Source organism: Macaca nemestrina, chromosome 18 (assembly GCF_043159975.1).
Source record: "Macaca nemestrina isolate mMacNem1 chromosome 18, mMacNem.hap1, whole genome shotgun sequence".
In the NCBI taxonomy this organism is placed as follows: domain Eukaryota; kingdom Metazoa; phylum Chordata; class Mammalia; order Primates; family Cercopithecidae; genus Macaca; species Macaca nemestrina.
This window is the reverse complement of record NC_092142.1, coordinates 68,528,099-68,600,187: the sequence shown is the minus strand read 5'-3', so window position 1 is coordinate 68,600,187 and position 72,089 is coordinate 68,528,099. Positions and strand designations below refer to the sequence as shown.

General features: G+C 41.9%; 1 protein-coding gene across 1 annotated transcript; it reads right to left on the bottom strand.

The window, feature by feature from the left end:
* Nucleotides 1–13,334: 13,334 nt before the first annotated feature.
* Nucleotides 13,335–53,491, bottom strand: LOC105491352 (cytochrome b5 type B). The gene is made up of 5 exons (XM_011757689.3): nucleotides 53,233–53,491; nucleotides 29,830–29,958; nucleotides 28,964–28,993; nucleotides 18,361–18,389; nucleotides 13,335–14,718 (listed from the first exon to the last, which is right to left on the bottom strand). Exons 1-5 carry the CDS (start codon nucleotides 53,404–53,406, stop codon nucleotides 14,628–14,630), a joined length of 453 nt encoding a protein of 150 aa, XP_011755991.1. The 5' UTR covers nucleotides 53,407–53,491; the 3' UTR covers nucleotides 13,335–14,627.
* Nucleotides 53,492–72,089: the final 18,598 nt, after the last annotated feature.

Sequence of the window (72,089 nt, the reverse complement as noted above, 5' to 3'; positions counted from 1 at the left end):
AAAGTCATGTAATTAAATGGAAAGTGTCTGCTTTTCTTTATAAACATGCTTTACATTACTAAATGGTAACAAGAGTTATAAACAGGGGAGGTATGTGGCTAAACATACTGTTGGAGATTCAGGGTTAGAGGGAAGAAAGTAACTCTTTGATGAAAGAATAAATTGACCGTGGCAAAATAAACACAGCAGCTCTTGCTCTTGCTCCTCTGAACGTCAACGATCCTTCCTGTCTCAATTGCCTCTTTGGGTACTGAGTTATAAACATATGTTTTTTAAATTATTGGGATAGTGTCTGTTACCAGTTATGTTAAGCATGGGACATCATGTTTCAGTCCAATTTAGGACAAGTCTCCCCTCTTTGCAAATCACATGATGACATGCAGTGCACACGGGGCATGTCCCCTAAATGCTGCAAGGTGTGCAAGTCAAAGACTCCAGGTCCCTTCAGTCACCTCAATAATATTCAATAGCCATTCAGTTGCCCTAGATGTTTGAATATCCTTTCACATTAAAAGCCCAATTTTTCAATTAAAAATTGCCACCATTAAAAGCATGGTTGTGGCCAGGCACGGTGGCTCACATCTATAATCCCAGCACGTTGGGAGGCTGACACAGGTGGATTAGCTGAGGCCAGGAGTTCAAGACCAGTCTGGCCAACATGGCCAAACCCCATCTCTACTAAAAATACAAAAATTAGCTGGGCGTAGTGGCGTGCACCTGTAGTCCCAGCTACACGGGAGGTTGAGATGGGAGAATCGCTTGAACCTGGGAGGCAGAGGTTGCAGTGAGCCGAGATTATACCATCGCACTCCAGCCTGGGCAACAAGAGCAAAACTTTATCTCAAAAAAAGAAAAAGAAAAAAAGTCACGGTGGCTTATGCTTATAATCTCAGCATTTTTTGGAGGCCAAGGCAGGATTGTTTGAGCCCAGAAATTCGAGACCATTCTAGGCAACATAGCAAGACACTGTCTGTACAAAAAAAATTTGTTTTAATTAGCAGCTGTGATCGTGCACATCAGTAGTCCCAGCTACTCAGGAGACTGAGCCAGGAGGAGTGCTTGAGCCCCAGAGTCTGCAGCTGAAGTTAGCTATGAATGCGCCACTGTACTCTAGCTTGGGTGAGAGTGAGATCCTATCTCTTAATAAATTAAAATTAAAATATAAAAGTGCCTCTTTTTCTAAAGAATATTACAAATATGAATCATATATGTGGATACATGTATTAATATTTATATTCTCAAGGTGGCTGAGAATGTAACACACTTCCATCTCTTTTTTTTTTTTTTTTTTTTTTTTTTTGAGACAAAGTCTTACTCTGTCTCCCAGGCTGGAGTGCAGTAGTACGTTCTTGGCTCACAACAACCTCTGCCTCCTAGGTTCAAGCAATTCTCCTGCCTCAGTCTCCCGAGTAGCTGGGATTACAGGCGTCCACCACCACACCTGGCTAATTTTTATATTTTTAGTAGAGACAGGGTTTCACAACGTTGGCCAGGTTGGTCTTGAACTTCTGACCTCAGGTGATCCATCTGCCTCGGCTCCCAAAGTGCTGGGATTACAGGCCTGAGCCACCATGCCTGGCCAAGAGGTCTTTAAATAATCATTCGCAGAGGATGAATACACAAAGTGATATTCTTAGTACCAGCAAGAAAGGATGAATACCAGGGCAATTCCAATTCAAGAGTAAAAAAGTTCAGCATATCCTTCAGAAAAATATTGACCACAAAACTAACATTCCTGAGGAAGGTTTTTTTTTTTTAATGTTTCTAAGATTTTAATTGCACTATATTTATAAGACATTGTATCAGTGCAAATATTATAAACATTATAGCTAATAGGCACAGTTCTGAGAAGTTACATCAATGATACTTGATCTTGACGGGCCTAACCCTACCCAAGTTTTAGAATATGTATTCCTTTTTACAAAGTAAAAATACAATATTGCACAATCATCAAATATTTTGGTTGTTTTTATGATATCCAACAGCCTTTCAGTATTCCTGGGATGTTTAAATTTTCATTTTTTTTTTTTTTTTTTTTTTTTGAGACGGAGTCTCGCTCTGTCACCCAGGCTGGAGTGCGGTGGCCGGATCTCAGCTCACTGCAAGCTCCGCCTCCCGGGTTCACGCCATTCTCCTGCCTCAGCCTCCCGAGTAGCTGGGACTACAGGCGCCCGCCACCTCGCCCGGCTAGTTTTTTGTATTTTTTAGTAGAGACGGGGTTTCACCGTGTTAGCCAGGATGGTCTCGATTTCCTGACCTCGTGATCCGCCCGTCTCGGCCTCCCAAAGTGCTGGGATTACAGGCGTGAGCCACCGCGCCCGGCCTTTCATTCTTGTTAGAATTCCAAATCCTTTTCAAGAATAACATAGGAGTCATATACATTTTGCTGTTCTTTCTTAGGTCAACCAGAAATGTGTCTTTTATTTGTAACTCAATACTACTTCGCTTTGCTTTTCAGTGTAGGTTAGGCCTTCTTGAAAGAAGTTGAGTATTTCATGATGTCAAGATCCAGTGTGGCCAAGGATCCTCCAATGAGGGCCTTCAATGTCACAAAGAAGCCTCTGTTAATTTGTTCTATGAAGGTCAGATGAAGGTTGTAGAGATTTTAAGAGGAATGCTCTTTTCTACCATGCCAGCAGAGTGCACATTTTTCACTTCTGTTTTGCTAAAACTACCCCCACGCAAGCAATCCAATGGATTCTGAGCATCTTCTACGTGTAGGGTGTTGCACTGTGATATGGTTTGGCTCTGTGTCCCCACCCAAATCCCATCTTGAATTGTATTCCCATAATTCCCACGTGTTGAGGGAGGAACACAGTGGGAGATAACCGAATCATGGGGGCGGTTCCCTCCATACTGTTCTCGTGGTATTGAATAAGTTTCAAGACATCTGATGGTTTTATCAGGGTTTTTGCTTTTGTGTCTTTCTCATTCTCTCTTTGCCTGCTGCCATCCATGTAAGACGGGACTTGCTCTTCCTTGCCTTTGCCATGATTGTGAGGCTTCCCCAGCCACGTGGAACTATAAGTCCAATTAAACTTCTTTCTTTTGTAAATTGCCCAGTCTCAGGTATGTCTTTATCAGCAATGTGAAAACAGATTAATACACACTGGTATAGTGAAGGAACACAGAGTAAGAATACTGCCCAATCTCTGCCCGCAAGGAGACTCCGATCTATCTGGGAAGACTAACACAAAAACTATTCAGATGCCAAAAAATGACATGGCACAAGTGTGACAGGGACTCCGGGATGGAGAATTCAGTTGGAGTGAATGAGAGTGATTTGAGGTTTCATGGAGAAACTGCGACTTAGGCTGGTCTTTGAAGCTTGGATATGACTTAGCTAGGCCGACATGGTAAATATGCTGTCTACAGCCACTCTCTTCATGCCAATGTGGTTCCACTTCCTACTGAGCTCAGACCCAACACAGTACTCTAGGCAACCCAAGCCCATCCACTGGAGCCAGACTCATGACAAAATTCATTTGCCAACAGAAATGGGTGGGAGCAGATATTGGATATTGGCTCATGGAAAACAACACTCAAAAGTACAAGGGGTAGGAAAGAACAAGGTGGGAGCAGAAGACAGTGGATGCAGCCAGCTGAAAGTAGGTTCTCTACGTAATAAAAGCTGATAGGTAGTATTGGGTCAATTCATAGAAGCTATTGAAAAACAGGTAGTTCTCAAACAATGTTTAATAAATAGCTTGGAGGCCAGGCACATTGGCTCATGCCTGTAATCCCAGCACTTTGGGAGGCCAAGGCGGGTGGATCACCTGAGGTCAGGAGTTCGAGACCAGCCTGGCCAACATGGTGAAACCCTGTCTCCACTAAAAATACAAAAAACTAGCCAGGTGTGGTGGCACGTGCCTGTGGTCCCAGCTACTTGGGAGGCTGAGGCAGACGTTGCTTGCGGTGAGCCGAGATTGTGCCACTGCACTCCAGCCTGGGCAACAGAGCAAGACTACGTCTCAAAAAAAAATTTAAAAAGAGTGAGAATTCGTAACTCTTATGAGCAAATGATTTCTTAAGTAAATAGACTGGATTCATTTGAAAAGAATTATGTGACCAAAATGATTTCTACTTTCCAGGTACACGAGCATTGGATCTGACATGCAAAGTATCCAATTCCACAGTGAAACAGGCATTCTTAGATCTTGCTGGTGGGATGGTAAATTGTGCCACTCTTAGAAAGTAGTTAGAAAGTGATCCACAGACTTAACAATATACATATCTTTAGACTGAATAACCTCAGAGCAATAAATTGATCCAAAAAAAAAAAAAAAAAAAAAAAAGCCAAGAAAAGGCTTTCAGACAAGGATTTCTTTACAATGCTGCTTATAATTTCTAGAAGTCTTATTCTCTGAATGTTCTTTTCTTTTTCTTTTTTTTTTTGAGACGGAATCTTGCTGTCACACTACACTTTGTTGGAGTGCAGTGGCACGATCTCGGCTCACTGCAACCTCTGCCTCCTGGATTCAAGTGATTCTCCTGCCTCAGCCTCTCGAGTAGCTGGGATTAAAAACAGCTGCCACCACGCCTGGCTAATTTTTGTATTTTTAGTAGAGATGGGGTTTCACCATGTTTGCCAGGCTGGTCTCAAACTCCTGACCTCAAGTGATCCGCTTGCCTCAGCCTCCCAAAGTGCTGGGATTACAGGCATGAACCAGCTGAATGTTCCTTTTCTAAAATAGCATCCTATTGTATTCATGGAGACAATGTCATCTCTCATCTTTTTGATGTTATCAGTTTGTTGTTCTGTTTCCCCCTTTAGTTTTCTTCTGCATTGTTTTCTTTCTTTCTATTTTTTTTTTCTTTTTCCTATTTTGTTTTGGTCTCTATCTTTCATGGGAAGGCTTTCCAAAAATAGTCGATGGCCTTTGGCTATCCACGTTTAAGCAAGTTACTAAACACCTTTTGGGGCCAGGCGCGGTGGCTCACACCTGTAATCCCAACACTTTGGGAGGAAAGGTGAGCGGATCACGTCAAGAGATTGAGACCAGCCCGGTCAACATGGTGCAAGCCTGTCTCTACTAAAAATACAAAAATTATACGGGTGTGATGGCACATGCCTGTAATCTCAGCTACTTGGAAGGCTGAGGCAGGAGAATCACTTGAAACTGGGAGGCAGAGGTTGCAGTAAGCCGAGATCGCACCACTGCACTCCAGCCTGGGCAACAGAGCAAGACTCCATCTCAAAAAAAAAAAAAAAAAAAAAAAAAAGCTACATATCAATCCACTATAAAATTCTGTGAAACCTGAGCATGGCGTGGTGTGGTGGTATGTGCCTGTAGTCCCAACTACTCAGGAGACTGAGGAGGGAGGATCACTTCGAGGCCAGAAGTTTGAGGCTGCAGTGTGCAGTGATTGATTGTACCTGTGAAGAGTCACTGCACTCTTGCCTGGGCAACCTAGTGAGATGCTGTCTCTAAAAATAAATATGTAAATAAAAAGAAATAAAACAATCTGTGAAACCAATCTCCTATCCAGAAAGATTCTAAATAATGTATGCAGACACTCTGCTCTCAGGGAGATGGAGCATAACTCCCCACTCCTTAGGTGTGGGCTGTGCAGCGACTTCCTGCCACAGTGTGGAACAATATGGAAAGTCCCTCCTGAAGAGTGACTAGAGGGTAGAGAAACCTGATAAACAGTCCCGCAGCCGGGTGATCAAGGTCAACATCAACCATCACAGATCATGTTGACAGTGTGTCCTCTGGAGATGATATAATGAAAATGGCAATTTATCCCTGTGGTCCTCCTCTCCCCATTTCATAACCTCTGTCTAATCATGAGGAAAACATCTGACAAATTTTAACAGAGGGCATCCTACAATGTACCTGACCAGTACTCCTTAAAACTGTCAAGGTCAGCCGGGCACGGTGGCTCACGCCTGTAATCCCAGCACTTTGGGAGGCCAAGGCGGGTGGATCACAAGGTCAGGAGTTCAAGACCAGCCTGGCCAGCATGGTAAAACTCTGTCTCTACTAAAAATACAAAAAATCAGCCGGGTGTGGTGGCAGGCGCATGTATTCCTAGCTACTCGGGAGGCTGAGGCAGAATTGCTTGAACCCAGAGGGGGAGGTTGCAGTGTGCCAAGATTGAGCTGAGACTCCATCTCAAAAAAAGAAAAAAGACATCAGGCAAAAACTAAGGAACTAGCATAAGAACTTCAATAATAACGTACCAATATTGGTTCATTAATTGCAACAACTGTTGCATATAAACATGTGATGTTAATAATAGGGGAAACTGGTTATGGGAACTCTACTTTTTTTTTTTTTTGAGACGGAGTCCCACTGTCGCCTAGGCTGGAGTGCAGTGGCACCATCTCAGCTCACTGCAACCTCCACCTCCCAGATTCAAGCAATTCTCTTGCCTCAGCCTCCCGAGTAGCTGGGATTACAGATGCGTGCCACAACACCCGGCTAATTTTTTTGTGTATTTTTAGTAGAGATGGGGTTTTCCCATGTTGGCCAGGCGGGTCTCAAAACTCCTGACCTCAGGTGATGCGCCTGCCTTGGCCTCCCAAAGTGCTGGGATTACAGGCATGAGCCACCGCGCCTGGACTATACTACCTTCATTACAGCATGGCTATAGTTGTAGCCATGCAGGCACAGCACGGTAAGCCATACTGAATCCACTTTGCCCTCCCTATGGCCCAGCCCAATGCAGGGCACCCTGAGAAATGCAGAAGTGCCTTCCTTCAGAGGGCGTTTAGTTAATTAATGAAGACATTTAAATATACACAAAGTATGCAATTATAGCATCTCCCTTGGGAAACTGCTTTCCCTATGATCCCCTTCCCATTCAAGGCTGGGGGATGGGTTTCCATTCCCTTGATGGGACCAAAAGCAGACACTCATATTACCCAGTCAACCACATTTTCACTTCTAATTATTAATTTCCTTTAGAAGTTTGGACAGGAAACTAAAGTAACCACTTTGGTTCCTATGGGTTTCTGGTTCCTGTTCCTAGATCCTCAGGAGGGCCAGCTGATTTCTACCCTTGTGTTCCATCAGATACTCATTTGTTACTGATTCACAGCAAGTCATTTCTCTGTTACCTATGTGAGCTTAAGTGGGTTTCTGTATCTTACTCTATGACAATAATAATCTGTAGGTGTTTTAAAGTGAAGAATGTTTCTTCTTTCCAGAGATACTGAGACTTGGCATGGAATAAAAAATGAGTTTCTGGGCACAGTAGCTCACACCTGTTATCCCAGCGCTTTGGGAGGCCAAGGCCAGCTTAGGCAACACAGCAAGACTCTGTCTCTAAAACAAATTTAAATTAGCTGGCCACAGTGGCAGGCACTTGCAGTCCCAGCAACTCGGGAGACTGAGGTAAGAGGATTGCTTGACCCTGGGAGGTGGAGGCTACAGTGAGCCATGATGATACTCCAGTACTCCAGCCTGGGTGACATTGTGAGACCCTTATCTCAAAAAATTAACAACCAAAAAAGTGACTTTCTGTCTTATGGGAACTTAGGTATACTTGGAAAGGAAGAACTTTTTTTTTTCCCTGAGATGGAGTTTCACTCTTGTGCCCCAGGTTGGAGTGCAGTGGCACGATCTCAGTTCACTGCAACCCCCATCTCCCAGGTTCAAGAGAGTCTCCTGCCTCAGCCTCCCGAGTAGCTGGGATTACAGGCATGCACTACCACGTCCAGATAACTTTTGTATTTTTAATAGAAACAGGGTTTCACCATGTTGGCCAGGCTGGTCTCAAAACTCCTGACCTCAAGTGATCCACCCGCCTCGGCCTCCCAAAGTGCTGGGATTACAGGCGTGAGCCACCGCATCCGGCCAGAAAGGAAGAACTCTTACAAGGACATTACCCAGGCAAGTGTTTTACGGTCAGATAAGTTGCAGAGACCATAGTTGTCAAGATATGTGGGTTTCAGAAGCCCAATTTTAAGTAACTGAAAAGGCAAATTTGATTCACACGAAAGGCCCAGAGCTAGAATGTAGCTTTAAACAAAGGTGAATAGAGATGTTCAAACAGAACTGCATTCTTTCTGGATGGTCCAGTTTATAAACAAATTATTTCTTCCCATTGTTTTTAGGACAGAGCGTCAAGTACATTTTTGTACCACAACACAAAAATGAAGATGTAGCCAGTGCAGTGGCGCATGCCTGTAGCCCCAGCTACTGGGGAGGCTGAGGTGGGAGGATGGCTTGAGCCCAGGAGTTCTAGTCCAGACTGAGCAACATAACAAGACCCTAGCTCCAAAACAAAAGAAAAAGAAAAGAGGAGCATAGCTGAGGTGTTGTCCTTTATAAAATAAAACACGAGGCAAAGCAAGAGGGCAAGATGAGGTAGGATGAGAGGTAGGAAAAAAAAAGTTACATAAGAGAAAAAGGGGGTCAGACTGGGAGTCTCGGAAGCTCATTTTCCTGTGCTGTTCATGACTTAGCCTCTCCTGATTCTATCTCTATTTGTCTCTGATTAGATTTCTTAGGTTATTAAAATCAGAGTGAGTAGGTCTGTCAGAAGATTCTTATTATGAACATCATTGTATTGTCTGGGAAGACAATCCCACCTCAATTTCTGAAAAACAGGGAAGGAAAAAAAAAAAAAAGGAAAATGGGGCCAGGCACAGTGGCTCATGCCTGTAATCCCACACTTTGGGAGGCTGAGGCAGGAGGACTGGCTTGAGGCCATGAGTTTGAGACCAGACTCGGCAACATAGTGAGACTCTACTACTACCAAAAAAAAAAATTTTTTTTTACGTTGCTGGGCATGGTGGCACACACCTGTAGTCCCAGCTAGCTGGGAGGCTGAGACTTGAGCGGAGGAGTTTGAGGCTACAGTGAGCTATGATCATGCCACTGCTCTCCAACCTGGACGACAGAGCAAAACCTTCTTTAAAAAGAAAACCAAAAACTATGTATTTACATACATGGTTCCATGTTAAATTTTATCCAGGATCCTAGACTGATGAAATGCAAGGACTTCTCATATGTGCTGCTTAAGGATTTCATCAGTCGTCCTCAATTCTCAATCCTTTGCCTCTTATGAAAAGTTGTTTTCAGCAACATAGTTCAGATCTAAATTCTCATTAACTGGCTTCAAGAAACTAAGCCATTTGCATGGGATTCAAGGGTCATTTCAAACTAGTCTCTACTGAGGCAGGTTTAAACCCTGGCTCTCAGGCCAGGGGAGGTGGCTCACGCCTGTAATCTCAGCACTTTGGGAGGCCAAGGCGGGTGGATCACTTCAGACCAGGAGTTCAAGACCAGCCTGGCCAGCATGGTGATACCTCGTCTCTACAAAAAAATACAAAAATTAGAAGTGCCAGCTACTTGGGAGGGTGAGTGAGGCGACTGCTTGAGCCCAGGAGGTGGAGGTTGCAGTGAACCCAGATCATACCACCGTGCTCCAGCCTGGGGGATAGAGACTCTGCCTCAAAACAAAACAGAAAAACCCTGGCTCTCCTCTTAGCTCTGTGGTCAAGTCAGGTGGCTCTCTGAGTTGCCATAAAAGTGTCCTTACGGCCGGGCGTGGTGGCTCAAGCCTGTAATCCCAGCACTTTGGGAGGCCGAGGCGGGCGGATCACAAGGTCAGGAGATCGAGACCATCCTGGCTAACACGGTGAAACCCCATCTCTACTAAAAAATACAAAAAACTAGCCGGGCGAGGTGGCGGGCGCCTGTAGTCCCAGCTACTCGGGAGGCTGAGGCAGGAGAATGGCGTGAACCCGGGAGGCGGAGGCTGCAGTGAGCTGAGATCCGGCCACTGCACTCCAGCCTGGGTGACAGAGCAAGACTCCGTCTCAAAAAAAAAAAAAAAAAAAGTGTCCTTACAAGGTAGACAGGGACAGATCAGCAAGGTTTGTAAACCACATTGCATGGCACATAGTAGGTGTCAGAGAAATGACAGCATTACAAGTGCATTCTCATGTTTCACCTGGAAAGCCACTCTAGTCTCTCACTGCTTCATCAAATAATTTTGTTTTTAAAATGCTGGCATATATGTGATTAGGCTGACTGGGCTTTGCACATACATAGCAATCTAGTTCACTAATTAACGTTACATTTATGCTATCAATTACCAGCAGCTTAACAGATTGTGTGGATATTTCTTCCCTTAGATTTACATAATTGGAATCAGTCTTCTACCTCAGGCTTTCATGAATCGACCAGGATTTGTCAAGCACCTACCAACTATTCAGCATCAGCGAGAGTGCTATGATAATAAATTCTTATTAGTATCGAAGATTAAACATTAAATTCAAACTTTGGTAACAAGAATGGGGGCATCCTTTCCTGTTAGTAATCCTCAGTTCCTGTGATAGTGAAATAGCCAAGCCCTAATGAACGATCTCTCAACAGAAATCTGATACGTTAGTAATGGTAGATGGCTATCAGTATGTTTCAAAGGTAATTATAAAAATGGCTTATTTCCCTTGTTTTATTAACACAGTCACTAAACTTCAATCTCAGTGTTTAATTTCCCCCAACAGTTTAGCTATTTCCAAGAAAAACAATCATTTGAAGACTGGCATTGCAGATAACAAAACAGTATTACCTGGTACTGGCTTCTCTTTCAGTAGGTAGTTTCAGTGGAAACAGAACCTCAAACCTGGCTACCCTGTTCCCACTTCACATCCATTAAAACACAGCCTTACTTTTTGCATTTCACGATTATCAAATGAACGATTCACTTCACGAAAAGAACAGTGAGCAAAATCCTGGAGAACCACGGAACTCCCCACCACATTGTGCTAAACACATCGTTAGCACAGACACGGGAGACTGTCATGCTTCTCAAATCCTTCTCTTCCAGAACACCTGAGGATTACAAAACCAACACTTCGACTTAAAAAAAATTTTTTTAATTAAAAAAAAATAAGTGTAGTCAGGGCAAGAAAAGGAAAACAGTGTCTTTATTGCGTGTAATTCTAACAAACATTCACTGTGTGTGCATTCCAGCAGAAAGAGACAAAGATCTTCGTTCAAAATATTCTGAAATAAAATAGGTAAACTAACACCATTAGTGAATATACAAAAGGAATGTTAATGTTACTTGTTCACAGTCAAAGGTGAAGTTAAAAAAAAAGGGAAGTTAAATAACTGAAGTAATGGTTTGCCCAAATAGCAAACGTAGGATACAAGCGTGGGCAAAGAGCAGCTACTGAAGCTCACGAGGAGGATGCTGGATATAGGGTAGGTAACTTGACAAATGCCTCTGCTTCTTTGGAACCTTCTTCCTAGATCACCCCCACAAATTCCAAACCTGGCTCTTTCAGAGCACAACAGCCAAATGTAACTAAACTCCTCATTACTTCTGTGATATTTGGCAACAGAATGAGATAGTTAAAAAAAGAAAAATCAATTTCTTGTTGAGACAAGACATGTCTGAATCCATTTCTCCTGGGGTAGGAGGAGGTAATGAACATCAACGTTCTGCATCTCAATCTCCTAAAATGGAATTTAACCAGATAGATATTGCTTGAGATTTTAAAGCAGGAGATACCATAAGTAATGATACTTAAGGCCTGTAAAGCATTTTTCATTGTCCCACATTGCAGCTAAATGAGTATAAACTCGACAGTGTTCTGATTTCACAACATATGCATTTATGACAACTGCTAAAAGAACTTTACAGGCTCAAAAGACAAGTTCCAAGGGATTTTTGTTTTTGCTTAAGCAGTCTTGAGATCTAAACACAAGATAAACTTTGACCCCACCACTCTGTTATCTTTACAAATGCGGAAGTCATTTGGAAACCAAAACCAATTGCTGAGTAGGGGCTGGGGAATTTTGGTGTCATTTCAAACTAGTCTCTACTGAGGCAGGTTTAAACCCCTGACTCTCAGACCAGGGGCAGTGGTACCAACACCCTCTATTTTGGTGGCATGAAACTTCTCTTACCTCCTCCTTCGTGTCCAGCAGCCATGATGTGTACAGTCCAGTTTGCAGCAGCAGCAGCAGTTAGTCCTCCTCAGGAATAAACAACCAAACACCCCGGAGACCAGCTCCAGGTGGCACTGTCAGCCAATGGGGACTGGCTCCACTTGCTCTCCAGAGGACTTTCACCACCTACCCATGTCAAGACTGTTTCGTGAATTCAAGTCTACTTCCTTAAAAAAAAAGTCCTTTTGGATGGATTTGGCTAGTGTGCTATATTACTTTATTGTTTAGAAAAACCTCCGCAAACTCTCACACAAGATTTACCTTTCACCTGGCTGTTTTTGTAGGCAACAGAATAATAGTAAATGGACGCCCAACTGGTTTTCCTAATACAAAGTGACATCACATCAGCAGTAGCTCAGAAGCAGCCCTGGGTACTGCAGGGATTTCATGGGTGGAAGAGACAAAGTCTAATTATCTTTTCCTCTGGCTCTCAGTAAAAAACAAGTCCAGATGTAAACAGGAAAAGAAAACCAATGTGAAGTAGAAAAACATACCTTTTGCACTGGCATTTACCTTAAAAATAACAAAAACACCAATTTTACTTAAGATGGTAGTTCTCTAACATTGCTTATAAGCCAGATGTTTTTCATTCAATTTTGGACATTGCCAACACACTTTTACAACTGATTCAAGTTATCTTCAGGCTTGGCTTTAGATTGAATGTTCCATTTCAAGCTCCTCAATACTCCACTGTTCTTTACTTTTACCCCAATGTACTCCAATAATCACGTAATTTATTTATTACAGGCAATCATATACCAATCCTTCCTTGCCTTTAAATAGAGAAGCATCAAGTCATACCACTGTTGTTAAATAATAACCAAGGTTTTTATCAATATTGTCTTAAAAGTACCATCTTATAATGCATACGAACATTTTTCTAAAGATAAAAGTTTTACTAAACCCATATCCCTGACATTTTGTAAAACTCAGCCAGAAATCTCCTAAAATTACTCCCAAATATATCCAAGTGTGCAAGTACAAGGTTAATATTATTTTGATGAATTCTGTATTCATTCAACTGCTAAATCACAGGATACAAGACCTGGGTTGAACTTTTTCTTAAATAGTTTGCATGGGCAGTCCCTGGTTTGCTGGGCAGTTTCCTGTCTCATCAAATCCCTGGCAAGCTGGGAGGGAGGGAGGAGATGCTGAGCAGCCTCTATGGTCCTTCTTGAACCAAGCTGCTCCCTGCCGGATATGACAATGGCTCAGAAGCAGACTAGCAATTCTCAAAGGACAGGGAGAAAAATTACCACAGTTGCTGGCAGAAAACAGCCAGTGTACTATTTATTTCCTCAGGTGCTTCTATGGGGAAAAAAATAAAAGTCTAATATGCCAGAGAAATCATCACTGAACCAATAAGACACAGTAACATAATTCTAGTAACCTACTTCTCAATGAACACACATCAGAGAAAAAAACTGCCAGTATTTTATTCTCATGGAAAAACAGAACAAACCCACAAGTTGGAGTCATGGAGGTAAAATACAGAAGAAATGGAAAACGGGCTCTTGTCATGAACTCTCACTTTCAAATACCATTTTCTATGGAAGTTACTTTACTCGGGGCAAACAGAAGGCCATGCTGGAGTCTTCTACTTTTGGAAAATGGAGAATCAAAAATTTGCTAATCAACAAACAAAATAGGAGGGAAAATCCTTGGTAAAGCTCTACAGACATAATTATACATTTATATTTTACCAATAAAAGATAGCTAGGGTAGAAAAAACAGATGGTTAGAAACTGGTGCCAAACCAAAGTGAAAGCTTTGGTGCTTTTTCTAAACTCCTATCCTGAAGTAGTGTTTTTCAATATTTTTCTAAAGAAAGATAACTCTGAATTCACCAGGGTTCTATCACCCCAATTCATCCCTCCCTTTCCAGCCCCAAGACATAAAAGGGCCATGTAGTTTTTTTGTCCAGCACCACTTGGGAAGGGGCTGGGCTCAGGGGGTGGAAAGAGCTACCTGCTGCCCTAGCTTGAAAGGGAGGAGGAGGTGGCCACACCATTCCTTGTAGCTTTATCATGCACATAAAAGGAACAAAACTCATTTGGCAGTTTTAAGTTTAATAGGTGCATACCTTTACTTCAGGAATTAAACCCCTTATGATAAATAACAGAATTAAATCAAATTTTTTTTTTTTTAAAACAGATAAGAGTCTCGCTATGTTGCCCAGGCTGGTCTCAAACTCTTGGCCTCAAACGATCTTCCCACCTTGGCCTCCCAAAGTGCTAGGATTACAGGCCTGAGCCACCGCACCCAGCCCTAAATCAGAAATTTTTTTAAAAATTTACTTAAAAGAAAAATGAAAAAATAAAAGTTTCAACACTAGACTGCCGCCCTGTTAAGAATGTCTAATGTGCAATCAAAGTATTGGAAAGCAGGCATTTTTACGAAAGAGCAATGTCACTATAACTTATGAACAGGAAGTTTTGAAATATAAGGGTACTCATGGAAACCAGTGAAGAGAGGAAACACCGGCAATCATTTGACACAGAACAGTGAGCAGGTACTTTGGGAGTAAGGCTCTGAGAGATGGAGAACACTGGTCCCAGATCTGAGGTGGATGTCTGGCCAATCGTCTTGGCTCCAAGGGGGAAGAATGCAACTGGCAGGATTCAAGGAGAGGGCACTTCTGCAGCCCCCAAGCAAGTCTCTAGTTTTCACCCCAAAATGGATGCACTTTCCAACTTCAGCAAGGCCTCCTCAGGAGGATTTGCTTTCCGATGTGTAGTAGCGGTACAGGAAACCTAAGAGAACAGCGCCTATGATGGGTAAAATCCAGTATGACCAGCAACTAGGAGGAGGGGGAGAAAGCAATAAAACTGTTAATATTTTAAGACAAATGTTCACTATCTTTCAGCTTTCACATGTTTTTATATGGGCGAGGAGTTTTTATTTACTTTGGGAAATTTAACTGCTTTTATCACAAAGTAGTTGGGGAAAAAATATTTGGATTGGAGTGACAAAATTACAAAGTAATTTTTTAAAAGGTTAAAAACAACCAATAGTATGATATCAAATAAGATGCCTTTCCATGCCTTTATATGTGTTTCTACAAAGTCATATAGTGGTTATTTCTGAGTTAGGGATTATGGATACTCTCACATTGTCTTCTCTGTGCTTTTGCTTTTCACGTATTCTGCAATTAACATTTTTAAACAGGAAAAAACACCATTATGTAAGTGACATTTCATATATGTATTAAAAAAATCCATCCCAATATAAATTTGGAAGTAATCATATCTAATATAACTACCAGAAATATCCTATCTACTTCATATGTATTTTAAAGATTTAATCCTTACAACACCCTATGAAATAGGGCTATTATTCTCATCTCATACAAGAGAAACATAAGCTTTGCACCCCAAATCCCAAAGCTAGTAAGGGAGTTGGACAGTGTGATTCCAAACCCCTCTTCTTAATCCCTAGTTAAGTTTGGACACTAATAAGGATACACATACACAAAAAGTATATACAGTTCTAATAGGGTAAAGCAAATGGCAGCTTCAAAAGTACTGCAAGAGCCTTTCCTTAGGAGCTTCACAACAGTCATCATTCTCCTTAACATAATAATTCTTTAATAGAACTTATTAGCACACTAGTTTTAAAGTATAATTCTTCCATGATCCAAATGACCCGGCTGCCCCTCTACTTAAAACATATGAGTCTTGGTATTAAAAGGTTTTGAAGTCAATAAAACGAGCTGAAGTTCATAAGAAAAATGATTCTTTGCCTAAACATGCCTAGCACTCTGTATGCTTACGTATGGCAGAAAGCTACGCTGGACTAGTTTGGAATGTTAGCCAGGCAGCTTTGTTTAAAATACCAAGCAATATGGCATGTATAACAGCAATATGCACTGGGAACTCTGAAGTAATCTCCTGATAAGAGTAATGAATTCAGACTCCTTGAAGAGCAACCACAAAAGCCTAAAGAATCCAAAAGTAGGATCCTTAAGAAAACCCTGAAGAAGAAAATTTGCCTTTTTTTTTTTTTTTTTTTTTTTTTGAGATGGAGTCTCGCTCTATCGCCCAGGCTGGAGTGCAATGGCGCGATCTCGGCTCACTGCAAGCTCCGCCTCCTGGGTTCACGCCATTCTCCTGCCTCAGCCGGTGGATCCGCCCGCCTAGGCCTCCCAAAGTGCTGGGATTACAGGCATGAGCCACCGTGCCTGGCCAGATAATTTCTTTAGTACAAAAGACTGAGAATGGTTGACACCAATACTCACATAATTTTTCCTAATACTTAACTGCGACTGAGGAGAGAACCAGACGAAACACATTTATACTGCATCACAGGAGATTCAGGTTCAACAATAACTTCCCGTCCTAACACAGACTTTTCTTCTTGGAGATTCATCCAGATTACTACATGTTTGTGATTCATTTATTTTTATTGTTTTGTAGTGTTCCATTGTATGGATATACCACAATTTATTAGGGTTGTTTCTGATGTTTGAATATCTCGAATAATGCTGCTGTCAACATTCTTGTACATATTTCTGGGTGTACTTGTGCACACATTTCTATCAAGTATATCATTAGAAATGGAATTGCTGGGTCAAAAGTTAATTCATCCTGTCAAATTTACTAGATAATGCCAACCTGCTTTCCAAACTGATTATACTCATTTACATTACCCTAGGAGTGTTTTTAAGAGTTGGGGGATAAACTTTCCAACCAACTCTTATTTACAAAATTTTTAATTTTTATCAATCTGGTTAGGTATGAAATATACCTATGATTTTAATTCATATATCACTAATGATGAATGAGATTTAACCTCATTTCCATATGTTTACATTTGTGTTTCCTTTTCTGTAAAGTGTTTAAATCTTTTTCTCATATTCTTTTTTTTTTTTTTTTTTGAGATGGAGTCTTGCTCATCGCCCAGGCTGGAGTGCGGTGGCGCGATCTCGGCTCACTGCAAGCTCCGCCTCCTGGGTTCACGCCATTCTCCCGTCTCAGCCTCCCAAGTAGCTGGGACTACAGGCGCCCACCACAACGCCCGGCTAATTTTTTGTATTTTTAGCAGAGACGGGGTTTCACCGTGTTACCAGGATGGTCTCGATCTTCTGACCTCGTGATCCACCCGCCTGGGCCTCCCAAAGTACTGGGATTACAGGCATGAGCCACTGTGCCCAGCCCTTTTTCTCATATTCTACTGAGGTTTCAGAAAACTGATTTGTAGGGATTCTTTATATCTTCTGCCTGATAATTCTTAATCAGTTTTATGTTTAGCATAAGTCTAAGTTTTATAGCATAAGCATAAGGTGTTGTTTTTTGTTTTTTGTTTTTTTTTTTGAGATGGAGTTTCGTTCTTGTTGCCCAGGCTGGAGTGCAATGGCACGATCTTGGCTCACTGCAACCTCCGCCTCCCAGGTTCAAGCAATTCTCCTGCCTTGGCCTCCCAAATAGTTGGGACTATAGGCACGCACCACCATGCCCAGCTAATTTTGTATTTTTAGTAGAGATGGGGTTTCAACATGTTGTCCAGGCTGGTCTCGAACTCCTGACCTCATGATCCACCCGCCTCAGCCTCCCAAAGTGCTGGGATTACAGGCGTGAGCCACTGCACCCCGCCCTGCATAAGCATAAGTTTTATGTTTAAAATCTGCAATTTTGTGGCTTGTATTTTCAAAATTTTATGCAGCATTTTGTTGACCCTAAGCCCTCAATATTAAGGAAACTAAATTTACTAATAGTTTGTACTTTTTTATACTGTGTCCATTACCTCAAATAATAGATCTGATATTTTATGGGAAAAGAAAGACATATTTTCTTTCTCTGAAATACCCTGAGATGTCCAAAAGATAGAATGGCTAGCTCTATATAATCTCCACAAATATATTGTACAGGCCAAGGATTCCACAGTCATTTTAGATAGAGGCACTTAAGGGAAGGCAATTTATAACTTTCAGAGCTAATACTAATGAATTACTAATATTAATGCCAAGGAATATATTGTAAGTAAACCTGAGAAAATCCAAATTCCTAAATATGACTGTAGTGTTTTTTTCTTCTGTAAAATGTAATAATAGCACCTATCTTACAGAATGGTTGTGAGAAGTAAATGAGATTAAGTTTTAAGTAGAATAGTGTAGCTGGTTTGAACTGCAGAGACTGAAGGCTGACCCACTAGTAGCTACCTGTCCATGCATACTGGCCTCTTACTGAGTGTGATTCCAATTTGTGTCACAATAAGATTAAAAAATTACTCAAGGCATGAACCTTTTAGATTATTCAAAACGGCTAAAACTATAAAAGTTAATTTTGCTAATGTCAAGGAACAACTGAATTTGCAGTGATTTGGGCCAAAAAAGAATTAGTTGTCAAGCTGCACTCGTAAGTTATGTTACATACATATACTTACGGAAGAGTCTCTTGCTAGACATTACTTTGAACATAAGGAAATCTGTTAAGGGGATACTAACCTTTTGCATGTATCATGTTTTGAAGGGTCCTGAAAATGACACATATTCAAAAATAACAAACAAAAAGAAACAAGATTAACATAGCACATATACATTTTCTTGAATAGCTACATAAACCCTGTAACTGATACCAGAACTTCACTTTTCATGCATTTTGGTGTTTACAAATATATAAGCAATGGATGGACTGGGAATTTTATTTCTGATAACATACTGGCACTTTGCTAGGTTCCTTCCTACTGAAGAATCACTAATGAAAGCATAGAAATGACCTAAACTTTTTTAGATGTTAAAAAATGTTAATAATACAAACTACATTGAAATGGACTACTTTGTGGTCATGATGATGTGCCTGGTTCAGCTGGGCTTGCCACTGGCAGTAGCTAACATCATACTTTCTAAAAACCTTTTTTAAAGCCCAAAAAGCTCTTCTAACACGTAGATCAACTGTGAAATCCTCTAGATCATATAGATGATTGCTTTGTAGATCACAAAAATATACTGGTTCACTCTTTGAAATCATAATTATGAAGGAAGACCTTAGAATTGATTTCACAATGAAAAGAGAAAAAAACGGAGTCAAAGAAAATGACAAAATAACCTTAAAATATAAATCTTAGCAATAAAAGGTACTGAAGTATTGATATCTGCTACAACCTTCAGAGCATTATACTAAGTGAAAGAAAGCAGACACAAAAGACTACATATTATATAAATCTGCTTTATAAAGTGTTCAGAATAGGACAATCAATAGAGGTAGAAGTAGATCAGTGGTTGCCTCGGGCTGGCATGAGGAGGACGAGTTGTGGGGAAGTGGAAAACGACTGCTAATGAGTATGGGGTTCCTTCTTGGAGTGAGGAAATTGTTCTCAAATAGACTGCACAGCTTTGTAAATACACTAAAAACCATTGACTTGTACAGTTTAAATAGGTGAACTGTATGGTATGTGAATTGTATCACAATAAGGTTGTTATTAAAATTTTTTACTCAATTTAAGTAAGTATCAAATGAGGTACTGATTCCATTAATCAGCTGTATAGTACAAAAGGCCTGCTAACTTACTGCCAGAGGACAATAACACTTTTAGCATAGGTTACTGCTGCCCAAAACACCATCTTTGCAAAATGTAGAAGTACTTCACGGTATGAACACGGAATATTAGCTCTGCTTAACCACCGTTTTCAATAATCTCCAAGAATTTCCAATCACATTGGCCCCGATATACTTTAGAGCAGTCCATGAAATGAGTTTTAATTTCACATATCCAAAACACTGCCATGCAAATGAATACATGCCCCAAACCTGAAAGAAATTAGCCTGTAGACAAGAAAAATGTCAAATGAAAGGTTTTAAAGAAACCATACTAACATACTACTATACTTCTTTAAGATTTTAATGATTATTGTTATCTGGGACATTTCAGCTAGTCTAGTAAGGATCTAATTAATTAAAATGAGTTACAGGTCAGTCTTTGAAAAATACAACAAATGTTACTATCTACTTTACAGATTCAGAAGGTGGGAGTGGTAGCGATGGTAGTGTGTGCATCAAGTTAATTTATAATGTTGCCTTTTAAAATAAATATTCCACCACAGCAGCTGAGAAATAATTGAATTCCATCAAGAAAATGTTCATGGTCTTTTATGCTTTAGCTACATAAATACTAATGATTTATAGACAAAAAATGTAGTTACTATTTTTAAAAGGGATAATTTGAAAGGCTTATATGAGAGCATCACAGCATAATATATGTATTATGATGCTTAATCTATAATTAGAGTAAAAATCATATACTTCATATAAACAGATTCTCTAGATTTCAAAGCTTTTAGCCTCTTTTACGATCAAAAGCCCTGGATGTCTGCTAAGTAAGGTGAGCCTTAGAAAAAGGTAATAAGCAACTGAAGAAAGAGAACAGAGACAGCCAAAACTGTACTATGCTGAAACGTAAAAATTTCTAAACAATAAATAATTTAAAACATATGGTGTTCTTTGAACTAAGTACTGCAAAATGTGCCTGTTTTAAGATCAATCCATCCCTGGGGCCGAAAAAAAAAAAAAGACCAAGTTGTCTAACTCATTAAAGGAAAGAAAAGAGAAAGAGGCATACACTCCCTCTAGGATACTGACAGCCAAGTAGATGCAAACCACAGTGACCCCACTTTTAATCAAATACATAATAATCAAAGAGATGTTGAAGGCACAGCTCTTAGCAGCCAAGACGCTCAGTCAAATTTGGAAATAAGCCAAATCGGTTATTTTTAAACTGAAATGAAAAAAAGTTCTATTAACACATAACCTCCCTTCCCTAGGCACGGCTCCCCCCAATCTTCATTTCCACAGTTAAGCACTGGGCTAAATCTAATGGATGCTTAAGGGAAATTCGTACAGTTTATAGTTGACTTTAATCTATCCCTTCAGGTATTGAGGCATATCTACCCGGTTATGTCCATGCCCAGATTTTAATGCTCTCAACCTTTGGCATGGAAAGTAATAATTGCAATACTATGACTTTAGTTACAAGAGCGAATCAAATCCACAGTTCTTCCAGCATAACCCCTACCAAGCAATTAATATGCATGCTTCTTTTTCTTCAAAAAGCTTAGAATACACTGGCAAACAACAAAATTGCTGTGACTTTTGGTATTATAGGTTCTAAAAAAAAATTGCTGTTAAGTCTACTCTGACTTTAGCTCAAAACTCATGGAAATTAACTATTTAAATAAAACTGGTTCCTCAAGTTCAAGGTTCATTAAGGCTTTTCTTCCCCACTAAAATAAATAAGTAAGGGCTAGGCACTTGGTTCACACCTGTAATCCTAACACTTCGGGAAGGCTGAGGCAGGAGGATCGCCTGAGCCCAGGAGTTCAAGGTTGTAGTGAGCTAGGATTGTGCCACTGTACTCCAGCCTGGGGGACAGAGCAAAATCCTGTCTCAAAAATAAATAAATAAATAAATAAATAAATAAGTATATTTATATACACATAAACACTAAACACAGACTTTTTAGGGAAAAAGGAAATATTTTGTAATACCTTAATAGAATTTTTATAAAGCTGCTCATAACTAAAATTATATCTAATATCTTCAAGCCCAATGTTATAAATCAGTTTCCTAATTTGTAAAATGAAAGGCTCAGATCAAATAAATGTGAATTCTAAAGTCATATTCAATTATCTCAACACAATTTTCTAAGCCAAGGAGATTGTGGCAAAACCTAGAGGAGCAGGCTTCTAAAGGGTAGAGAGAAGAAAACACCATTCTCTCACGTCTAGGAAGACTGAAGAAGCACTACCATAGGTAGATTTTTCTCTCTTCCACCAGCTACATAAAGGAGTGATTTCCCAGATATTCATCTGAGAGTATCGCGTCAGTGCACCATAAGCATTGACCCAATTTGCTAAGATTAAGAGAATGACAAAGAGGCCGGGCGTGGTGGCTCACGCCTGTGATCCCAGCACTTTGGGAGGCCAACGTGGGCGGATCATGAGGTCAGGAGATTGAGATCGTCCTGGCCAACATGGTGAAACCCCGTCTTTACCAAAAATACAAAAATTAGCTGGGTGTGGCAGCGCATGCCTGTAATCCCAGCTACTCAGGAGGCTGAGGCAGGAGAATTGCTTGAACCCAGGAGGCAGAGGTTGCAGCAAGCCGAGATAGGGCCACTGCACTCCAGCCTGGTGACAGAGTGAGATTCCACTCAAAAAAAAAAAAAAAAAGAGAGAGAATGACAAAGAAATGTCACAACTGGCAACTACATGGAAAGGATGTGGGGGTCAATGGGGGTGGATTTCACGATGAACTTTGTTTATGAGAAAACATGACAGAAGAGCACACACTTAAGGAATGGAGTATACTTTGTCATCAGGACAGAAATGTAGGAAAGAATGAACCAGAATCATGATTATGATGCATTAAGACAGACAGGGCAGCCGGGCACAGTGGCTCATGCCTGTAATCCCAGCACTTTGGGAGGTCGAGACAGGCGGATCACGAGGTCAGGAGATCGAGACCATCCTGGCTAACACAGTGAAACCCCATCTCTACTAAAAATACAAAAAAATTAGCTGGGCATGGTGGCAGGGAGGCCGAGGCAGGAGAATAGCTTGAACCCGAGAGGCAGAGGTTGCAGTGAGCCGAGATCACGCCACTGCACTCCAGCCTGGGCAACAGAGCGACACTCCGTCTCAAAAACAAAAAACAAAAAACAAAACAAAACAAAACAAAAAAAAACAGGGCGTTATACCTTCAACCTATACAGCTTACATTTAGGCTTTCAAAAGCTTAAAAGGAAAATATGAGGTATATATATAGACCTTATGTTTTAATTCCCACATTGCTATTCCAAGAGGATTCTAAGTAGTTAAAATTGGAAAAAGCAGATTTTTTTTTTTTTTTTTTTTTTTTTTTTTTGAGACGGAGTCTCGCTCTGTCACCCAGGCTGGAGTGCAGTGGCGCAATCTCGGCTCACTGCAAGCTCCGCCTCCCGGGTTCATGCCATTCTCCGGCCTCAGCCTCCCGAGTAGCTGGGACTACAGGTGCCCGCCACTGCGCCCGGCTAATTTTTTTCTATTTTTAGTAGAGACGGGGTTTCACCATGGTCTCGATCTCCTGACCTTGTGATCCGCCCGCCTCGGCCTTCCAAAGTGCTGGGATTACAGGCGTGAGCCACCGCGCCCGGCCACGGAAAAAGCAGATTTTAAGCCACAGGACACCTTTGGCAAATTTAATGGGTATTTAGGTGGCCTGGTAGAGATTGTGTAGCTTTGAATTTGGAACACTTTGGTATCTCTGTAGCCAGTAACTTATGAAAAACAAGTTGGGAACTTCTGGCTTCAAATTCTAAACTGGAAAGGATTTTCCCCCCATAATACCATGGACCTTACAGTATGAGCTACCACTATATGAATTTTAACATTAGGTTCATTTTACCACCTAAAATGTTTGAGTATTGAAGGTATATGATTTCAGCATTTTATAGTCCCAACTATGACACAGTCATGTGGTATGGATCTTGAGGACAGCCTTCTCATCAAGCTCCAATATACTAAAATATACAAGTCAATAAGAACCATTTCTTTCTGGATATGAATATAATTTAACAATTACTGCCTTGCAAAGCATGTAATCCTAGAGTCGAACGGTTATATTAAAAAAATTCCCTGTAGATATGGCAAAATTCAAAGATAGAAAAACAGCTCCTAAAACAAATTGCTATAAACTCTCTTAAGAACTCATTGTGATAAAATATGTAACACCTCGCTCAAGAAAAAAAAACTAACACATTCACAGGATGATCTCTATTGGGACTCAAGAAGTGAAAAATTTAACATTGGAGGACTGATTTGAAAAGAATGTTTCCTTGCCCTTCTGATCCCTTGTTTTGCAAAACTATACATCATTTCTAAGTAGAGCTTTACCAATAGAAGACATTAGTCCTTGAGAACTCTCAGCAAAGGGTATTTTGTCTTTTAAGAGTAATTTTGTCATCACATTCTACGATTTCTTTCAAAAGATTATGTTACAAAGTGTAAGTGTTATACAAAAACAGGAAATAAGCCAAGCGCAGTAGCTGGTGGCTCACGCCTGTAATCCCAGCACTTTGGGAGGCCAAGGCAGGCGGATCACCTGAGGTCAGGAGTTCGAGACCAGCCTGGCCAACATGGTGAAACCCCGTCTCTACTAAAAATACAAAAATTAGCCAGGCGTGGTGGTAGGCGCCTGTAATCCCAGGTACTCAGAAGGCTGAGGCAGGAGGAGAATCGCTTGAACCCAGGAGGCAGAGGTTGCAGAGCCGAGATCGCGCCACTGCATTTCAACCTGGGTGAGAGAGCAACACTCCGTTTTCCCCACCAAAAACAAAACAAAACAAAACAAAACAACCCAACACAACGCACAGGAAATCAGGAAATAACCAGACAAAATTCTTTGGTAAATAGCAATCACTGCTTGTCTAAAGGACATCAGGATCCCATTCCAAACTTTAATAAATTAGGTAGTAGGTATGGAAGGGATATTAAATAATTCTTAAAAATAAAAATTTTAATTTAATATAATCAACTATATTTCATAATTATAAACAATATATTCTTTTTAGTTTCTCTCCCATAAAAGAGGTAAACTGTATGTTACATAATACATTATATAACAGAAAACTGTATGTATAATAAAATTCAGTAGCATCTGGGAGAAAAAAATATAACTTTAAATGCAATTAATAGACTGCTTCTAACATGTAAAATTTACCAGATTCCAAAAGTTAAGCTTCTTAAGTTAAAAATGAAGTTTAAAAAACACGTTAAGCCTCTATGGAGACAATTTTATTTGTTTTAAAAAACAGATCAAATCCTTTGAAAGCAAATGTCATCACATCAACACTTTCATCTATGGAATACTAAATATCTACTTAAAAAATGAGAAAGATCTTTTTTTTTTTTTTTTTGAGACAGAGTCTCGCTCTCTCGCCAGGCTGGAGTGCAGTGGCGCGATCTCTGCTCACTGCAAGCTCCACCTCCTGGGTTCACGCCATTCTCCTGCCTCAGCCTCCCGAGTAGCTGGGACTACAGGTGATCGCCACCATGCCCAGCTAATTTTTTGTATTCTTGGTAGAGACGGGGTTTCACCATGTTAGCCAGGATGGTCTTGATCTCCTGACCTCGTGATCCGCCCGCCTCAGCCTCCCAAAGTGCTGGGATTGAAGGCGTGAGCCACCGCGCCTGGTCAACATTTTTTATAGTATACTTGCGAACTATTAAAATTTTTTTTTTACCATGTACATTTTAAACTACTCATTCAAAAAAAATGTAATGGGGAACTGGTCAAGTTACTAGACCTATTTGACTACAAGATTTGACTAGTAAAGCAGTTGAACTATTATCTAGATAATATCTATTGAATAAATGAATGAAATGGTGCCCACTTTTTTAGTCAGGTTAGGATTTGTATGCACTTTATCTCTTGAACTGATGGCAGATTAAGTGATAAAACAGCTAACCAAGAAGTAAATACATCATCAAAAGAGAGAATTCACAGACCACGAATATTTATAGGTTACCTGCTAAAGAGCAGGCAAGCAGGCAGGCAAACTGGCACAGAGAGCACCAAGTCTGTTTCTAAGGTGAGTTTCCATAACCAAAAACAGACCAGAAAAATGTTAAGTCAAATATAAGTAGAAGATTGACGGCTCTCAGCATGAGGGCTAATCCAGCAAGGAAGATATTCACAAAGACAAATGGTTTTTAATTCTAGTTAGTTATTTTTGATTGAAGCAGGTAAAACAAAAATCTGTTGATAGATCTTTAAGTTTTTAAGTCTTTAGGTTTTTAGTATAATAATTCTGGGCCTTCAACTCAGGTACTATCCATCTAACAAACAATAAAACAATGGTGACCATTAATTATTTACCTCTGTTATAAAAGTAATATGAAAGGTGTTTTCTAAAAGAATTAGGGAATGGTTACTGACTTATACACTGGAATAGCAACATTTTGAGTGTTTCTTGGGGGGCAGTAGGGAAGGTGTGGTTCAGACAGGAAGTAGATATGGGGTTGTGGAGGTGGGAGAGGAGACAGGTAGAAATAGAGGAAAGGAGAAGAAGGAAAATGGAAATGAAAACTCCCCTCCATAGGCTGAAGATACCTTTAATTCGACTTTTAAAAATCACTTCTTCATAAAAATTCAGAAACCCTGAACCAAGAGAAAGGAAGGTAACCAATGAAATGAACTCCACTTCCATTTCTTAATGATGAATGGTTAAACCAGAGATAAAATATGAAGAAAAGAGACAGCTACATCCTAGACACCAAGTGCCTATTTAAACCTCTGTAAGAAATAAATGTGAGAGATCAAGAATTTATTCCTGGAACTGAAGTCAGGTTGGAATATTCGCTCTATAAAAACCTAAGTAGGTGGTCTTGAAAATGTTCCAAAAGGCCTTTCTTGCCTGATCTGCCTAAAGTAGAGCAGAGTGACTAGAGACACAATAGCCAGACTCTTTACTAGATGAAGACATGGCCCTTGAGTACAGTGACATGAGGAAAACTGGATTGAAAACACTGCCTTTAGTCACTTTTTAACCCAGATAGGGGCTAAACTACATTTGGAGACTTCTAAATTATTACAGAACTCGGTGAGCTTAAATGCTTTTTCTATATTTCTTACAAAAAAATCTAAGGTTCAATAGTTGTTTTGGTTTTTCTGTTTTGTTTTGTTTTGTTTGAGATGGGGTCATGCTGTGTGACCCAGATGGAAGTGCAATGGTGTTACCATGGCATACTGCAGCCTCAAATTCCTGGGCTCAAGCTATCCTCCAGCCTCAGCCTCCCCAGTAGCTGGGACTGTAGACACACATTACCATGCACAGCTAATTTTATGATTTTTTAAAAATAGAGACAGGGTCTCACCATGTTGCCCAGGCTGGTCTCCAACTGCTGGGCTCAAGCGATCCTCCCATCTCAGCCTCCCAAAGTGTAGGGATTACAGGCGTGAGCCACTGCACCTGGATGGCTCAATAGTTTTAATTCAACTGAGAAATTTCTAATTCTTTGGCCTATAGAAGGCAGACAATGCTTATCACTGAAGAGAATTAAATTTTCCTAAGTTTTCAAATGAAAAGATGGGCATATCATTCAGCAAAAAGTTTGGGCTTAGCTACCTACTTATCACCTAGATTACTTAAACTGCAAATTCCTAAACCCCATCTCCAGAGATTCCAAATCAGTAGGAGTGGAAGCCCAAGAAATAAACATTTCCTATATATTTTCATGTACATGCCAAGGGATTCCAATTGAGGTGATGCAAGAACAGAATTTGGGGAACATTGTTCTGCATTCCTAAGAATGGTCCTAACTATACTACCAAGAAAGAAAAACAGCAACAAGAAGCAATTTGTAGACTTCTAGACATTGTAATTGCAAGCATATTTTTTCTATTGTTTTAATATAAAAGATGCTCTCATAGTTGCTGTGCAGAAATGTGTTATGGCTCCTATATCCCTTGAATCAGATGTTGACCTCTGAGAGTGGTATTTTCTGGACATGTTCGATATACATATCAAGGCCATGCGTAGTTCAAATTTTACCATAATAACACAAGTTATTAAGAGTAAGCAACAACAAAAAATGATGGCTGCTTACCTCCAGGGAAGGGGAACTAAGACACTGAGAGCTGGAGATAGGAGGAAACTTTTTACAGAATACTGTTTTGAACTATTTAATTTTTTTTTTTAAAGGATTCAAGAATGGATAATACATGTGTTAGGAGGAGAGGACAAACAACCAACAGTTGTTACAAAGTGTTTTAAGAACCATTTCATTCCCCCTTCAGAAACAATTCAATAGTTCAGAGTAGCAGTCTAGCAAGATGGAAGAGTTACTTTACACAAACACTCTGGATTGCAGGGCAACAGATGGCAGACACTGTTAAGCAAGCAATCTCTTGAGTTAATAGAATTCTTGTGTCTAGGCCAACTTTAATTGCTGTGTCAAACCTATTCAGTAATTCCAGCTCAATGAGGAATGGGAAGCAAGCAGCAAGGAGGAGAAAAAGGGGAGGAAGGCAGCATCACTTTCCTATGTTCTAGGTGGCACCTAAACTGCTGTCCCTTTAAATTAGAGTGCTGTGTAACAGCTATCTGAAGGACAGAAATTAAGGAAAAGTGTTAGGGAAGAAGGGAAATGAACCACCTAGCATGTGGGAGGCAGAAAATGGTTCCATATTTTCTTCCTGGTATGCAATGCAGTACACATTAAAGTTTTCAAACACTCAAATACTTAGTCTTTTGTTTTCGCTGTATTACTAAGTAACCGGGAAGGGTGTGAGCCTATTTGAGCCTACAGGATAAAAGAATTAAATTTGGAAAATAAGTACAGAAAGGCCTCTGTGTTACAGATAAAGAAGATAAACTATAAGAAACAAAACAACTTTGAAATTATTTTTTTCCAACACAGAAACAATTATTATCATTTGTTCTACATAATGTAAAAGTAAGGTATTTTTCTATAACTGAACCCATAAACTAATGTCTTTCAAAACCACACAAGGCATAGCTTTGGAGTTTCAGGGTTTTTTCGGTTTTTTTTTTTTTGAGACGGAGTCTCGCTCTGTCGCCCAGGCTGGAGTGCAGTGGTGCAATCTCGGCTCACTGCAAGCTCCACCTACCGGGTTCATGCCATTCTCCTGCCTCAGCCTCCTGAGTGGCTGGGACTATAGGCACCTGCCACAGCGCCCAGCTCATTTTTTGTATTTTTAGTAGAGACGGGGTTTCACCGTGGTCTCAATCTCCTGACCTTGTGATCTGCCCACCTCGGCCCCCCAAAGTGCTGGGATTACAGATGTGAGCCACCATGCCCGGCCGAGTTTCAGTTTTTTTTTTAAAAAAAAAGCATATAGAAGCATTAGCAAAATGTTTCCTGCTGTTCAAGACTCAGCTATTCTTTTTTTCCTGAGATGACACCAAGTCCAAATTCCTGAAAAATAGGATTTTTGCTTGGGGAAAAAGGAAATACTTTGTAACTTCTCTTGTTAAGAAAAAATGTTTCAAAAAGCAGTTCTACTTGAATAAACAGAAATATAAGCACAGAAGACAAACCGATGACTTCTTACCTTACTACCATTTTCAGGTTTAAGGTCACTCTGTTAAAAAAAAAGGAAAACAAATAATATTTTAAGACATATCCAAATGAATTCTCATTATATGCTTGTTTCTAACTTTGGAATATGAGACTATATTCTGGTGATAGTGAATTCCCTGGGAGACTTGAGGATCATAGAAAGATACCCCTACTCTGAGCATATCACGGTCCCTTGTTAGCATAGTATATACAGACAGTTTTAAAAGTCCATAATTACTACCGTTAGCAAGGAGCTTGCAAAAACAAGCAAACCACTATTTTAGGTAGAGGTATTATTAACTGCGTTACAATAATAAATCAACACATAAAAATAATCCACAATCAGTTCCCTTAGCTTTTTAGAGATACTACATGTGCTACCTGGCAAAGAAGCTATATCCTAACACAATAAGACTGGATAATTTTGGAGAAAATTTAGCCTGATGGCTAGGTTGAATGAATTTCCATCTTTTTTTTTTTTTTTTTTTTTTTTTGAGACAGAGTCTCGCTCTATCGCCCAGGCTGGAGTGCAGTGGTGCAATCTTGGCACACTTCAACCTCTGCCTCCCAGGTTCAAGCAATTCTCATGCCTCAGCTTCCCAAGTAGATGGAATTACAAGGGTGCCCCACCACACCCGGCTAATTTTTGTATTTTTTAGTAGAGGCAGGGTTTCACCATGTTGGCCAGGTTGGTCTCGAACTCCTGACCTCAAGTGATCCACCTGCCTTGGCCTCCCAAAGTACTGGGATGACAGGTGTGAGCCACCACACCCGGCCAATAATTCATTTCTTCATCCTGTTCTGCAGCTATTGAGTAGTTTTCTCTGCATAAGGGTTGCTAGCACTGATAGTTCTTACCGGATGGATATCACCAATATAGTACTGCTTTAGCATTTCTCTGGCATCAGAGGAGTGTCCTACATCTTCAAAGCTTTCACTTGCATCTACACCAGCTTGTTCCAGCAGAACCTCTTCTCCTCCAGGGTGCTACAAGGAAAATATATTTACTGAACTGAGGGTTCTCTAAAAAGCAAACCAACAAGTTACTTTCCCATACCCCTTTCTTCCTTTCTCCCTTTATTAGAAATAATAGAACAAATTGACACTGTGTGCTGCCCGGTAAGAGGCAATGGGAAGAACATAGCATAACTTCTGTGATACTGTGGTCAAAAATGCATAATATGGGGATTACTGTGAGGACACCTAGGACAACCACAAATTTAGAAATATTCTACAAAATCTCTCTGGACAGGTCTGGCCTGTGATCTCTAAAGATACCACCATCATGAGAAAGTAAAAGAAAGAGTGAAGAAATTGTTCCAGATTGAAGGAGGCTAGAGAGACATAACAACTGGGAACAATGTGCAATCCTAGGTTGGTTCCTTTTGCCAATATTATTAAGATAACTGCAGAAACCTGACTGAGGACTCCAGGCAAAGGGTATATGCAATTCTTTATTATATTCTTGCAACTTTTCTGTAACTTGAAATTGTTTCAAATTAAAAAGTTAACTAGGCCAGGCGTGGTGGCTCATGCCTGTAATCCCAGCACTTAGGGAGGCCAAGACGGGCTGATCACTTGAGGTCAGGAGTTCGAGACCAGCCTGGTCAACTTGGTGAAACCCTGTCTGTACTAAAAATACAAAAAGTGCCAGGCATGGTGGTGGCGGGTGCCTGTAGTCCCAGCTACTCAGGAGGCCGAGGTAGGAGAATTGCTTAAACCTGGGAGGGGGAGGTTGCAGTGCGCCAAGATCACGCCACTGCACTCCAGCCTGGGCAAAAGAGCGAGACTCTGACTCAAAATAGTGAAGAAATAGATAAGTTAACTATATAAAGTAGTGCCTCAGGAAGCAGATTCTATAACTATCAGCTATGTGACCCTGCACAAGTTATTAAGAAATTGAGATGTCTTTGGTTCCTTACTTGTAAAATGGAAATGTTAGTAAGAGTACCTGTCTTGACAACTATTGTACATATTAAATGAGATAAGCATATAGAACACTTTGTACTCCAGAAGAGCATAATATAACACCATCTACGATTTTTAAATATAGATACATATATGCATATTTATACCCCTGCATAAAATATCTCTAGAAATGGTGAAAGAACTTAGTGGCTGGGAGATAGGGTAGAAGGAAGACTTAACCACATACTCTTCTGAAATTGTGTTTTGTTTGTTTGTTTTTTGAGACGGTGTTTCACTCTTGTTGCCCACGCTGGAGGCACTGCACTCCAGCCTAGGCGACAGAGCGAGACTCCATCTCAAAAAATAAAATAAAATAAAATAAAATAAAAAATAAATAAACTGTAAATGTTACTTCCCAGTCACAGTCACTAGCCAATGAGCTCCCTGAGGATAAGGATAACTTCTATTTTTATCTCCTAAAAGGTCTCCACCCAATGAGTGGGTCTCACATCCTAGTATTTAAGAATGCTATTTTAAAGCAAGAGTAAGACAGCCACCATTCATTTGTTATTATATCTGAAACTCTCAGGTGTGGTGTGTTCTTTGTTGTGGAACTAAGTCATCAGTTCTGGAATTATGTCCCAATTTGTTCTATATATCTAAACTATGAACGATATTTTTTCATTTTGACACATCCCAACTATTGTGTTGCCTTTCAAAGTAAAAGGACAACAAAGCTCTGTAGTAGATTACGGCATTTCAGGGAATGACTGAATTTATGACTTGCTACACAGTTCTTTCTAGAAAGTACTTTCACTTTCATCAATCTCTCGCCACTTATAAAAAAGAGAAATCACAACACTTTTTAAAAATATCAAGTAAAAATTATATATTCACTGTGGTAAATCTGGAAAAAAGAATAATCAACTAGAGTCCTGGAACAGAAATAAGTCCAGTTAACAATTTGGTGCATAAAATTTCATTTCCTGTGTATTCTTTCAATCATTTCAGCCATTAGTCTACAATGTTTTATTGAATCCTTACTATTTTGTGTGGTAGGCAGTAATAAATAGAAGTCTTTTGTGTTCTCACAAAGTGAATTCATATAGTACATAATGTTTTATAGCCTGCTTTTTTTTTCACTGAAGCACGTGGGGGTCAGAGTGATCAAACAAAATTCTTTGGTTTAATAACTTTCACTCTAAAATGTGATCTTAATAGAGATGGCTTAGAACAAGCAAAAAGATGTCAGGGAGCTCTTGGTTTCTGTTTAGAACTCCATAGTCTCCAGACATAGTGAGTGAAAATCAAACGGATAGAGGGCTGCTGTGGGCCACTGGCAGCCCAGCTGGAGGAGCTGAAATCAGTGCACTAGGCCCAAGGCTGTAGCAGGGTCCTGGCCAGTCTTAGGTCAAGATAATACCCAGGCTGAGGGAGCATGAGAAGGCATCGAGGAGAACTCAAAGAGCCCCAGCACCCCAGGAGAAGCCAGACCAGCTCTCAGTGAAGGAGCTACTGTTCAACTCCAGCATCAGCCACTGGATGGTCCTGCCCATATTTATCATCTCCTTCTTTTCAGACATGATCTGCCACTACATGTTCACCCTGGTACAGAGCGACAAGAAGCTCACCCAGGAGCAAGTTTCTGAACAGTTAAGTCCTAATTTGAAGCAGAGCCTTCAGTGAAAATGGAAATTACATTCCCAAAAAGTATTTTCTTGACATGAGAATATTACATCGACAACCCAGAGGATAAAAATATCACCACTTCCTCCCACTATGCTCTCAGGCATGATGAAAGGAAATATAACAAATGTCATCCCTATGATTACTTGTGAATGGGTCAACATGACATATTCAGGCATTGTTGCAACCAAGGTCCTATTTCCACTGACCCTCTGTTTTCTGTTGTTGTTTGTTTTGAGACGGAGTCTAGCTCTGTCGCCCAGGCTGGAATGCAATGGCACCATCTCGGCTCACTGCAACCTCCGCCTCCCAAGTTCAAGCGATTCTCCTGCCTCAGCCTCCCAAGTAGCTGGGATTACAGGTGCCTGCCACCATGCCCGGCTAATTTTTGTGTTTTTAGTAGAGACAGGGTTTCACCGCATTGGCCAGGCTGGTCTCAAACTCCTGACCTCAGGTGATCCACCCGCCTTGGCCTCCTAAAGTGCTGGGATTACACTGCGCCCAGCCGACCCTCTGGTTTTAAGCCTATCCTGCAGCAAGTTATCAAACTACTCACATTAGATCCACCCTGAATGAGCTCTGTATCCTGGTATTTCCTCAACATATTTGGGCTTCAGAGAATTTACTGTGATTCTGGGCCAAGATAATGGCAATTGACCAATAAGAAATGAGGCAGGAGCAAATAACCAGAGCAGCCATGCCCATGCCCACAGACACCAGCAAATCTTCCAAGACAAAGTAGAAAGTTTTGGAGCTGACGCATTACCAGTGGACACCAGATGATGTCAAAGAGCTCATGGGCAAAGACCTTCACTTTGAAGGAAGTCCAAAAAGGAGTTACAAGACCAAGTGCCATGGCTCACGCCTATAATCCCAGCACTTTGGGAGGCTGAAGAGGACAGATCACTTGAGGCCAGGAGTCTGAGACCAGTCCGGCCAACGTGGTGAAACCCTGTCTCTACTAAAAGTACAAAAATTAGCTGGGCATGCTGGCACTCGCCTGTAATCCCAACTATTCCGGAAAACCACTTGAACCTGGGAGGTGAAGGTTGCTAGTGAGCCACGATCGCGCCATTGCACTCCAGCCTGGGCAACAGAGTGAAGCTCTGTCACAAAATAAATAAATAAATAAATAAAGAGTTACAAACCTCTATTTTTTGAAGACCAAGCAGTAAAGATTAGCTCTGCCAGAACTTGGAGTAGCCTTTAACCTGCTAACTTGTGTTTGAGCTAGAGCCTCTCAGAATTAAAAAAAAGAAAAAAAAAAAGATAGCTAGGCACAATGGTTCACACCTGTAATCCCAACACTTTGGGAGGCCAAGGCGGGATGATTGCTTGAGGCCAGGAACTCAAGACCAACCTGGGCAACCAAGCAAGACCCCGTTCTCCACAAAAAAAAAATTTTAAATTTAAAAATTATCCAGGCATGGTGGCCTGTAGTCCTGGCTACTCAGGAAGCGGAATTAGGAGGATCACCCAGGAGCCAAGGAATTCAAGGCCGTGGCGCCACTGCACTGCAGCCTGGGCAACGGAACGTGACCCTGTGTCTAAAAAAATTAAAAATACAATACATAAATATTAAAAAATAAAAAATAATAATTTAAAAAGAAAGATATATGAGCCTCTCAGCATACAGCAAGGATCATTCTTATCTGAGCCAGGTTTCCCTTTATGCCTGAAACTAGAAAAAATGAAGGGTGTGTGCTGGATGATTTACAGGCAAAGAGCCATTTTAAAAATGTTTTACATTTTCCTTCTGGTGACTCTAGAAATGAAAGGCAGAGAAAGGGGAAAACTTAAGCTAGCCAAAATATAAACATTTACCAAAAATTCAATCTTTGAAAAAGCATTATTATTTTCTGAAAGATTTCATGGAAACCAAAAAAAAAAGGGCTGGGTGCGGTGGCTCACGCCTGTAATCCCAGCATTTTGGGAGGCCGAGGTGGGCGGATCACGAGGTCAGGAGATCGAGACCATCTGGCTAACACGGTGAAACCCCGTCACTACTAAAAATACAAAAAATTAGTCAGGCGTGGTGGCAGGCACTTGTAGTCCCAGCTACTCAGGAGGCTGAGGCAGAAGAATGGCAAGAACCCAGGAGGCGGAGCTTGCTGTGAGCCGAGACTGCACCATTGCACTCCAGCCTGGACAACAGAACAAGACTCTCTCTCAAAAAAAAAAAAAAAAAAAAAAAGCATTATTAATTATAACTAATTATTATATGCAGTCTGACTTTTAATCACAGTAAGCTCCTATTTTCTTAGGATCCAAGCACCCTGCATTTTTATATTTAATTGTGTTAGTATTTTTATAACTTTCTTTACAAAAATAATAATTTTCATTATCAAAAATTTAGAAACTATAGATAAGCAAAATGAATCTCCCTGTATTGTTCATTTTGAGCCTACAGGATGACATGAAGAGCAAATATGTGAAAACTTCATTCACACAAACTCTTTTCAGACAGATTATCCAGGGCCAGGAGACGTAGCAAACCTTCTATATATATTAATACTATCCAGGGAAAATTAGTGACCCTGACATACTGCTAGATCTATTTCCCATCTAGGGAACTTTCAGGACCATCAAAGACAGGTTAAGTAATGGGAAGTTCTTGATCTAGAGTTGAGAATATTATCAAACCCCCTGAAAAAAAAAATGAGTTTCTATACTGTATATGTCCATTCAGTTGAACTAAAAACCCCAAATATTCTAGATAAGAGTTTACATAATTTTTTAAGAAGGCAAAGAGATCAACTGCTGGCAGACATATAGGTGGGGGTTGTACAGGAATTTTTCTGTCTGGAATAAATGTCCAGGGAAGTGGCAGGGTACCATTTCTGTACCAACGGGTAGATGAAATTTGTATAATGAGCACTGTAATCAAGAAAGAAGTGACTCTTGACTACAAATTAAACCACCTCGCTTTCTCTTTAAGAAACAAACCAAAGAGAAGCAAGGCCGGTCGTGGTGGCTCATGCCTGTAATCCCAGCACTTTGGGAGGCCGAGGTGGGCGGATCACAAGGTCAAGAGATCGAGACCATCCTGGCCAACATGGTGAAACCCCATCTCTACTAAAAACACAAAAAATTAACTGTACATAGTGGCATGTGCCTGTAGTCCCAGCTACTCAGGAGGCTGAGGCAGGAGAATCACTTGAACCTGGGAGGCAGAGGTTGCAGTGAGCCGAGATCATGCCACTGCACCCCAGTCTGGACAACAGAACAAGACTCTATCTAAAAAAAAAAAAAAAAAAAGAGAAGTAAAACTGGGAAATCAGAATATCTGTGGACTGTATTAATGTCAATATCCTGGTTGTGATATAGTACTAAAGTCTTGCAAAATGTTACAAATGGGAGAAGAGTACAAAGGATCTCTATCATTTCTTACAACTACATATGAATTTACAATTATCTCAATAAAAATTTCCATTAAAAAAGAAACCAAATGAAGGCCAGGCACGGCAGCTAATGCTTGTAATCCCAGCACTTTGGGAGGTCAAGGTGGGAGGATTGCTTGAGCCTGGGAGTTCATGACCATCCTGGACAACAAGTGAGACGCTATCTCTTTAAAAAAAATAAATAAAAAATCAAACGAGATCCCCTAAATATATACTCAAATGTGTAACAGATATACGTATTTACACACACACACACACACACACACAACACACAGGCCATAGCTGCATTATTCATTACAGTCCCAAACTGGAAATAGCCCAAACGTCTACAGCAGACTATGTATAAATTGAGATATAATCATACAATGGAATCCTAACCTGCAATAAAAAAGAATGAACCACTGCCACATACACAACACATGAGAATGCAATATGTTGAACTGAAGAAACCAGACACAAAAGAATATACACTGTGAAATTTCCATTTATAAAAAGTTCAAACACAGGCAAAATGAATCTATGCTGTTATGGTAATACAGTGGGTACCTCTGGGGATAAGGGAGAACCAGATGGTGGTTATACAAGTGTGCTCACTTACTACAGTGACATCTTATGGCTAAATCTCAAAAATATAGGCAGTATGTAAAGTAATCAAATTCGTAGAAACACAAAGTAGAATGTGACTGCCAGGCGCTGGGGAAAGGAAAAAATGGGAATTTGTTTAATGTCTATAGTCTCATTTTTGCAAGATGTAAAAGTTCTGAAGAACCTGATTCACAACAATATTCAATATTCAAAATTCAAAACAATTGAACTGTACACTTAAAAATGTTTAAGATAGGCCAGGTGCAGTGGCTCAGGCCTATAATCCCAGGACTTTGGGAGGCTGAGGCAGGAGGATCAGTAGAGGCCAGGGGTTGAAGACCAGCCTGGGCAACACAGCAAGACCCCTATCTATATTAAAAATAAAGAAAAAAAATTGGCCAGGTATGATGGTGCACACCTGTAGTCCCAGCTACTTGGCAGGCTGAGGCAGAAAAACTGCTTGAGCCCAGGAGTTCGGGGCTGCAATGAGCTATGATCACACAACTGCACTCGAGCCTGAGTGACAGAGCAAGACCGTGTGTTTAAAACAAACAAATGTTTAAGATGGTAGATTTCGGCTCACACCTGTAATCCAGCACTTGGGGAGGCTGAGGCAGGTAGATCACTTGAGGTTGGGAGTTTGAGACCAGCCTGCCCAACATGGCGAAACCTCATCTCTACTGAAAATACAAAAATCAGCTTGGTGTGGTGGCCTGCACCTGTAATTCCAGCTACTCAGGAGGCTGAGGCAGGAAAATCACTTGAACCCAGGAGGCGGAGGTTACAGTGAGGAGAGATCACGCCACTGCACTCCAGCCTGGGTGACAGAGTGAGACTGCCTCAAAAAAACAAAAACAAAACAAAACAAAAAAGATGGTAGATGTCATGCTGTTTTTACCATAATATAAACTTTTAAGTAAAATACAATTAAAAATAGAAATAGGCTGGGTGCGGTGGCTCACGACTGTAATCCCAGCACTTTGGGAGGCCAAGGCGGGCGGATCATGAGGTCAGGAGTTCCAGACCATCTTGGCCAATACAGTGAAACCCCATCTCTACTAAAAATATCAAAATTAGCTTGGCCGGGCGCGGTGGCTCAAGCCTGTAATCCCAGCACTTTGGGAGGCCGAGACGGGCGGATCACGAGGTCAGGAGATCGAGACCATCCTGGCTAACACGGTGAAACCCATCTCTACTAAAAAAAAATACAAAAAACTAGCCGGGTGAGGTGGCGGGCGCCTGTAGTCCCAGCTACTCGGGAGGCTGAGGCAGGAGAATGGCGTGAACCCGGGAGGCGGAGCTTGCAGTGAGCTGAGATCCGGCCACAGCACTCCAGCCTGGGTGACAGAGAGAGACTCCGTCTCAAAAAAAAAAAAAAAATTAGCTAGGTGTGGTGGTGGGCACCTGTAGTCACAGCTCTTCAGGAGGCTGAGGCAGGAGAATCGCTTGAACCCAGGAGGCAGAGGTTGCAGTGAGCCAAGATCGAGCTCTCAGTTGATTTTTCACAAGGATGCCAAGTCGATTCAGTGGAGGAAAGAACAGTCTTTTCAACAAATGATGCTGGGAAACTGGATTTCCACATGCAAAGGAAAGAAGTTGAACCCCTATCCCACACCATATTACAAAAATTAACTCAAAATGGATCAATAACCTAAATATAAAAGCTAAAATCATAAAACTCTCAGAGAAAACATAAGGGTAAATGTTCATGACCTTGAGATTGGCAATGGATTCTTAGATATGATACCAAAAGCATGGGAAACAACAACAAAAAACAGATAAATTGGACTCCATCAAAATAAAAACTTTTGAGCATCAAAAGACATTAAGAGTAAAAAGACAATCTACAGAATGTGAGAAAATATTTACAAATCATATATCTGATCAAGAATTAATATCCAGAATATATAAAGAACTGTAACCTAACAATAAAGACACTCCAATTTAAAAGTGGGCAGAGAGCCGGGCGCGGTGGCTCACACACCTGTAATCCCAGCACTTTGGGAGGCTGAGGCGGGCAGATCACGAGGTCAGGAGATCGAGACCATCCTGGCTAACACGGTGAAACCGTCTCTACTAAAAATACAAAAAATTAGCCGGACCTGGTGGCGGGTGCCTGTAGTCCCAGCTACTCGGGAGGCTGAGGCAGGAGAATGGCGTGAACCCCGGAGGCGGAGCTTGCAGTGAGCCGAGATCGTGCCACTGCACTCCAGCCTGGGTGGCAGAGCGAGACTCCGTCTCAAAAAAAAAAAAAAAAAAGAAAAGAAAAAAAAAAAAGAAAAAAAAAAAAGTGGGCAGAGAAAGAGCTCTCTCGCTCTCTCCTTCTCACATACAAATTTTTAAAAAGGCAAAGAACTCTAGTAGACATTTTTCCAAAGAAAATATACAAATGACCAATAAGAAGATGAAAAGATGTGCAATATCAGTAGTCATTAAGGAAATGAATTCTGTCAGAAAGGGACTCCCCAAACCAAAAAAAAGAAATGAAAATCAAACCATAACGAGACACCACTTTACACCTGCTAGGATGGCTACAATTAAAAAAACAAAAATCAAAAAATGGGATCTTTGTATATTGCTGGTGGGAATATAAAATAGTGCAGCTGCTATGGGAAATAGTTTGGAGGTTCCTCAAAAAGCCAAACACAGAATTTCCATATGACCCAACAATTCCACTCTTAGATATGTCCAAATGAATTAAAAACAGATTCACACAGATACTTGTACACCAATGTTCACTGTAGCATTGTTCACAACAGCCAAATGGTAGACAACCCCATGCCTATAAACAGATGAATAGATACACAAAATGTGGTATATACATTATTCAGCCTTAAAAATGAATGAAATTCTGATACTACAACATGAATGAACCTTGAAGACATTATGCTAAGTAAAATAAGCCAGATACAACAGGACAAATAGTGTTGATTCCATTTATATCCTAGAGTAGTCAAATTGATAGAAACAAAAACTAGAACTGTGATTACCAGAGGCTTGGAAGAGGGGGAAATAGGGACTTATAGGTACAGAGTTTCAGGTTGGAGTAATGAAAAATTCTGGAGATAGGTGGTAGTGATGACTGCACAGCAATGTGAATGTACTTAATGCCACTGAACTGTACACTTAACAATTAATAAAATGGTAAATTTTATGTTATATATATTTTACAAATAAAAATAAAACAAAACACATTATGCTAAGTGAAAGAAGCCAAATACAAAATGACAAATATTATACGACTCCATTTATATGGGGTACCTAGAAAAGGCAAATTCAATAGAGACAGAAAGTAGATTAGACATTAGCTTGAGTTTGGGGAGAGGAATACGGAGTTATGGCTTGATGGTTAGAGTTTCTGTTTGGGATGGTAATGAAAAAATTTTGGAAATAGATGGTGGTGATGACTGCATAACAGTGTAAACATAATTAACGCCACTGAATTATACAATTAAAAATGGTTAAAATGGCAAATTTTGTTATCTATATTTCACCACAATAAAAGAGAGAGTAAAGTTAGGTTTATATATCTACAATTAATATAAACTAAAAATGTGCTTTTGTCTGAATCGTAACAAGACAGAAGTATATAAGAGGTTTTATGCTCAGTAGTCTAGATTAGCTGTCTATACTATTCAAATCCACTAGACACTCAAAAATTCCTCCCTACTTTTTATTAAGTAAACCTAGTAAGACAGTAGATATTTCCCATTTTCTTCTAGGATTTGCTTTGTATTTAAACCTCGCGTGAACTTGCAAAAAACATTCTTCTAACCTGAATAGCCTTGTACTTTAACACTAATGGACTCTTTGTCTACTTAATATTATGTACGCAATTACACAATATTACAAATGAAATGTTTCAAATAAACTATACTGCCGACGAGATTATAAACTGCCAAAAGAGACAAAACAATGATTGTGATCTATTCATTTCTATCTAAGTCAAGCAATAATAATCAAGTGAAATACTTTACAGCTACAAAGGAAATTTCGCAATGTCCTCTTGTGAAAAATTTTATCCAGTTCAACTGTCCCAAGAATATGTGATAGGAATAGGGGAAATCTATTGACTTTTCCTTAAGTTCATTTACTTTACTAAGTACTATTGGAACGCAGACAGAAAATCTGTTTCAACAGAGAAAGAGGACAAATTCCTTATGGAAAATAATACTTCCAGATTACTAATTCTATGGAAATAGGGGACTGACGGGCAGAAAAGAGGAGAATGTGAAGAATGGCAGCTACAGAATAAAAATCTTGTTGGAAAAAAAATTACACAAATTCTCTGTGGGTGGAAATTCCATAGTGATGTAATAAAAATATAACAATGGAGATATACTAGAGACCACCTGACTTGGAAAATTAAATCTACAAACATTAAGATTGAGGAAGTGCAAAATTAGGCCTGGTGATGAAAAGGGGGTTCCTCTAGCCAAACACGTTACCTCATCAAAATAAAACATGGATGTTAAAATTTTGGAGAGGACAAAAACTACTTCCTAAAAAACAGTCTGCAGGGCAGAGAAAGATAACAGACCTGGGGGGTGAACAGGAGGAAATGGTGCAGGTCTACAGGTGTTTGCATTTGGGTTAGAATGAGCCTGATAAGAAAAGGCTGTCACCTAAGAGAGGCAAACCAGCTGGCTGCCAGGAATGGTGTAACCTTGGCAGGGTCTGAAGTACAGGTCTGCAGATCCAAACATAAGTTGACATCCTTATCCCCACCAGATGGGGTCCCACTGCACTGATTCTCACAATGCCATAGGTTCCTTCATGGTATTTATGTATCACAATTGCAATTATTTATTTAATATCTTTCTTCTCCGTCAGACTAGATAAACTCCATTGGGAACAGAGACCACATCTGTCCCATTCATGGCTGTTTTAGAACACAGCATGGTGCCTGGAACATAATGGGAGCTAGGGAGTGAGCACACACACAGCTCACAAGTGCGAACACACACTTGTGTGTTCTAGGATTTGCTTTGTACTTTAACACTGTTAAAGTGCATGCCATGCCCCTGGGCAAAATGAATACATAAATGAAAGTAGATTCCTTGATCAGGTCACCTCACCTGGGCAGTGGTAGAGGTTAAATTCTGCCTCCTTGGCCAGGCGTAGTGGCTCACGCCTATAATCCCAGCACTTTGGGAGGCCGAGGTGGGCAGATCACGAGGTCAGGAGATCGAGACCATCCTGGCTAACACGGTGAAACCCCGTCTCTATTAAAAATACAAAATATTAGCCGGGCGTGGTGGCGGGCGCCTGTAGTCCCAGCTACTCCGGAAGCTGAGGCAGGAGAATGGCGTGAACCCGGGAGGCGGAGCTTGCAGTCAGCTGAGATCGTGCCACTGCACTCTAGCCTGGGCAACACAGCAAGACTCCATCTCAAAAAATAAATAAATAAATAAATAAAAATAAATAAATTCTGCCTCATCTTATTTCTCACCTTCCCTAGAACCACTTGGAACCACTCTTGGCAGAGAGCATTCTTTCTATAAAATTATAATGTGAGGCTGGGCACGGTGGCTCACTCCTGTAATCCCAGCATTTGGGAGGCTGACCTGGGAGGATCACCTGAGGTCAGGAGTTTGAGACCAGCCTGACCAACATGGTGAAACCCTGTCTCTGTTAAAAACACAAAAAATTAGCCAGGCGTGGTGGTGGGTACCTGCAATCCCAGCTACTCGGGAGGCCGAGGCAGGAGAATTGCTTGAACCCAGGAGGCAAAGGTTGTAAAGAGACCGCGCCAGTGCACTCCAGCCTGGGAGACACAGTGAGACTCCATCTCAAAAATAAATTAATTAATTAATTTAATTATAATGTTAATTCCAATGGCCAGGCAACAATCCACTTTCTTTTGACCAGCCTTGGAGAAATCCAGTAGGAATTATTAGTCAAACTCCAAAGCTTTCAAGAAATACCCTAGGATTGTACCAAATAGAGCCTGCATTCCCAGCAGTGTTAAGGCAAGGCCACTCTATACCTCACACAACAATTGCTTGGGCACAGATCTTCCCTGCAAATCCAAGTCATCTAATTTATCTTCCAATCCTTCAAAGCACTTGCCGCTTGGTACTCAAAAGATGCTGCAGGAAACAATGCAATTTTGTATTAAAAACAAAATAATCACTAACACTTACTGAGCTCTTTAAGCCAGGTAATATGCCATAGTAAATCTATATATGCATTATTTAAATTACTTGTCACAACCACAACTACCCTGTGAAGTATGTGCTATTATCTCCATTTTACAGAGGGAAAAGGGCCTTTACAGAGCCCTTTATAAGGTTCTACAACTATTAAGTGGTAAAATAGAAAGCTCAACCAGACACTTGGACCCCAAAGCTAACACCCAGCCACTAAAAAAAAAAAAACGCTTTCAAGTCAAAAATAACAAACAACCCAATTTTAAAAAGGGCAAGACCAAACAGATACTTCATAAAAAGGCATATATAAATGGCCAATAAGCCCATGGAAAGATACAACATCATTAGTCATCAGGAAAATGCAAGTTAAAACCACAATTATATACCATTACACACCCATTACAATTGCTTTTTTTATTTTTTTAGACGAAGTCTTGCTCTGTCTTCCAGGCTGAAGTGCAGTGGCGCGATCTCGGCTCACTGCAACCTCCACCTCCCAGGTTCAAGCGATTCTCCTGCCTCAGCCTCCCAAGTAGCTGGGATTACAGGCATGCGCCACCACACGTGGCTAATTTTGTATTTTTAGAAGAGACGGGGTTTCACTAAGTTGGCCAGGCTGGTCTCAATCTCCTGACCTCGTGATCTGTCCACCTCGGCCTCCCAAAGGGCTGGGATTACAGGCATGAGCCACAGCGCCTGGCCCACCACACACCCATTAGAATGGCTAAAAGTAAGATAACTGACAAATACAATGTGTCAATGCAGATGTGAAGAAACTGGAAAACTACATTGTGGTGGGAGTATAAAATGATATAAACACTTTGGGAAATGCTCTGGCAGTTGCTTAAAAAGTTAAACAGACACATAACCTAGTAATCTCACTCCTAGCAATTTTACTACTAGGTATTTGCCCAGGAGGAATAAAATCATACGGCCCCACACAAAGATTTGTACATGACAGTTCCTAGCAGCTTTATTCATAGTAGCCCCAAATTGGAGACAACAAAAATGTCAATCAACAGGTGAATGGATAAACAAATTTTGGCATGTTCACACAATGAAATCAGAAGTTACAAATCACTGATAATACAGAAAAATAGATGAATCTCACAGATATACTAAGCAAAAGAAGCTAGACAGAAGAGTACATACTATAGTGTTAGAAATAAAATCAGTGTGTATGGGGACAACACTGGTAGAAATGTTCTATACAGTCATGTGCCACACAATATGGTCAACAATGGACCATATATATGATGGTGGTCCCATAAGATTATAATACCATATTTTTATTGCACATTTTCTATGTTTAGATGCACAAATACTTGTTACTATGTCACAACTGCCTACAGGTTTGTACAGGTTTGTAGCCTAGGAACATGAGACTATACCATACAGCTTAGGTGTGCAGTAGGCTACACCACCTAGGTTTGTGTAAATACACTCTATGATGTTCACAATGGGATAAAATCAACTAATGATGCAGTTCTCAGAATGTACCCTCATTGTGAAGTGACCCATGACCGTATATTGATTGTGACGGTGATTATACAGATGACACATTTGTCAAAACTCACTGAATTCTACAGTCAAAATCTGTACATTTTATTGTCCCTACATTTGATTTCAATTAAGTCAATTTAGAGAAAAAGTGACAGCAAAATATTGATAAACCCAAATGTTTATCAATAGACTACTGCTTAAATAAATTATGATCCATACAATAAATCCTATGCAGCTGTGGTGAAGGAGGAGGAGGGATGCCAGTTATTGCTATGGAAAGATCCCTGAGATACACAGTTAAGTGAAAAAGGCAAGACACAGATCAGTGTGCATAGTATGTTATCTTTTGTGTAAAAAAAGAGAAACTATATTCACCTTGCCTCGTATACGCAAAAAGAAACTACACAAACAACGGTACACAAACAGCGGTAGTTAACTTTAGGAGGCGGTGAACCTGGGCAGAGGGGAAGGTGGCTTTTCACTATATACCTGTTTGATGTACTTAAGAAATGAAAAAATTACCTAGGTTCCAGGAAAGGGGTAACTGTTTTAACTCCCTATACCACATTCCCAATCCTTCCAAATTATATCTAAAATGTGAACAAAGCTATAAAACAGACCTAATTCCATACTCTGCAGCCATGAAAAACATTGACGCAGATCCTAGGGTATGGTTAAGAGTACAGGCCATAGGCCGGGTGTGGTGGCTCAGGCCTGTAATCCCAGCACTTTGGGAGGCTGAGGCGGGCAGATCAACTGAGGTCAGGAGTTCGAGACCAGCCTGGCCAACGTGGCAAAACCCAAGGGGAACATCACACACCAGGGCCTGTCATGGAGTGGGGAGAGGGGACAGGGATAGCATTAGGAGATATACCTAATGTAAATGACGAGTTAAAGGGTGCAGCACACCAACATGGCACATGTATACATATGTAACAAACCTGCACGTTGTACACATGTACCCTAGAACTTAAAAGTATAATAAAAAAAGAAAAAAATACAAAAATTAGCCGGGCATGGTGGCAGGTGCCTGTAATCCTGGCTACTCGGGAGGCTGAGGCAGGGAGAATCGCTTGAACCCAAGAGGTGGAGGTTGCAGTGAGCCGAGATCACACCATTGCACTCCAGCCTGGGTGATGGAGCAAGACTGTCTCAAAAAAAAAAAGAAAAAAGAAAAAAGAAAAAAGAAAAAAGAAAAAAAGAGTAGAGTACAGGCTATAGGGTCACAGTGCTGGAGTTCAAACCTCACCTGTGTCACCTAACTTTATGACTGTGAAAGTTCCTCCTCTGCTCCTGTTTTCTCATCTCTAAAATGGGTTTTTGGGAGGCTTAAAAGAGAAATTACATGTAAAGCACTTAGAATAATAAGCACCCAATAAATACTATGACGACTACTAGGGCAAATCAACTAACAGAATACTATGACTCTATTTCTGTATATATTTGTACATATTTGTATATATAAGTATATACATGTTTGTACATATAAGTATATGCACGGAAGATGTAGTCAAATTATTGGGATTGAAAGAGTTTAGCCTAGCCTAACTTAAATGTGTTCAGAACACTTACGTTCACCTACAGTTGGGCAAAATCATCTAACATGAAGCCTAACTTATAATAAAGTATTGAATATTTCATGTAATTTATTGAATACCATACTGAAAGTGAAAAACAGAATGGTTGTATGGGTACTAACATGTCACTTTCACACCATGGTAAAGTCAAAAAATTTTAAGTCAAGCCATAGTAAGTCAGGGACAGTCTGTAAATTGCTCCAATGCCATCCCTCATCTTAAAACATGTCAGTGGTTTTCTATTATCTTTTGGATCTGATCCAAACTACCTACCAGACCTTGCATGTCCTGGCTCCTGCCTAGCTCTCTGGCCATTCTTGTCCTTCATTCACTATAGACATAGCTTCTTTCAGTCCCACTAATGTGCCAAACTCTTGCTTGACTTCAAATGCTGCTGGAATGCTCTTTTCTGTATTCTTTCCAAATCAGGTTCATGACCATCAGCTCAATTAAAAATTATCTTCTCACAGAGGCTTTCCCAGATCACTCTTATTAAATTAAATCTTTCCTGATTTTTCTTTCTCGTTTGTTTTCTTCATAAAAGTGCCATGATTTAAAATTATTTCATCTGTCTGTTTTTGTTTTGACTCCTCTAGAATGGTAGCTTCAAGAAGGCAGTATCATGGGATTTTTTGGTTTTGTTTGTTTGTTTTGAGACAGGGTCTCGCTGTCACCCAGGCTGGAGTGCAGTGGTGCTATCTCGGCTCACTGCAGCCTCGATGTCCTGGCCTCAAGCTATTCTCCCACCCCAGCCTCCTGAGTGGCTGGGACTACAGGCTCATGCCACCATGATCGTCTAATTTTCGTATTTTTTGTAGAGATGGGGTTTCACCATGTTGCCTAGGCTGGTCTCAAACTCCTGAGCTCAAGTGATCTGTCCACCTTGGCTTACCAAAGTGCTGGGATTACAGGTGTCAGCCACTGCACTCAGCTTTGTTTTGTTTTTAAGACAGAATCTCACTCTGTCACCCAGGCTGGGGTTCCATGTTTATTTTTATACACCACCAGGGCCTACTACTACACAGAACTTAACAAATATTTGTTGGGTTAATAAAATGTTATCCCATTCACAAGATGGGTCCTAAAGTAATATTCTCATTTATGGTGACAGTTTCTAAAAACATATATAGGCTGGTGCTGTGGCTCATACCTGTAATCTCAGCACTTTGGGAGGCCGAGGTAGGCAGATCACTTGAGGTCAGGAGTTCAAGACCAGCCTACCCAACATGGTGAAACCCCATCTCATAAAAATTAGCCAGATGTGGTGGGAGGCACCTGTAGTGCCAGCTACTCCAGAGGCTGAGGCAGGAGAATCACTTGAACCCAGGAGGCAGAGGTTGCAGTGAACCAAGGTAATGCTACTGCACTCCAGCCTGGGCGACAAAGCAAGACTCCATCTTAAAATAAATAAATAAATACGCATATAAAGTTTTAAAATAGGGCTGGGCATGGTGGCTCACGCCTGTAATCTCAGCACTTTGGGAGGTCAAAGTAGGTGGATCACCAGAGGTCAGGAGTTCAAGACCCGCCTGGCCAATATGGCGAAACCCCATCTCTACTAAAAATAGAAAAATTAGCCGGGCGTGGTGGCATGCACCTGTAATCTCAGCTACTCAGGAGGCTGAAGCATGAGAATTGCTTGAATCTGCGAGGCGGAGGTTGCAGTAAGCCGAGATCATGCCATTGCACAGAAGCCTGGGTGACAAGAGCGAAACTCCGTCTCAAAAAAAAAAAAAAAAAAGTTTAAAAATATCACAATGTTATTTCAAGTTACTCTTTTGACAAATGGTTATTTATACACAAGTCAATGGCTTCCAAATTTTCACTTGTAATACCCAGTAAGAAAAAAATTTTACACTGCAATCCAGTAAATACCATATACATGAGACATTATAGGCCAGGCACAGTGGCTCATGCCTGTAATCCCAACACTTTGGAAGGCCAAGGCAGGAGGATCACTTGAGCCCAGAGTTTGAAACCAGTCTGGGCAACATGATGAAACTCCATCTCTACAAAAAAAAAATACAAAAAATATTAGCTGGGTGTGGTAATACATGCCTGTAGTCCCAGCTACCCGGGAGGCTGAGGGGGGAGGATTGCTTGAGCCCAGGAGGCAGAGGTTGCAGTGAGCCAAGATGGCACCACTGCACTCAAGCCTGGACAACAGAGCCAGACTGTCTCCAAAAAGAAAAAAAAAAAAAGACATTATATATAACTGAACAAAGTTTCACAAAATTTTACCCTTGATAAGACAGATGCACTTTGATATTTTCTATTCAATGTCATAAAATATTATAACCATTTTTATGTGATTTTTCTAAACTACTACATAGTGGAAAGATAATGACATGCACTACTTTCATTCATGATTTCAACAACTCATGAATGCACTGATTCAAACAATGCAAAATTAATCTGCTAGGGAAAGATAATTCAATCATATTACCAATTCTAAACTACCACATTCAAACTCCAGTATCACACTAACCAGTCATCAATCAAAAAAAATGGTAACCTACAGACACAGGACACTTAGATTAGCAACCCCTTGCTAAAGGAGGGGCCCCAAAGTGACATCAGAGTGGAAAGAGAAGGATGAACATCAATGTAAGTCTTCCCTCTCTCATCTAATAGCAACCCAATTCTTGAAGACTTATAAGCCAAACACTTTGGTGTTATCGTTGACTCCTTTTTCTTTCATTCCCCAAATCTGGCACACCATTAAATCCTATTGGCTCTTCCATCACAACACATCCAAAATCTGACACTTGTTCTGGTCCAACCCACTATCTCTTGCCTAATTACTAAAACAGCCTCCTAACCGGGCTCCTCAATTCTGCCCTTGTCCTCCTGAGAAGGTGAAACCAGCTGGACTTCCTGGGTTGAATGGGGACTTGGAGAACTTTTCTTTGTCTAGCCAGAGGATTGTAAACGGACCAATCTGCGCTCTGTGTCTAGCTAAAGGATTGTAAATGTACCAATCAGCACTCTGTAAAAACACACCAATCAACACTGTGTCTAGCTAAAGAATTGTAAATGCACCAATCAGCACTGTGTAAAAAATGAACCAATTAGCCCTCTGTAAAATGGACCAATCAGCAGGATGTGGGTGGGGACAAATAAGGGAATAAAAGCTGGCCACCCCAGCCAGCAGTAGCAACCTGCTGGGGTCCCCTTATATACTATGGAAGCTTTGTTCTTTCACTTTTCACAATAAATCTTGCTGCTGCTCACTCTTTGGGTCCGTGCCACTTTTAAGAGCTGTAACAACTCACCGTGAAGGTCCGTGGCTGCATTCTTGAAGTCAGCGAGACCAAGAACCCACCAGAAGGAACCAACTCCAGACACACTCTTCCTTCAGTCTTTCACAACAATGTAGTCAGAATGATCCCATTAAGCCATTAAGTCACATCATGTCACTCTTCTGCTACAGTGATTTCCCATCTCAAAATAAAAGCCAAAGTCCTTCCTAAAAGAAAGTTGCATGTGATCTGCCCTCCCCTGATCATTCTGATCTCATCTGCAACTATCCAACCACTGTGGCCTCCCTCACTGTTCCTCAAACACAGCAGACATCCTCCCATCTTAAGGCCTTTGAACTTGTTTCCTCTGCCAGGAATGCTCTTCCTACAAATATCCTCATGGCTAGCTCCCTCACTTTGCTCCTGGCTTTTACTTAGTCATCTTCATAAAGTTATCTCGCCACCATTGCTAAAATTTCAAACCCTCCTCCTCACACCACGTACGCATTCCACAGTCCTCTTCCCTGTATTATTTTTTGTGTGTGTGATGGAGTCTCGCTGTATCACCAGGCTACAGTGCAGTGCCACAATCTCGGCTCACTGCAACCTCCACCTTCTGGGTTCAAGTGATTCTCCTGCCTCAGCCTCCCGAGTAGGTAGGACTACAGGCACATGCCACCACGCCCAGCTAATTTTTGTATTTTTAGTAGAGATGGGGTTTCACCATGTTGGCCAGGATGCTCTGGATCCCGACCTCATGATCCACCCACCTCAGCCTCCCAAAGTGCTGGGATTACAGGCGTGAGCCAGCATGTCCAGTCCTCTGTATTATTTTTCTTCTTAGTGCTCACCACTACCTAACACAGTATATATTTTAGTTATTTATTCTTATTGTCTGCCTCCTGTGCCATGTAATCTCCATGAGGGCATAGCTGTTTATTCGCTACTAAATCCCCAGCACCTAGAACAGTGTCTGGAAAATAGTAAAGGCTTAATAAATATTTGAATAAGTGAATGAATGAGTAGGCTTGGAATGAACAAGAAAACAGAATAGATTAAATAAGAATATCTAATTAGGCTGAGACAGTGGCTCACACCTGTAATCTCAGCACTTTGGGAGGCCCAGGCAGGAGGATCCCTTGAGCCCAGGAGTTTCAGACCACACTGGGCAACATAGTGGGACCCCAATTCTACAAAAAATTTAAAAAATTAGCCAGGTGTGGTGGTGCATACCTTTTCCTAACTATTCGGGAGGTTGAAATAGAAGGATCACTTGACCCCAGGAGACTGAGGCTGCAGGGAGCCGCACTCCAGCCTGGGTGAAAGTAAGACCTTGTCTCAAAAAACAAAACAAAAAAAAAACAAAACTGCAGGTAAAGATCTGCGGCTTAAGCTCCAAGAGAAACCTTGGCACATTAGTGATGTCTCTGGCTATATCAGCATGTGGTTGAAACAGGTTAGTTACTTCTGGAATCTTCACAGAGGAAAAAAAAAAAGAAACAGGTACAACTATTACTTGAGACTGAATTAATGCTCTCTGTAAGGGCTGAGTGTTCCCTCCAAGCTCACCATCTATTCTGAATCAATCAAGAAAAAAAATGGGGGGAAATAAAACCACAAATGAAAAACATGATTTTCTTTTTTTTTTCTCTTTTTTTGAGACAGTCTCACCCTATCACCCAGGTTGGAGTGCAGCAGCACCATCTCAACTCACTGCAGCCTCTGCCTCCCAGGTTCAAGCGATTCTCCTACCTCAGCCTCCCAAGTAGCTGGGATCACAGGTGCCACCACGCCTGGCTTTATTTTGTAGTTTTAGCTGAGATGAGGTTTCACCATGTTGGTCAGACTGGTCTCGAACTCCTGACCTCAGGTGATCTGCCCGCCTCTGCCTCCAAAAGTGCTGGGATTACAGGCATGAGTCACTGCGCCCGGCCAAAAAACTTGATTTTCTACCCATTATGAACCATGCTTTAGCAGGAAACTTATTATGAAGCAAATACCAGAAGTCATAGCTAAGGCTAGAATTTTGAAGTAATGCTATGCAGACAAGAGAAATCAAGGGATCTGTCAAATCTGCTACTAATTGATTGTATGACCAGGGTCTCTCTGAACCTATTACTCGTACCTCTGTTACAATAAAAATCACCACTATCCAAGTCACCCTGGACCAGTTGTTCTGAAGATGAAATAATGGGAAAGCCCCCCCCACCTTTTTTTTTTTTGGAGTCTGACTCTGTCGCCCAGACTGGAGTGCAAAGGCGCGATCTTGGCTCACTGTAACCTCCGCCTCCCTGGTTCAAGTGATTTTCCTGCCTCAGCCTCCCAAGTAGCTGGGACTACAGAGTCTCAGGCTGGAGTGCAGTGGGGTGCAGTGGCGTGATCTCAGATCTCAGCTCACTGAAAGCTCCGCGTCCCGGGTTCCCGCCATTCTCCTGCCTCAGCCTCCCAAGTAGCTGGGACTACAGGCGCCCGCCATCACTCCCGGCTAGCATTTTGTATTTTTAGTAGAGACGGGATTTCACCGTGTTAGCCAGGATGGTCTCGATCTCCTGATCTCGTGATCCGCCCGTCTCGACCTCCCAAAGTGCTGGGATTACAGGGGTGACCCACAGCACCCGGCCGGAAAGCACTTTTAAAAGCATAAAATGCTGGCCGGGCGCGGTGGCTCAAGCCTGTAATCCCAGCACTTTGGGAGGCCAAGACGGGCGGATCACGAGGTCAGGAGATCCAGACCATCCTGGCTAACAGGGTGAAACCCCGTCTCTACTAAAAAATACAAAAAGCTAGCCGGGCGAGGTGGCGGGCGCCTGTAGTCTCAGCTATTCGGGAGGCTGAGGCAGGAGAATGGCGGGAACCCGGGACGTGGAGCTTGCAGTGAGCTGAGATCCGGCCACTGCACTCCAGCCTGGGCGACAAAGCGAGACTCCGTCTCAAAAAAAAATAATAAATAAAAGCATAAAATGCCATACACCATACAAATGCAAGAAGTTACTAAATTCTGAGTTTGTTAAGTTATTGTTCACTATTAAGATTTATTAAAAATAATGTTCTTTGGGGGAAACTTTTACATTTTAAAAGTTTTTAGAATTAAAAGTCAGGATGCAGAGATTTCTCTTTTAGGCCCCAAATTAATCGGAAAAATATTTCACTAGTATATTTGCTTCAGAGAAATAGAAGTGAACTTTCACAAGTCATTAATCTATTGCTCAAAATAAAATGATCTCACACACACACACGCACACACACACACACACACACACACACACAAAGCTTCAAACCAATCTTTAGTGGTTGCATATCACTAGTTGCCTAGGGTTGGGAGAGAATGACTGCAAAGGGAAAGGAAGCTTTTTAGAGTGATGGAAATGGTTTATGTCTTAACATGGATGAATACATTTTTCAAAACTCAGCAAAATGTACATTTTAGATAGGCACAATTTACGTATGTACATTACACCTCAATAAAGTTAGTTTAAAATTTTAAGTCTATCCTCTTTCCTTAATTAAAAAAAAAAAATTAGTTGCACCATGATCTCAAAGATAATTTTTAAAATGAGATCTAATGCAACAGGCTTGAAGATTAAATAAAACAGCCTTGAATATTTAAGAAAAATGACAAAACATGAGCCAATGACAAAAAAAAAAAAAAAAGGTTGATTTATGAATTTCTGGCCTCAAGGTCAACTCAGATTAGGGGGAAAAAAAAGACAATGGAGGCATAATCAAGATGGGGGAGCGTGTGGAGAGAAATCTCAGCTTCTACTCTAGAAGACAAAAACCAAAAACGGTATTACTTCAGAAGGCACACTGGAAAAGCACAGATGTGGGTGCACTTCAGACCTAGGTTCAACGGATCTAGGTCGTTAACTGCATGGCCTTGAGAGTTCTCAACCTGTGAGCCTCAGTTTCCCTTTCTGTAAAATAAAGATAATGATGGCTTAGAGTTTAGCTGAGCACACAGCAAGTGCTCGACACATAAGTAATACATGATATTACATAAGGCACCAGAACTCGGAGCTGACTGGAAATGCATGCAAACTAAAGCCCTCCCCCCAATCCCACCCCAGTTTCCTTCTGAGGGTCGTGATCCCTTTCGTACGCCTTATCGCCCCCAGCCAAGCCTCCCTTCCTCCCCACATACCCTCCACACAGCCTTTTCACCCCTCGCCCCAGCAGCTCCAGAGGCCTCCCACCTCCCAGGCCCCACCTCGTTGAGGAAGCGGGTGACATCGTAGACTCGCCCATGGATCACAAGCCACAGTTCCTTCAAGGAGTTGCGCTTTGCCACCTCCTCCAATCGGTAATAGGTGACTGAGGTCTCGACTTCCTGCCCTTTCCCATCGCTACCGCTAGCTTCCGCAGTCGCCATTGAACCGGACATACCGCCTCTCCACCGCTAACTGAGATTCCGCAACTACTTTCCTGGAGAGACCGCTCTCAGCCTTCCTCGGCTTCCGTAACCAGGGCCCATAAGGCCTTGAGACGGTTCCTAGCAACAGCCAATCACACTTCCGAATAGTACCTGGTTCGTTTTCTTTTCACCAATGAAACGAGTGACTCAGTTAGAAGTCCCGCCCACTCCTCGCCAGATCCTCCAGGTGAAAGTCTGGTTCGAGGTCGAACTAACCAATTAGGGTCGTTCAGCCCCTCCAACCTCGCCAATCAGATACCGCAATTTTTGGACTGGCGCCGAAAAGAGATGTGCTGACAGCTGTCACCTCAGGAGAGGTTCCCCTTCGCTCAGCCTGTGGGCTTTTAGGGTCTCAGTGTTCCGCTTCCCTTCCCATCGCTGTGGCTTTCTCCTGAGTCTCAGGAAGCTCGTTTCTCCTACACTACCGGCACAGCTTGTATCCCAACCGTGATTTTACGTCTTTGCTGCCTCCAGGTCGTGATCTGGCCAATCCCGTCTCTCCTCAGTTTCCCCATCAGTAAAATGGGCTTCATAAGCTCTCTCTTAACAAATGGGTTTGCCTTTTCTTTTCTTTTCTTTTCTTTTTTTTTTTTTTTTTTTTTTGAGACAGGGTCTCGCTCTGTCACCCAGGCTGGAGTGCAGTGGTGCGATCTTGACTCACTGCAACCTCCGCCTCCCAGGTTCAAGCGACTCTCCTGTCTCAGCCTCCCGAGTAGCTGGAATTACAGGCACCCGCCACCACGCCCGGCTAATTTTTGTATTTTTACTAGAGACGGGGTTTCACCATATTGGCCAGGCTGGTCTTGAACTCCTGACCTCAGGTGATCCGCCCGCCTAGGCCTCTCAAAGGGCTGGGATTACAGGCGTGAGCCACTGCGCCTGGCTCGGTTTGCCTATTTTAATGAGAGTGCCTGTAAAGCGCTTGGTGCATAGTAATCGCTAAACAGGGTAGCCAATTAGAAAGGCAATTGCTGTCCCGAGTCCTTGGGACAGCAGTTGGGGGTAGAGCGTGCCACGTATCCCATGTTTCTACCACCATTCCGAATCCGATTTTCAAACGAATTCTGTGATGATCAGGATCAATCTGCACTATTTTAGTCTCTACGTGATCTAAAATAGAACTGAACTTAACTGCTCTCCAATAGAGGTCCCAGCACTTTGGAATTCCAAGTTTGGTTAAGGTGCAGTGTTGTGAGCCACTTTTTAACTGCCATTATAACTGACAGATTGCTCTTCCTATAATGTCATTTTCATCTTGTCACTGTCTCAGTCTACCATTCAGGGGTCTCCACAATCCATTCGCATTCAGGGGTCTCCACAATCCATTCGCAACCTCTTTCACTAACATATCATATTTTCCACCATTCCCTTTGTAAGCCTGTTGCACCAGCCCTGACTCCAAAACTTGCTGGTTTAAAACCACATCTGTGGTCATTCCAGGTCCACCAAGTTTATTTCAGATCACGTAGAGATGAAAATAGTGCAGATTGATCCTGATCATCACAGAATTCGTTCGAAAATCACATTCTGAATGGTGGTAGAAACATGGGATACTGCACACTCTACCCGCAATTGCTGTCCCAAGCACTCCTCTTCCTTTCAATGCCTACTGGCTTTTCAAGTTCCTCTTCAGTTTCTTCTATTTTCAAACTTCTCCTGCCGTTCTGAGCTCCAGTGGTTCCATTCCTTTGTAGTACCTAAGAAAGCATATTACTATTTTTGGAAACCTGCTACATCTATAAATTTTAACTTTACAGAATTTACTTCCCTAGTTAGACTGACACGATGAGAACAATCTCACAAGATTCTTAGGATCCTCCACAAACTCCAGATTCAAATATTTACATTTATTCCAGACATTTACTATTTACTGTTACAAGTCTTAGGATAGGCATTGGGAGTAGAGAGATAACATAAGAAACAAAATCTCTGAAAGAAATAAAAACATTTACAGGCTGAATGCGGCTGCTCAAGTCCCGTAATTCCAGCACTTTGGGAGGCCGAGGTGGACAGATCGCTTAAGCCCAGGAGTTCAAGACCACTTTGGGCAACTAGTGATGCTCTTGTCTCTTCAAAAAATACAAAAATTATCTAGGCATGGTGGCACGCAATTATAATCCCAGATATTTGAGAGGCTGAGATCTGAGGATGGATTGAGTCTGGGAAGTCGAGGCTGCAGTGAGGTGTGATCACACCACTGCACTCCAGCCTGGATGACACAGCGAAACCCTGTCTCAAAAAAGACAAATAAATAAAAATAAAAAATAAAAAATTACAAAGTCTAGCACTTAAGTGATATATACATGTAACATTTTATTTGAAATGTTTTTTTTAGAATTTCTAACAAGTAAGTTACAAGAATAACACAATGAATGACCGTATACTTTTAGCTTCGGTTTACCAATTGTTAACATTTTTCAATATTTTATTTTTTTCCACATATATTTTTATCGTTTTTGTTAATAGTGCTGAACTATTTCAGACATCACCCACCCTTTACAGCCAAATAATTCTACGTGTATCTTCTAAAAATAAGAACATATCGTTACATAACTTCAGTATGATTTTCAAATTCAGAGAATTTAACATTCACACAAAACTATTCTCTAACATACTCTCCATATTATTTTCCATTATTGCATTCATGTCCTTTGTGGAATTTTAGTGTGTCTGTATGATCCAAGATCCGGTTGAGGATCATGTATTGCGCTTAGCAAAGTCTCTTGAGTCTCCTTTAATCTGGAACATTTCCTTAACTTTGCTTTTGCTTTCATGACATTGACATTTTTAAATAGTATAGCCTCAAATTGAATTTTACACTGAAAAATTATTGTGACCTAAATGTTTTGGTCATAAGTTTATATTCACAATTTATAGCACATGTTAGCCGGAAAGTCTGGCTTGGAATACCTGTCCCTACCACTCACAGACTTGGTGACCTTGGGCAGGTTTCTTAGCCTCTTTTTTTCCATGCAGATACCCACTACCCACTTGTTCCGACACCATCTGATGAAAACACAATTCCTCCTTGAATTGTTTTCCTGTCTCTGTCGAAAATTGATTGATTATTTAAGTGTGGTTCTCTTTCTGAACTTTCTATTCTGTTCCAATGACTTATTTGTTTATCCTTATGCCAGTTCCACAGTCTTGATTACTGTAACTTTGTCATAAGGCATTAAATCAGGTAATATAAGTCTTAAGGCTTTGCTCTTAACTTTTAAAATTTTTTTTTTTTTTTTTTTTTTTTTTTTTGTTGAGACAGAGTCTCGCTTTGTCGCCCAGACTGGAGTGCAGTGGCCGGATCTCAGCTCACTGCAAGCTCCGCCTCCCGGGTTCACGCCATTCTCCTGCCTCAGCCTCCCGAGTAGCTGGGACTACAGACGCCCGCCACCTCGCCCGGCTAGGTTTTTGTATTTTTTTTAGTAGAGACGGGGTTTCACCGTGTTAGCCAGGATGGTCTCGATCTCCTGACCTTGTGATCCGCCCGTCTCGGCCTCCCAAAGTGCTGGGATTACAGGCTTGAGCCACCGCGCCCGGCCAACTTTTGAAAATTATTTTCGCTATTCTACATTCTTTGTATTTCCACATACTTTTTTTTTTTTTTTTTTCACTCTCATCACCCAGATTGGAGTGCAATGGTGCAATCTCAGCTCACTGCAACCTACACCTCCCAGGTTCAAAAGATTCTCCTGTCTCAGCCTCCCGAGTAGCTGGGATTACAGGCCCCCACCACCACGCTTGGCTAATTTTTGTATTTTTAATAGAGAGGGGGTTTCACCATGCTGCCCAGGCTGGTCTCAAACTCCTGTCCTTAGGTGATCCACCCACCTCAGCCTCCTAAAGTGCTGGGATTACAGGCATGAGCCACTGTGCCTGGCCCCACATACTATTTAAAATCAGCTTATTCGGCCGGGCGCGGTGGCTCAAGCCTGTAATCCCAGCACTTTGGGAGGCCGAGACGGGTGGATCACGAGGTCAGGAGATCAAGACCATCCTGGCTAACACGGTGAAACCCCGTCTCTACTAAAAAATACAAAAAACTAGCCGGGCGAGGTGGCGGGCGCCTGTAGTCCCAGCTACTCGGGAGCCTGAAGCAGGAGAATGGCGTGAACCCAGGAGGCGGGGCTTGCAGTGAGCTGAGATCCGGCCACTGCACTCCAGGCTGGGCGACAGAGCGAGACTCTGTCTCAAAAAAAATAAAATAAAATAAAATAAAATAAAATCAGCTTATTGACCAAGTGATCAAATTAAAACCTCTCCATAATAAATCGTGTTAACAGCACCTGGTGTGATGTGATGAAAAGGGCATGTTGCCACTGTGGCATTCTTCCACAAAACCCGTAACCATAGTTCAAGCATGGGAAAACATCAGGTAAACCCAAACTGAGGGACATTCTACGTAATGCCTGACCAGTACTCCTCAAAACTGTCAAGCTCATTTAAAAAAAAAAAAAAAAAAAAAAGGAAAGACTGAGAAATTGTCACAGACTCAAGTAAACTAAGGAGACATGACAATTACATGCAGTGTAGTATCCTGGACTGGATCCTAGAACAGAAAAACGGCACTAGGGAAAAACTAGCGAAATCCAAATAAAACAGTAAGGTACCAGTGTTGACTTCTTACTTTTGACAAACATATTATGGTAATGTAAAGTGTTATCATTATGGGAAATTGAGTGAGTATACAGAAACTCACTGTACTATTTTTGCAACTTTTCTATAAATTAAAATTATTATAAAAATAAAGGTTATTATTTTTTTGCTAGGCACTGTGTCTCATGCCTGTAATCCCAGCACTTTTGAGGCTGAGGCACAAGGATTGCTTGAGCTCTGGAGTTCAAGACCAACCTGGACAACATAACAAGACCTCATCTTTTTTTTTTTTTTTTTTTTTTGAGACGGAGTCTTGGTCTGTCACCCAGGCTAGAGCGCAGTGGTGTGATCTCGGCTCACTACAACCTCCACCTTCCGGGTTCAAGCAATTCTCCTGACTCAGCCTCCCGAGTAGCTGGGATTACAGGCACCTGCCACCATTCCCAGCTAATTTCTTTGTATTTTTAGTAGAGACAGGGTTTCACCATGTTGGCCAGGCTGGTCTTGAACTCCTGATCTCAAGCAATCCGCCTACCTCGGCCTCCCAAAGTGCTGGGATTACAAGTGTGAGATACCGCGCCTGGCCTGCAAGACCTCATCTCTTTAAAAAATGTAAAAATTAACTGTGCATGATGGTGGGCGCCTATGGTCCTAGCTCCTTGGGAGGCTGAGGCAGGAGGATTGCTTGAACCCAGAAGTTGTAGGCTACAGTGAGCTATGATTGTGCCACTGCACTCCAGCCTGGGTGGCACAGTGAGACCCTATTTCTAAAAAAAAGTCAGCTTCTTAATTTTTAGGCCGGGCGCGGTGGCTCAAGCCTGTGGTCCCAGCACTTTGGGAGGCCGAGACGGGCGGATCACGAGGTCAGGAGATCGAGACCATCCTGGCTAACACAATGAAACCCCGTCTCTACTAAAAATACAAAAAAATTAGCCGGGCGAGGTGGCGGGCGCCTGTAGTCCCAGCTACTCGGGAGGCTGAGGCAGGAGAATGGCCTAAACCCGAGAGGCGGAGCTTGCAGTGAGCCGAGATAGCGCCACTGCACTCCAACCTGGGCGACAGAGCGAGACTCCGTCTCAAAAAAAAAAAAAAAAAAAAAAATTTTTACAAAAGGGCCTATAGATGAATTTACAGAAAAAAGGCATCTTAAAAACCTTACCTTTCATAAACCATTTATTTCAGATTTTTAAAATTTGTTTTCAATGTAGATATCTTTAGTTTCTTTTGTTAAATTTATTTCTAAATATTTTGTTTTTTAATGCCCCTATAAATGAAATTACTTCATTTTCCAATTCTTTGCTGCCAGTCTAGATAAATATAATTGATTTTGTACATTGACTTAGTATCCTATACCTTGCCAAATTCACTTATAGTTCCTGTAATTATTTTGTGGATTTCTTAGAATTGTCTATGTAATAATTATGTCAACTGCTAATAGAGACAGCTTTGCTTCCACCTTTCTTCCCGATCTGTATGCCGCTTTTTTCCTTGTGTTATTGCACTGGCTAGGACTTTCGGTACAGTGTTGAATAGAAATGGTGAAGTGAGCATCCCTGTCTTGTTCCTAATCTTAGGAGGAAAGCATTCTGTCTTTCACAATTAAATATAATTTTTCAGTAGATGCCTTTTATCAGCTTGAGGATCTTGAGGATCTAGTTTCCTGAGTTTGTTTTATTTTTATTTTGTTTTTATTAAGAAAGGGTGTTGAATCCTGTTGAATATTTTTCTCTCTGTTTTTTTTTTTTTTTTTTTTGGTTGTTATTGTTGTTGAGACAGGATTTTGCTCTGTGGCCCAGGCTGAAGTGCAGTGGCATGATCATGGCTCACTGCCGTCTCGACCTCCTGGGCTCGTAAGCAACCCTTCCACCTCAACCTCCCAAGTAACTGAGACCACAGGCTGACACCACCACACCCGGCTAATTTTTGTATTTTTTGTAGAGACACGGTTTTGCCATGTCGCCCAGGCTGGTCTCAAACTCCTGAGCTCATGTGATACACCCACCTCAGCCTCCCAAAGTGCTAGGATTATAGGCATGAGCCACTGTGCCTGGCCTGTTGAATAATTTTTATACATCTATCAGAATGATCATATTCTTTTTCTCCTTTATTTTGTTAATATGGTGAACTACACTGAGTGGTTTTCAAAAACTTAACCATCTGGCCGCATTTGGTGGCTCACACCTGTAATCCCAACACTTTGGGAGGCTGAAGTGGGCGGATCATGAGGTCAGGAGATCAAGACCATCCTGACTAACACGGTGAAACCCCGTCTCTACTAAAAATACAAAAAATTAGCCGGGCGTGATGGCATGCACCTGTAGTCCCAGCTACTTGGGAGGCTGAGGCAGGAGAATCGCTTGAACCTGAGAGGCGGAGGTTGCAGTGAGCTGAGATCGTACCATTGCACTCCAGCCTGGGTGACAGAGCAAGACTCCTGTGGGGAAAAGAGAGATCAGACTGTTACTGTGTCTATATAGAAAGAAGTAGACATAAGAGACTCCATTTTGTTCTGTGTTTGAGATGCTGTTAATCTGTGACCCTACCCCCAACCCTGTCCTTGCAAGAGACATGTGCTGTGGTGACTTAAGGTTTAACGGATTTGGGTTGTGCAGGGTGTGCTTTTTTAAACAAGTGCCTGAAGGCAGTATGCTTGTGAAAAGTCATCACCGTTCTCTTAATCTCAAGTACCCAGGGACACATACACTGCGGAAGGTCGCAGGGACCTCTGCCTAGGAAAGCTAGGTATTGTCCAAGGTTTTTCCCTGCATGAGAGTCTGAAATATGGCCTCGTGGGAAGGGAAAGACCTGATCATCCCCCAGCCTGACACCCATGAAGGGTCTGTGCTGAGGAGAACTAGTAATAGAGGAAAGAAGGCCTCTTGGCAGTTGAGATAGAGAAAAGCATCTGTCTCCTGCCCATCCCTGGGCAATGGAACATCTTGATGTAAAACCCGATTGTATGTTCTATTTACTGAGATGGGAAAAAACTGCCTTAGGGCTGAAGGTGAGACATGCTAGCGGCAATACTGCTCTTTATGCACTAAAAAGGTTTATGGAGATGTTTGCATGTGCATATCAAGGCACAGCACTTTTCCTTAAACTTCTTCATGTCAGAGATCTTTATTCATATGTCTTACTGCTAACCTTCTCCCTATGATGATCCTATTATCCTGACACTTCCCTTTTCTAAGATGGTAAAGATAATGATCAATAAATACTGAGGGAACTCAGAGACCAGTGCCAGCGCGGGTCCTCTGAATGCTGAGCACCAGTCCCCTGGGCCCACTTTTTCTTTCTCTATACTTTGTCTCTGTGTCTCATTTCTTTTCTCAAGTCTCTTGTTCCACCTAACGAGAACCGCCCACAGGTTTGGAGGGGCAGGCCACCCCTTCAACTCCATCTCAAAAAAAAAAAAAAAAAAAAAACTTAACCATCTTTGCATTCCTGAGATAAATCCCACTTTGGTTATGATGCTAATCTTGTTTATTGAATTCAATTTGCTAATATTTTAAAAGGATCTTTGCATTATATTCATGAAGAGTATTGGTCTGTAATTTTCTCCTCTTGAAGGTCTTTGATAGATTTTTTCAAGCTCTTTGACAAAAATTTACTGGGTAGCTACAGTAAAGCATTATGGCGACATGAGAATTAAATAAAATTCTTAGCACACTGCCTATCACAGAGAGTCACCAGTAAATGCTGGCTATTTAGGGAGCTATTCTTTCTAGATGCTGAAAAATGAAACCCAGTTCTTAAGGAAAATCACAAGGAAGATGGCACTTACCATATAAAACAATTTTAACATGAACATTTTACTATTGCTGTTTTTACAAGTTAGAAAATCCTCTCCCCAGGCTGGATGATAATCAGTGTGTATTCTGTAATTTATCTCAGATAACACTACCTTAGCATGTGAGACACTGCTCCACTGGAGTTGTTATTTTTATTTATTTTATTTATTTATTTTTTTATTTTTTGAGACGGGGTCTTGCTCTGTCCCCCAGGCTGGAGTGCAGTGGCACAATCTCGGCTCACTGCAAGCTCTGCCTCCCGGGTTCACGCCATTCTGCTTCAACCTCCCAAGTAGCTGGGACTACAGGGGCCCACCACTATGACTGGCTAATATTTTTGAGTTTTTAGTAGAGATGGGGTTTCACCATGTTAGCCAGGATGGTCTCGATCTTCTGACCTCGTGATCCGCCCTCCTCGGCCTCCCAAAGTGCTGGGATTACAGGCATGAGCCACCGTGCTTGGCCTGGAGTTGTTATTTACCTTGCAAGCTCATTTTACTGCTTTTGCATAAACAGGAAATGGTCAAGGCAAACATTGTGCATGCTCTTTGAGAACAGAGCAAGAAGCAAGGTTGCTGTCCCAGTTTCTGCAGTCATCAGGCATGCCCTGTGTTCTCTTACCCTTTTGAGGTGGCAGCGGAGAGGAATGTTCCCTTTTCCTCTTCCAGGAATGAAATACAATGAGATGGCCCTCCAATCTTTCTTGCCCTTCTCAAGATATTATGTTCCCTGGCAACTTACTCTTTGCCCCTGCCAGAGGGAAGACAAACTTCTAAAGCTGTCACACTCCAACACTCCAACACTCTTTCCCTTCCCAGGGCCAGGCCTGAGTCATCCAGTGTTTGGGAGGCTTCAGGAAAGTTAGACTTCCTTGCAAAGTTAGGAATCTATATCCTCCAGGGTATAGCCTCAGAGGGTGTTTGGTTGTCAGCATTCTGGTGTAGATCCCACTCTCAAGTCAGCCAGATCTTCCTGGCCCGTTAGGTGGCCTCTTCTGGAGTTTCACCCAAGAACATCTTGTCATTCTTATATCAGTGAGGCCCGACCCTCACCAGCCCAGCCCAGCTTCTAGGAGTGAAAGAAGCTATAGGCTGATGCAAACAGCCATTGGCAAGGATGCTTTCCACCCTGGGTTGGTTTTCCTGGCTTCAGAACATTCGCTGTTCTTCCTTCCAGTGTTTGCTACTTTATTTTTAATAGGTAATAAATACAATTCACTTGTATTTTGTTTATCCCTTCCACAGCCCTTCCCTTTTTATACAAAGCATAGCTTATTATAGATAAGTTTTATTGTTTTATTTGTTGCTTTATTCGCTTAAAATTTTTCTTTAAGTTCATTCGATTTATTTATTTATTTATTTACCGAGACAGAGTCTCACCCCATCACCCAGTCTGGAGTGCAGTGGCACGATCTTGGCTCACTGCAACCTTCACCTCCCAGGTTCAAGTGATGCTTCTGCCTCAGCCTCCCAAGTAGCAGGGATTACGGACACAAGTCACCATGCCCGGCTGATTTTTGTAATTTTAGTAGAGATGGGATTTCACCATGTTGGCCAGGCTGATCTCTAACTCCTTGCCTCAAGTGATCTGCCTACCTTGGCCTCTCAAAGTGCTGGGATTACAGGCTCAATATCATTTTATTAGTTTATTATTTTAATTTATTATTATATATGTTTTTTTGAGACAGAGTCTCTGTCGCTAAGGTTGAATGCAGTCTCAGCTCACTGCAACCTTGGCCTCCTAGGTTCAAACAACTCTCCTGCCCCAGCCTCCCAAGTAGCTGGGATTACAGGCACACTCCACCACGCCCACCTAATTTTTGTATTTTTAGTATAGGTGGCATTTCACTGTGTTGGCCAGGATGGTCTCAACTCCTGATCTCACTATGTTGGCCAGCCTGGGTGACAGAGCAAAATTCCGACTCAAAAAACAAACAAACAAACAAAAAAACTGGCTCACAAATATTCCTAGCAGCATTATTCATAATAGCCAAAAAGTGGAAACAATGTAAATGTCCATCAATTAATGCATGGATAAATAAAATATGGTTGTATCCTTAAAATGGAATAGTAGGCCGGGTGCAGTGGCTCACGCCTGTAATCCCAGCACTTTGGGAGGCCAAGGCAGGCGGATCACGAGGTCAGGAGATGGAGATCATCCTGGCTAACATGGTGAAACCCCGTCTCTACTAAAAATACCAAAAATTAGCCCGTCTTACTAAAAATACAAAAAATTAGCCGGGCACGGTGGCGGGCACCTGTGGTCCCAGCTACTCGGGAGGCTGAGGCAGGAGAAAGGCGTGAACTTGGGAGGCGGAGCTTGCAGTGAGCCAAGATCACGCCACTGCACTCCAGCCTGGGCGACAGAGCGAGACTCTGTCTCAAAACAAAAAACAAAAAACAAAAAAAAACATGGAATAGTATTCAGCAACAAAAATAACATGCTAAAACATGGAGAAAACATCATGCTAAGTGAAATAAGCCAGTTACAAAAGATCATATTCTATATGATTTTATTTATAGGAAATTTCTAAAACATCTCTAGAAAAAGAAAGTAGATTTAGTGGTTGCCTAGGACAGAGAGAGTTGGGGAGAAATGGGGAGTGACTGCTAGTGGGTAAGAGTTTTCTTTTGGGAAAGATGAATATGTTCTAAAATTAAATTGAATCTCATAAATATGCATAATTATTATGTATCAAAATAATAAAATAAAATTAAATTGTAATAATGATCGCACAACCCTGTGACTATACTAAAAATATTCAATTTTACGAGATAAATGGGTGAATTGTATAGTCTGTGAGTTATATCTCAATAAAGCTGTTGAAATCACAAACGAAACCTAGATATAGTGTTAGAAGTCTGTATTTGATGTTATAGAAAAGTCATGAAGAGGAGGAAGGAGAGTGATTTAAAAATATTGAAAGGCTGCAATCCCTGTCAGGTGCAGAGCCACTGAGTAAATGGATGTGAAAAGACTTTAAAATTGTGAAGCTCTTTATAATATAAGGGATTCTTTTTACTTTTTTTATTCTTCTTGTTTTTTTTTTCTTTTAGTCGTGGTCTTGCTCTGTCGCCCAGGCTGGAGTGCAATGCCAAGATCTCAGCTCACTGCAATCTCTGCCTCCCAGGTTCAAGCGATTCTCCAGCCTTAGCCTCCCGAGTCGCTGGGACTACAGGTGTGCCCCACCACGCCCAGGTAATTTTTGCATTTTTAGTAGAGACGGGATTTCACCATGTTGGCCAGGATGGTCTTGATCTCTTGACCTCATGATCCACCCACTTCAGCCTCCCAAAGTGCTGGGATTACAGGCGTGAGCCACTGCACCCGGCTTTTTTTTTTTTTTTTTTTTGAGACAGGGTCTCCGTCTCTTGCCCTGGAGTGCGTTGGCATGGTCATAGCTCACTGGAACCTCGAACTCCTGGGTTCAAGTTATTCTCCTGCCTCAGCCTCCCAAGTAGCTAGGTCTACAGGCATGTGCCACCATGCCCGGCTAATTTCTTTTATTTTTAGTAGAGACAGAGTCTCCCTATGTTGCCCAGGCTGGTCTCAAACTTCTAGGCTTAAGCAATCCTCCTGCCTCAGCCTTCCAAAGTGCTGGGATTACAGGCATGAGACACAGCGCCTGGCCAGATTCTTTTTGTTAAAGACAATCTAGCACATAGATTAGATGACTGTCACTATTTTTACTACAGTCTGTTGGGCAAAGGCCACTTTGATAAGTCGTAATGTTTCTATAAACACAAAGTTTCCTGTAGGTTGGTTTTGTCCTCCAAATGCATCAGTTGTCTTTGGCCAATGGCCTTTTTCTAGTCTGTTAAGGATGAGTAGCAAGAAAGCTCCATGGTGATTAAATTAACTTTTACATTTTATTTTATTTTATTTTATTTTATTTTATTTATTTTATTTTATTTTATTTTATTTTATTTTATTTTTGAGACAGAGTCTTACACTGTCGCCCAGGCTAGAGTGCAATGGCTCAGTCTTGGCTCACTGCGACCTCTGCCTCCCAGCCTCAAGCGGATCTCTATCCTGCCTCAGCCTCCCAAGTAACTGGTACTACAGGCACACACCACCACGCCTGGCTAACTTTTGTATTTTTAGCAGAGACCGGGTTTCACCATGTTGGTCAGGCTGGTCTCTAACTCCTGACCTCACCCTCCCAAAGTCTTGGGATTACAGGCATGAGCCACCACGCCTAGTCATTTACTGTACTTTAAAAAAATCGCTTTATTAAGATATCATTTTTTGGCCAGGCACAGTGGCTCATGCCTGTAATCCCAGCACTTTGGGAAGCCAAAGTGAGTGAATCACCTGAGGTCAGGAGTTCGAGACCAGCCTGACCAACATGGTGAAACCCCATCTCTACTAAATACAAAAAATTAGGCCAAGTGCGGTCACTCACACCTGTAATCCCAACACTTTGGGAGGCCGAGGCAGGAAGATCTCCTGAGCTCAGGAGTTTGAGACCAGTCTGGGCAACATAGAGAGATCCCATCTCTTCAAACATTTTTAAAATTAGCTGAATGCGGTGGCACACGCCAGTGGGCCCAGCTCCTTCGGGAACTGTGGCAGGAAGATTGCTTGAGCCCAAGAGGTTGAGGCTGCAGTGAGCCATGTTCACGACACTGCACTCCAGCCTGGGCAACAGAGCGAGACCTTGTCTCCAAACAAAAAAACAAAAAACAAAACAAGGGTTTGTGAACACTGGTCTTGAGTGCACAGAGCGCCTACCTTCCTTTACCAGGAGCAAAACACTGAGTGGTCTTTGTAACCTCGGCCTCCCAAAGTTCTGGGATTACAGGTGGGAGCCACCGCGCCTGACTGTAACAGTCTACACATCTAACCTTTTGCACTGTCAGATCCAAAGGGAAAAAACCTGATGAGTTGTGATGAGTTGTTTGGGGAAGTGGCACAGGCAAACCACTCACTGTAGAGGACCCAGCATATCACAGAGGACTGAAGGGGCCAAGGCAAGGGAGAGGTTGGGCGGAAACGGGTTACACACCAATCCCCCAACTCTGGTGAGTCTCCGCCTTTTCTGGTACCACCAGCAGGAAGTCACAGTCCTTTCCTTGCAAATAATGTTTCAGAAATGTCCTGGCTGGTGTGGTGGCTTACGCCTGTAATCTCAGCACTTTGGGAGGCTGAGGCAGGAGGATTACTTGAGGCCAGGAGTTCGAGACCAGCCTGGGCAATATGATAAGACCCCGTCTCTACCCCAAAAAAATTCAAAAATTAGCCAAGCATGTGGCAGTTGCCTATGGTCCCAGCTACTCAGGAGGCTGAGGCAGGAGGATTGCTTGAGATCACTTGAACCCAGGAGGTTGAGGCTGCAGTGAGCTGTGTTCATGCCTCTGCACTCCAGCCTGAGCAACACAGCAAGACTCTGTCTCAAAAAAAAAAAAAAAAAAAAAAGGAAAAGAAAAAGAAAAAGCAATTAACTTCTGGAGCTCACTCCCGCCCCCAATCCACTCAGGCATCTTGTGTTTCGAGTCAAGGTTGTAGCAGGCCCCATCCCACTCTGGAGCACAGATCCAGTGCAGCGTTTCGAGAGGCATCTTCAGTGCTTCCATACCACTGAAGCCCATACCCATGGAGCACATACCGTTAGTGAGCACGATGGCACCTGCAGTTCTGCGCAACAGCTTCATAGCCTTTTGTTTGAACTGCTGCCATAATGACGTTCACACTATTGTAACGCCGATGATTCAGATACGGCCTTGTCTCCTTTCCAACGCACACAACTCGTGTTTTTCATTTTCGGTTCCAGGGAGGGCTAGAAACATCCCCCTCTTCCCTCCTGAGGAAGAAAGTAAGCTTCGCAGTCTTCTCAGGATTTCTGAGGTTCACCTTGTTCTCTAGTGTCCGTGTTTTATACTTTGTCACTGGGAGAAAAGGTTGAAATCCACCTCCACTTTCTTCTCAATAGAAAAACAACTTTGGGGCCGGGCGCGGTGGCTCAAGCCTGTAATCCCAGCACTTTGGGAGGCCGAGGCGGGCGGATCACGAGGTCAGGAAATCGAGACCATCCTGGCTAACACGGTGAAACCCCGTCTCTACTAAAAAAATACAAAAAAAAAACTAGCCGGGCGAGGTGGCGGGCGCCTGTAGTCCCAGCTATTCGGGAGGCTGAGGCAGGAGAATGGCGTAAACCCGGGAGGCGGAGCTTGCAGTGAGCTGAGATCCGGCCACTGCACTCCAGCCCGGGCGCCGAGACTCCGTCTCAAAAAAAAAAAAAAAAAAGAAAAAAAAAGAAAAACAACTTTGGGATTAGTTTATTTCGCCACCACTGTCAACGTGCAGAGTTTTAGAAAATCATAGAAAATGTGAAGCCTTATTTCCTTTTTCTCACTCTCTCCCGTCCACCCTCCTCCAAAAAAAATACAATTTTGCTGTATTTTCCTCTCGGAAAATGCCAACCAGGCCTCAAGGTAGGAGCACCAAACAGAATCGGTCATGTCGCTCCTTTTCTTCCATTTCTTTCAAACTTCCAAGACACCAGCTTAAGATAGAAGGCCTGGGTGGTGGATAAAAATGCAATATTCAAGCAGCTATCAAGGGGTGTTGGGATGGTGAGCCACGCTGGGGCGTCAGGGGCAGCCCTCCATCCCTTGAGTACAGTGGAGCCCCACGGGGCTCTGGTCAAGGTGGGCACAGCTCCTTCAGAAAGTGAGGACACCTGCCCGCTTACGCTGAGCCTGACATCAGCGGCTGTCAGTAGCCAGCATATGTGTCTCCAAAATGGCTTAATTTCTTTTTATTTTTGTTTATTTATTTTTTGAGATGGAGTTTTGCTCTCGTTGCCCAGGCTGGAGTACAATGGCATGATCTCGGCTCACCGCAACCTCTGCCTTCTGGGTTCAAGCAATTCTCCTGCCTCAGCCTCCTGAGTAACTGGGATTACAGGCGTGTACCACCATGCCCGGGTTTCACCATGTTGGTCAGGCTGGTCTTGAATTCTTGGGTGATCCGCCTACCTCAGCCTCCCAAAGTGCTGTGATGACAGGTATGAACCACCACACCCGGCCTCAGGATAGCTTAATTTCTATATGTCAAGCACAGGCCTGTCTTGGAGGATTTTCCCTCTGCCGGAATGGTCTCCCCAACCCCTGCTTCACATACAGACCTTATTCTAATGTCAGTTTAAATGTCATTGCCTTCCTAAGATCATGGCTCACCACTTCCTCCTAAGTGGTTACCCAGTGTCTCTCTAACACATCATTCTGTTTTCTTTATTCTCCATTTGCTCATGGCTACATGACACTTTCTTTTTTTCTTTTTCTTTGTCTTTTCTTTTTCTTTTTTTTGTTTGAGATGGAGTCTCACTCTGTTGCCCAGGCTAGAGTGCAGTGGCATAATCTCAGTTCATTGCAACCTCTGCCTCCCAGGTTCAAGCGATTCTCCTGCCTCAGTCTCCCGAGTAACTAGTTTCACAGGCACCTGCCACCGTGCTCGGATAATTTTTGTATTTTTTGTAGAGATGGGGTTTCATCATGTTGACCAGGCTGGTCTCAAACTCCTCACCTCAAGTGATCCTCCCACTTCGGCCTCCCAAAGTGCTGGGATTATAGGCATGAGCCACCGCACCCAGCCTACATGACGTTTTCTGATTTGTGTGTTGATTGATCTGTATGCTTTCTGTGTCCTCTGTCCAACGTCATGCATTGCACACAGTAGGTGCTTGATAACTATCTGCTAAACAGATAAATGCTCAGCTTCTGGGATAAGGAAAAAGGGGTAAAGCTTCTAAACAGAGTTTTTTTGAAGTCGGAGTGTGGGAAAGGAATTTGGCCTTGCCGCTGGGTTGAGAATGCCTACAGGCAGCTCCAAACCTCGATGCTTTCTTCTTAAAGCATTTTAACTTTGTGCTAACTTGAGCAGTGGACATGAGACTCACCCCCGGTTAAGTTCAGGTTAGGTTTGGGACACTGGGATATTTTCTTTCATCCATAATCACTGGATCAAGTCCTATAAATCAAACAGTTGAGACACAAAACACAAACAAGGTCGTAATTTGTTTCTTCCTGCCCTCTGTTTTTCTTGGCATGGAAAAACTCAAGCTTTTCCTGACTAAGGATGGGTAATGACATTGAGGGGTGATTCATTAAAAGTGGCCTAAGTAACTGGCCTTTTATTTCTTCTCATTCTTTCCCCATATTGTCCCAAATTCTGTACGGAAACACGTTGAATAAAATAATTCTTCTGTTGATAAAGAACTTTCCCTTGACTCTTTGTTCACTTGCAGCTGTATGTTCCCAGAATCAAATCCTTTGAATTGGAGAGGCTAGTGTGAGTACGGCTAAATGTGATGGGTATTTCTGGTAGAGAAAGAAAGGCCAAGGGCCCCGGCTTATGGAAGCCACTTCTCTTATCACCTTTTCTTTCTTTCTTTTCTTTTCTTTTTTTCTTTTTTTTTTTTTTTTTTTGAGACGGAGTCTTGCTCTGTCACCAGGCTGGAGTGCAGTGGCATGATCTCAGCTTACTGCAACCTTCAACTCCCTGGTACAAGCGATTCTCCTGCCTCAGGCTCCCGTGTAGCTGGGATTACAGGCACGCGCCACCATGCCCAGCTAATTTTTGTATTTTTAGTGGAGATGGGGTTTCACCATATTGGCCAGGATGTTCTCGATCTCCTGACCTTGTGATCCGCCCGCCTCGGCCTCTCTTTTTTTTTTTTTTTTTTTTTGAGACGGAGTCTCGCTCTGTCACCCAGGCTGGAGTGCAGTGGCCGATCTCAGCTCACTGCAAGCTCCGCCTCCCGGGTTTACGCCATTCTCCGGCCTCAGCCTCCCGAGTAGCTGGGACTACAGGCGCCCGCCACCTCGCCCGGCTAGTTTTTTGTATTTCTTAATAGAGACGGGGTTTCACCGTGTTAGCCAGGATGGTCTCGATCTCCTGACCTCGTGATCGGCCCGTCTCGGCCTCCCAAAGTGCTGGGATTACAGGCTTGAGCCACCGCGCCCGGCCGCTTGCCTCGGCCTCTCAAAGTGCTGGGATTACAGCCATGAGCTACCGCACCCAGCCTCTTACTGCCTTTTCTTAACCAAGCTGCCTATTAAGTAAGGAAATTGTTCCTGTCCCCAGGGATCCTGGCCACCCAACCAAGAGTGGGGTGTTGCTGTGGCTGAGTCTGGGAGCCTCAGTTCCTCAACTCTACAATGGATGTCACAATATGAGTACCTTCTTCTCACATGAGTGCCATTTCTTTCTTTTCTTTTCTTTTCTTTTCTTTTTCTTTTTTTTTTTTTTTTTTTTTTTTGACAGAGGGTCTGTCTCTGTCTCCCAGGCTGGAGTGCAAGTATAGTGGCATGATCTCAACTCACGGCAACCTCCACCTCCCAGGCTCAAGCCATCCTCCTACCTCAGCCTCCTGAGTAGCTGGGACTATGGACACGAACCCACACACCTGGCTAATTTTTTGTATTTTTTGTAGTAATGGGGTTTCACTGTGCTGCCGAGGCTGGTCTTTAACTCCTGAGCTCAAGCACCTCCCACCTCGGCCTCCCAAAGTGCTGGGATTACAGGCATGAGCCACCTCGCCCAGACGTGTGTGCCAGTATTTCAACCATTCCTGAGGCCAGGAAAGAGAAAAGGATGTGGTGACAACAACAAAAATTCCATGTAATAATGTAACTACATCATAATATTAGGAGAAATAGCAGAATAAACCATTTTCGTCTTCTACATCATGTGCTTCTATATTATTTGAGCTACTTTTATAAAAATTTTTAAGGAATATGAAGAAATTTTAAAATATGTATAGGAAAAAGGCTGAACAGTAATAAACTCAAAGGTTAACAATAGCTATCTCAGAGTTGAGGGCTTGGAGCTGACTTTAACTTTCATCTTTATACTTTTCTATGCTTCTCTATATCTTTGTTTAGTTATTTCAAAGATTGTATATTATTTTTATAATGAAAAATTAATAATAAAATGCTGTGTTATTTAAGCTGGTGTGTATGCACCAAACTCCTGCTTCTCTTTGTGGAAGTGGAACAATCTATTCTCCAAGAAGTGGGCGTAAAAGGATACAAGTGGGTTGGGTGAGATGGGGGACAGATGTGACTGTGGTCCCGGTCAGGGTGAGGCTGTGGAAAAATACCAGGGATGCCACACCCTGCACGTGGTTCTGATGAAGTCCACTATTAAATCACTGCTCCGTCGTTCCCCGCCCCGCTCCATGTGATATAATCCATTTCCTCTCACCTACAGTTGTAAGTAAATCTAACTTTTCTGCCTTTCTCGTAATTTCTCTCTGAGGCTACT

Excerpts from the sequence above, each read along its gene's own strand:
- LOC105491352 (XM_011757689.3), bottom strand. The coding sequence starts at position 53,406 with ATGTCCGGTTCAATGGCGACTGCGGAAGCTAGCGGTAGCGATGGGAAA. Across the intron at positions 18,390-28,963 it reads AACCTGAAAATGGTAGTAAG|GACCCTTCAAAACATGATAC; the intron begins GTAAGAAGTCAT and ends TGTCATTTTCAG. Across the intron at positions 14,719-18,360 it reads AAACATGATACATGCAAAAG|TTGCTGGTCATACTGGATTT; the intron begins GTTAGTATCCCC and ends CCCTCCTCCTAG.